This window comes from Magnolia sinica, chromosome 2, assembly GCF_029962835.1.
Source record: "Magnolia sinica isolate HGM2019 chromosome 2, MsV1, whole genome shotgun sequence".
In the NCBI taxonomy this organism is placed as follows: domain Eukaryota; kingdom Viridiplantae; phylum Streptophyta; class Magnoliopsida; order Magnoliales; family Magnoliaceae; genus Magnolia; species Magnolia sinica.
Genome location: NC_080574.1, coordinates 69832951 through 69905039, shown reverse-complemented (window position 1 = coordinate 69905039; position 72089 = coordinate 69832951).

The window sequence follows — 72089 nt, the reverse complement described above, 5'->3', positions numbered from 1 at the left end:
GATTTGATTGGGATTCCCATTTCCACGGAGATGTGCTGAAAAATGTATCGGAAGATGTGCTGGAATATGTATGGGAAGACTATTCCCATTTGTGGGAGGATGTTGATGATCTTGTGCTGATTTAGTAGGGAAAGATAAAATTGGATTTACTATTGGAGGAAGAGAGAAAGCAAGAGAAATTTATGTGATTGAACTGTTCTGAGCACTAGGCTGTGGTGCCTAATGCTTGGTATGATTCCCGGTACCAGGTGAAGTAGTAGTTCCTGTATTACCTTGAGATTTTGATCCATCTCGTTCTTAGTTGCAGTAGCTAACGAGTCTATGGGATTTGCTAGAGTTACTTGTACTGGTGTTGGTGCCAGTGCCTCGAGAGCTGGCAAGGTTGCTGGTTCTTCTTCTTGGCTAGTCATTATTGCACGAGATCGGGAAGTCATAACAAGAGTTAATGCTTAAGCAAATGCAAGCCAAAGATTGATTTTATTTTTATTTTTTTTATGGATGCGAATGTTTGAAGAGTATCCCTTAAGATTGGATTACCAAACATTTTTGAGTTGGGTCTCAGCTAGTGCAATCTAGCAGATCCCCAGTGGAGTCGTCATTCTTTGAACGCTGGGAATCGGCACCCACGTAGATTTTGTTGTTGATGTCCTTAAATGGGGGGATTAGGCTGATTTGGATTGATGATGCAATAGACTTGGAGTCGCCACTAGCCACTTAAATTGAAATCCCGCAGTTGGCTAAAACCTGCAGAATACGCAAAGCTTATAAAATCCGAAGACTTTTTTGCTTTAAATTGACTCCTGATCTATGGTTTGAAATTCTGAGTAAGGGACCTCGGTTACAGAGAGGAAAGGTGCCAAGCACCCTCTCTGCCCATATGAATGTACTGTCTCTACTTCATATGGGAAAATATTTTTAAGGGATGGAATGATAAGATTAGATGGGACTAGGCAGACTCAGATTTCTAATGTGGTAAGGTCCAAAACTTCGGCAAGCCACAGAGCATACAACCAGAGAGTGTCTAGAGGAGTTTTTAAACAAATGATGATGGTGATGATGGAATATGGACTAGGCTACCATGAGTTTCTGATGTGACAGATCCAGAATTCTGGCAAGTCATAGAGCATACATTCAATGGCAGTCTAGAGCAGCATGGGGTTTGAGAAATGAAGTAATGATGTGATAAGGAGTATGGATGCTAATGATAATTGTGTGATTTTTGGCTTGCACAAGCTTGGATGTACTATGGTTGGGAGGTTTAACTCAGATGGAGGTGAGTAAGCTAAGGGATGTCTAAGGAGGCTAAAAGGATAGAGGCTTGAAAACTCAAACCCTCCTCACTCTCACTTGCTCACTCTTTTTCTTTCTTCCTCTCCTTCTCTGGGTAGTGCTTTCTTGGTAGTTAATTGGTGTGAAATGAGAAAAAGTGAGGGGTATTTATAGCCTCTTGGGGTGGCCTTTTGGTAATTCTTAAGACTTTGGAGCGTAAATGATGATGTGGCGACTTGGGATTAGTTTAGAGGTGGGTAATGCCACATGGAGCTCCCTCATAAGTCCTTAGGCTTGGTAGAATGGTAAATAGGGTAAATTTTGGGGGTAATTTTATGAGAGAGTTGAATTTGGGAGGAAGGAACAGTTATGTGCTCAGAGGGCACATTTGTCGAGAGAGAGCGGTAATCGGATTGCTGCCGACGATAGTCTGATTACCGCCCAGCCACCATTGACTCCGGCTTTCTTCTCATGGGCTTTCGTTTGGACTTTGGATATGGACTTTTGGACCTTTTGGGTTTTTTGGGCTTTTTTTAGAATTTTTGGGCTTTTTGGGTTTTGGGTAACGTAGGATTGGTTTGGCTGAGGTTTGGGGTAGGATGTGGGGTTCAGGGTGAGTTCCTAAGGATCATCCATGCATTATCAAGCTGCTAGCCTGGGTGGGGTGCCTAAACAATACAACGTCATTGTATCTTCTGCAATTCCATAATCCGCTAGCATTCTTTTCATCCAAACAATCGGAGTACAAGCATTTTCAGCTGCAATGTATTCAGCCTCAGCTGTAGAGAGAGAAATTGAATTTTGTTTCTTGCTGAGCCAAGATACTAAGTAGTTCCCTACGTAGAAACATCCACCACTAGTCGATTTTCTATCATCAATATGTTATGCCCAGTCTGCATCAGTATATCTAGCAATTTGTATAGACGTATTGTTCACAACCCCAAGTGTAGGGTCTTGATGTAGTAATAATCTCGGTGAGACCGAGGTTAAATTCACTGGGACTAATCTCGTGTGTATTCTGAAAGCAACTGGAAGTAGAACTAGAAGAAGATGTAAACGTAAATCTGAAAGTGTAGAGAGAGTAATTGTGAATAAAGTAATTAAAACTCATGAATTTAAAGGTGGGAACTAGGGTTTCCAATGATCCACTTATAGCAATCAGGGAGATTTATTACTTGATTCAAGGACACAACTAGAATCGAAGTCTTATATTATCTAGTTAGAAGATATCTCAATAAAACCAAATTTAAACTTCCTTTGATCTAATTCTCAACGGATGAAAGTTCTGAGAACTGGAAGTGATCCCATCACTTAATCATGCCCTAGTGACAATAGCAAACAACATGATATACCAATTCCACAAACATAGGAGAATTATGAAGATTAGAAGGGATTTCATCATCCAACCATGCCTAAGAGACGATGGTGGACAACAGGATTTCCTAATTTCATAATCTTAAAGCATGAAAAGAAAATACTCAAAGCTATTGTAGATCTACAGTAATTTGAGTCACAATAAACCATTAAAAACTGAAAGTATTCCTTAAATATCAAACTAGAATCAAAGTAAGTTCAATATAAACACGAATTAAAGTAATAGAAACATCTCATCACGCTACAAGCTTCAGCTCTTAGCCCTAGTTAAGAGGTTTAGCCAACCATAAACATGATTGCATCTAAAACCTTAGAAGAAAGCATGAAAAACTAAGGAGAAAGAGAAGAAAAACACTTGGCGACGGCTCTCCACCCTTGTGCTTTGCTCCTCCAAACCCTAGATAAATGCCCAGGGATGCCCTAGGGACTCCAATTTATAGTTGTGCAACACCTCCTTTCGCACCTCCTAGTAAAAATCCAGAAACTACCTCAAATTTACGCACTCCGCGTAATTCTGCACAACTCTGTGTAAGTGGTTCAATGACATCGAACTGCCTTCGATGTCATCGAAGGTGACTTTTATACGTGCTTTTTTCACGCGGCGTAACTTCTTCCATACTGCGTAATCTTCTATGCCATTTGTAATGACCCGAAAAATTTCGTGCTAAGACCCAAGTACTACCTCTATTTTCCTTAGAAGCTATTTGTGGGGTAATTAGCGTTAAACTCGATTGCTTGTGAAATTAGCATCAATCACTTTAAATTTGATCTGTAGGACTCAAAACCTGTAGAATCGTTAGCGCTATGTTACTCTAAAACCTGGGATTCAACGCTAAATCCAGTTGCTCTTGGGAATTTTTAGAAGCTTTGGATCGGACCTAGACCGTGCGTCGAAAGTCTGATAGCGATGATCTTAGACAATTATGGTCACCATGTTGAACTTGGCCATCACCTCAAAAATCAAGTCCAGATAATGTCCTGGGTCGATTTAATTGAGTCCGGAGTGAAGAGTGTGAGAACGGTGAAAATTAAATATAATTTTATGAAATCTGAGTCATGTCGCTTGCGCGACGATTTTAAGCAATCTGACCGTTGGATTCTGACCCAATTTCACCCTCGGATCAGGGAAGATGGCCCAAGCATGTCATTGTGCTTGTGGATCTGATCGAGTTTCGGTGACCGTTGAATTGAGTATGGTCCGCCACGGCTGATCTATAAAGCCGATCCGTATGAAAATTCAGCCTGACCTAGATCCATGGTCAGTGAGCTTAAGTCCGACCGTACGTGAAAAAAGGACCACTAGAAGTGCTCCGTTGGATCGAGAGAGGCCTGATTTGATTATAACCTAAGTATACCTTGGCCATAGGGCTATTTTCATCAATGTTAAGCCTATATATAGACCTTAAAACCCTCACTCTCTTTTCCATACGAATTTCCTAACCCTAGCTAAGAAAGAGAGGGGAAAAGAGAGAGAAAGTGAGAGAGAAGTTGGTGAATCATCTTCAGATTCTTTCCTATTACTCTACATCCTTAAACCATCACTTTTGAATCGTTATTCCGGCGATTCTAAGTTCCTTCTTGGGTAAGTTCACCTAACCTTAATCTGTTTTAGAGCTTATAATAGTTTATGTGTTGTTGTAGCTCATTTCTATTCTTGATTTAGGTTATCTAGTCACCGTTGACGAAGACATATCGTCTGAATCAGTTCTGTGTGCTTTTTCTGGTTTAAGGTACGGACTATATTCGTATAGGTTATGGTTTTCAAGACTTTCAATGTCAGTTAATGGTTTATTCTTGTTGTGGGTGCAATTTCACATGCCAAATGCTATGTTTATTTTGTTTTCCTGATATGTATGTGTTATATTGAGATTTGTGTATTCTATGTGTAAGTAGGAAGTACCGTATACGTATAAAACATGAACATGTGTTTGCCATGATTATTTGTCGTGTACTTGTGCTAGTTGTATGTGTGTCAACTCCTTGGCAAAAGGAATTGTCCAAATGTGTGTATTCTAACATACGTCATGTATGTTGCATTATGTAGTCTAAGTGTTTGTAGAAATGTCTGAATGGTTCAAAGTGCTACATATTATCCTATTTGCGGGCGTTGAGAAGCGATTCTCAACTCTCCTATTGGTGTGTATGATTTCCTACATGCAAGTCATATGCTTTGTTGTTTAACTTCAAATATTACTTATGTGTAAATTCTGGTTAAGTTGATATTCTTCAAATGCTCACATACTGTCTGATTTGAATTGTTGTTTCATTACTGTTTTAAGTATTGATACAAATATCTGTTGTAATGGAATATGTTTGGGACTAGGAAGTAGTCCAGAAAATCGGTAATCGGCCTTGAGTTCGTGGCTGAGGTTACTTTCGCCACAAAGGACATAATTTGACGTACCCGAGTCATATTAGAGTTGTCGACAGTGGTTTGGCCACACGGAGTGTTTGCGCACTCTATGTTGTTCAACCTAACGTGCGCTCATGCTAGTCGAGTTCGTCAAGTAACCCGATTGTCTGATGTATGTCCACCATGTATGGACGCTATTGTTTGAATCTAGGGTACCAAACTTACCGATGAAATCCCGTTAACCGTGGTACCTTGATCCGCTAAGACTCATGAGCCGAACATGGTGGTATGGGATACCGTGGTTGAGCTGTCGGCCTACGCTGGGGTGACGACCCTCCCCATAGTGACCAGTGAGCACACTAGATTCGTGAGCCGATTATGGTATTATGGGACACTATATTCGTGCTGTCGGCCTACATTGATTGGTGACGAGCCCTTTGTAGTGACCTCGAGCATACCTGGATACTGCATTAGGACAACGAGCCTTAGAGTAGTAATGAAGGTATGATAGGCGTGCATTGATTGGTGACGAGCCCTTTGCAACGACCTAAAACCATATGATCGTATGAGATGGCCTAGGACTGACGACCCTAGAATGGATCACTGTGTAGAAATTGATATGACGAAGGTACCTTAGCTTCCCAATCCTGCTGTATGAAAAGGTCTAATAACAACTTGGTAATCATTTTCATGCACCACATTTCTATGTGCGTGGAAGTCGTTGGCACTACGGGACGATGTCATGCGTAACGTGAGATGAAGACGCCAAGGGAGTAAGGCGAGGGTATGCATCATTTATACATACATCCTTGCACTAATAAGAGTACTTAGGACATGTTTGATTGTTCTGTTTTATCATTACTGCTTGATTGAATTGATAATATGTTAACCTTTTTTTATTGTTTCACTGAGTTGATCACTCACTCCCACGTTCTGGGACGGTGTTTAAACACTAACCAGACTCTGTCTTAGATGCAGATGTTGATGCGACCCCTGAGGCAGAGCAAGAGTTCGAGGATGATGAGGCCACATTTTCTTTTATGCAGTTCTCAGGCGGGTTCTTGTGAGCCATTTCCTGATGCGCGGGAATTCTGGGTTTTCTTTTTTGAGTAGATGATGTCTTCTGATGCTTGTATTTTTTATAGCAACACTTGCAATATGACCTGGCATGTATATGTACTTCAGGGACTTGCACATGTGCACTTATGTTTCTTTAAGTCTTCTGCTTGCGTCTTTCACTTATCCGTGAATTATTTTTGCAGTTTGGCTTAATCTATTCCATGTTTTATGTACTCTTACAGTCAACATACATCCATCATTAAATATGTTGCATAAGTAATGTTTTGAACCTCGGGAGCTGAGTTATGCTCGACCCCCGAATTTGAGGGTGTTACACCATTGAACTTACCTTCGATATCATCAAAGGTGTCTTCAATATCATCGAACATTATTCAAAGAATTGATAATGTGTCTAAAACAGTCTAGTGAGTTTTGCCGAAAATCCATAAAAAATTCGATGTCATCGAACTGGCTTCGATGTCATCAAGCAAGGCTTCGAGTCATAGAACAAGTCCTCGAGTCATTGCAAAATGTCTTCAATTTATCCAGCAACCAACTCAATTTTCTCTCATAAATTTGATGTCATCTACCCGTGTTCGATGTCATCGAATGTGTCCTCGATGTCATCGAACAGTGATCAGTGACATAGTCAATATGAGTTATGCACTTATTCTTTCACTACAATGGATGATATTTTTGATGAATTGGAAACCAATGATGAGGCGGATCCTGATTTTTAACCATCTCACTTTGATGAGCGTCTTCGCTCTTTAGAGGAGAAGGTGGGTGAGTTAAAAATGTCTCAAGACAATCTGACTGAAAGTCATAAATATTCAATGAAGTATATGCACAAATATTTCCATTGCATTACCAAGGGACTTCATCAGATTAACCCGTCCATTCCCCCTCCTTCTTCCTCAGGTTCTGATTAGTATTTCAGTTTATCTATGTTGGAACTGTATAACTTAACTTCACTTTCACTTAGTTTGTATGAATTTATCATGGATGACACTCTCTTTTTGTTTACTATTTTTCTAACACTCTCTTAATGCTACTCTTATTATTTTCTCGTAACCATATTTGTGCTTTATTTAGATTTATGTCTTCCTTTTGACAAGTTGTGACAAAAAGGGGGAGAGACTTGTTATTATGGTTAGGAGTTTTTAGAGTTGGAGTTTGTTTGACTCATTTGCTTGTTATGATTATGGTAACATATGCTCAAGTGAATTAGATTGTGTGGAGAGTATATATTGGATATATGTATATTTCTTAATACAGGTACACTACACACAAGTCAAAGGCTCAAACTGAGGGGGAATATATATTGTGAATGAAAGAGTGTTGTGAATGATTGTGAAATTGTGAAGTTTGTGTATTGTAATCTTCTAAGTTTGTTTTGTCACGAATTTGACAAAGGGGGAGATTGTAAGTGCGATGATGTATAAAGCCTACTTTATTGTCAAATTTTGATGAGACAAAACAAGTTAGAGTATGACTTGTTCATATGATGGATAGTTCACCTTCAAGTGAAGTATGATGGAAAGTTCACCTTCAAGTGAAGCATGATGGAAAGTCTACTTCAAGAACAAGAAGTCTATTTCAATATCAATCTACTAATGCAAGTCTACTTCAAGATCAAGCTACTAATTCAAATCTACTTCACGTATAAGATCTGAAGCTACTGAAGATTTGAGTTCAATGTCCAATGTTTCAGGTATAAGTGACCTTAGAAAGACCCTAGGTTTAGGTCCTTTCCTATGCATATTATCTTCGGGTATTTAAACTTTGTATAGGCTAAAATTTGACTAGTCCTAGCCTAAGTTTGACTAGTCCAGGCTCGACCAGTCCAAGTTTCCCACTCAAATTCAAAAAATTTCTGGTAAATCCTCGACCAGTCGTGGAGATCTGCTCAACCAGTCATGGAGAGCTTGACTCAAACTCCAGCAACATATTTTTAGCTCCCACGACTAATCAAGGGCTATGCTCGACTAGTTAAGCAAGCCACTCGACTAGTCAAAGATTAGTTTTATCCGATCGCGCCAAAAATTTTAAAAATTAGTTAAATCTTAGACCAGTTGAAGGGGACCTTAGACCATTCAAAGGAACCATTTTTCAGCCTATAAATAGATGTCTTTTCTCATTCCAAATCATTCAGAAAAGCCACAGAAAGCCTCCACTTTAAGAGAAAAGTCCCTGTCATTATCAAGCTATAGTCCAGTAAATTTAGATTATTTAATAGCTTTTTTTTGTAATTCCTTGATCTCTGTATTGTGAAGTTCTTTTAAATGGAGTTTTTACTCTACCCTTTGAGATCCAAGGAATTCAAACAAGTAGCCTAAGTTTTGAGATAATTTAAAAACTGTTTAGAACCTAGAACCCTTGATTATATTTGTTGGACATTCAACATCTACACATCAAGAAAAGCGGTTCTACGGGCTACATCAAGTAGCGTCTTCAAGAAGAAGATAAGTACATTTGTTTATTTACTTTTTGATTTTTGAGATTAGCCAGAAAATCTCTGTATTGGTTTTGACTGAGATCAGCCAAAAAATCTCAGCGCGGGGTTTTGATTGTGATTGCCCAATTGAAAATAGAACTGTATAGGTTTTAAGGTGAACTTGAGAAAACCTTGCTTCATAGTGAACGCCAATATCATGTGGATTTTGATCATTGGGAGTGGAGTAGGTGATGTTGTTTGAGAATAGTTGGTGTATACACCGAACCACTATAACTCTTGGTGTTTGTGGTGGATGATGATGTATGTGATAGATGTGTGTTGAATATTTGTAATCTTTTCATTCATGTACATGTGGTGAATGCTTGTAATAGATAGCTTCCTTTATTTGCCTCTTGTTTAGTTTGCAATCTTGATCCTTACTGCGTTCAAGAAATCTGCTTGTCCTTTAAACAAGGTTTGAATCAATTTCTCAATACTATTACAATTGAGATCTTTGATTGATTCAGTTATATTTAATATTTCTGTTCAATATTTTTTATTTTAGCATAGTCGGACTGAGAGCTCACCCTTTTCAAGTGGTATCAGAGATAAGTTGCTCATTTTCTTGGATTAACTTTCTTGAGCTTATTGATCTATTGCTTTCATTATGTTAAATTTTGATAGCTTGTCTATTACTAGGCCTCCACCCTTTGATAGCTCAAACTATGCTTACTAGAAAGCCAGAATGAGGATTTTCTTGAAATTCATTGATGAAAGCATTTGGCAAGCCACGGTAACCAAATGGAAACCACTAATGTCTGAGGTTGTAGGCAGTGATGGAACCAAGTCCATTAAAGAAACTCCTTTTTATTTATGGACTATACCTCAGAAAAATGAAAGTAATGCAAATGCTAAGGCTTTAAATGCAATTACATGTGATCTATCACCTGATGAATTCAAAAGAATCATTTAATGTGATACAACTAAATAAGCCCGGGACATTCTTGAAATGACACATGAAGGAATGACTATTGTCAAAAAGTCTGAAGTTCAGATCCTCACTACTAAGTTTAAGGAAATTCGTATGGAAGAAAATGAATCTTTCATGGACTTCTATATGAAATTAAATGACATAGTCAATTCTATGTGGGGTCTAGGAGATAATATCCCAGAAAGTAAAGTCTGTGCTAAAATACTGCGATCTCTTCCTAAAAGGTTTAATTCCAAAGTTACTGCCATTCAGGAACTAAGAGACACAGATCAAATGAAGAATGAGGTGTTGGTTCACTTTAAACCTATGAGTTAAATTTTAAAGCTCCCAAAGGTAAGTCCATACCTCTTAAGTCATCCAAATCTATTTTGAAAGATAGTGATGTTAATTCATATTTTGAAAACTCAGAGGATGATATGGCTTTACTTGCTAAAAAGTTTTATAGGATTTTCTAAAGTAAGAAAAGAGTAGATTTTCAAAGACCCTCTGAGAAGAGAAAGGGAAATTTAAAAATTAAAAATCTCTAAAAGACAGTCAATGTTTCAACTGACATGAATATGGGCATTTGGAAAATAAGTGTCCAAAAAGGGACAAGCCAAAAAGAAAAAGCATGCTAGCCACTTGGGATGAATCATCTAGCTCTGACGTTTCTTCTGAGTCGAATGAATCAGAACAAGAAACTTCAGATGAAGTAAAGGCTCTAATGACTATAGCTAGAGTTACCTCCTCAGATAGTTACAATTCATCTTATTATGAGAATCTCAGGAGTGATCTTGAAAATGAAAATGAAGAAGAACTTTAGGATGCCTATAATGCCCTATACAGGGAAAGTTATAAGATTGCTGTTAAATTAAAGCTTCAACAAGAAAAATTTCTTAAATTAAAAGAAGAACTTGAAAATTCTGTTTTGGAAAAATCTCATCTTTCTGATTGTTATGACAAAGGTAAATGTGATTTAAGTTTCAAAACTTCTGAACTTGTTAAACTCAAAACAGAAAATGAGAAACTAAAACTTGAAGTTTCTTCTCTAATAAGTTCTAAGGATACTTGGAGGTATGCCCATGGAGACCCTAAGCTTGAACAATTATTAACCGCATCTAGAAAATGTGACAATAAAATGGGTCTGGGCTATATCAAAGATACACCTTAGAAAAATAAGAATGTATCTCCTACATTTGTTAAAGGAGAATCCTCAAACTCAAAAGGAGAGAGCTTGAAAATTAATAACCAAAACAACTTCAAAAATGTAAAACCTTTTCAAGCTTCTAAAGTCAATTCAAATAACATCAGCTTTAAAAAAATAAAGTTATAACCCCTAGCTGAAAAGATAGTGTGCTTACTTAAAGAGCTTATCAAATCTAACTCTAATATCAGAGTTGATAAATAGAGAAATTTTAATTCTACTAAGGCAAGGAAAACCAATAGTACACCAAAACCCAAAGCAAAAATGAAATGGTTTCCTAAAGTTGCTTTTTTTGTTGCCCACACTGCCTTCAAGGCTTCTACCCATTCAAAGTGGTACCTAGACAGTGGTTGTTCAAGACACATGACAGGTAACAAAGATATGTTCACCAACTATTAAAAAATGATTAATGGCTTAGTTACTTTTGGTAATGGAAGCAACTGCAAGATTATTGGCCAAGGTATTGTACAAATTTCTAACCTTCCTCCTTTTGAAAACGTCTTATATGTTGAAGGTCTTAAGCACAATCTTCTAAGTATATTTCAAATCTGCGATAACAAACGTAATGTTAAATTTACTAATCAAGGATGTGAGATTTCAAATGAGAAAGGTTGTGTGATATTAAATGGTCATAGAATGTCTGAAAATTGTTATATCATTAATGAGTCTTACTCGTCTATATTCTCATATTACATGATCCAAACTGATGAAACTGAATTATGGCACAAACGCCTTAGACATGTTAACTACCAAAATCTTTATAGACTGAGCAAAATCAATTTTATTGGAGGTCTACCCAAATTAAAGAAAGTGGATAAAATACGTGACGCATGCCAAATTGGCAAACAAATAAGGAGTTGTCACAAGAAAGTGAACTCCTCTGCTACATCCAAATCCCTTGAACTTCTCCATATGGATTTTATTGGACCAACCAGAACGGAGAGTAGAGGTGGTAAGAAGTATTTTCTGATGATTATTGATGACTTTTCCAAATTTACTTGGGTAGTCATGAGAGAAAAATCTAAGACTCTCGATGAAGTTAAAAAGATTCTAAAACGAATTCAGACAGAAAAAGAAATGAATGTCATTAAGATTAGAAGTGATCATGGGACGAAATTTGAAAATAGCAATTTTGAGAAGTTTTGTAACTATCATGGCATATCGCATGAGTTTTCATCTCTTAAAACACCTTAACAAAATGGGGTTGTTGAAAGAAAAATAGAGTGCTACAAGAGATGGCCAATATTATGCTAAATAGTATGAAGTTACCCAAAAATTTGTGAGTTGAACCTGTAAATACTGCGTGCTATATTATAAACCGTGTGTACATTAGAAAATCTAAAGATAAAGCATCTTATGACTTGTGGTTTAATAAGAAACCTACTATTAAGTACTTTTGAATTTTTGGAAGTCAGTGCTTCATCTTATGTGACTGTGAATAGGGAAGTTTGAAGCCAAAAGTGATGAAGGGATATTCTTAAGTTATGCTCTGAATAGTAGAGCATATCGTGTTCTTAATAAGAGAATAGGTGTAATTCAGGAATCTATAAATGTTGTAATTGATGATCACCTGAACACACCCTCATCTAGTTCAGAAGATGATAAAGTCAATATAAATGAGAAACCTGAGTCCTCATCTAGTCCAGTCAACACCAAACTAAGATCAGTCAAAGATCATCCTACTGATCTAATACTAGGCAATCCTCTCACTGATGTGCGTACTAGAAAACAATTAGAGAATATTTGCAACTACGTTTTCTTTACTTCTCAAGTTGAAGCAGCCAACGTAAAAGAAGCACTTATTGATGAAAATTAGATTGTTGTCATGCAAGATGAATTAAATCAGTTTGTAAGGAATGATGTTTGGTATTTGGTTCTAAGACCATCTAATAAACACATAATTGGAACCAAATGGATTTTCAAAAACAAGTCTGATGAATTGGGAAATATAATCAGAAACAAGGCTAGATTGGTTGTACAATGGTACACTCAAATAGGAGTTGATTATGATGACACCTTTGTTCCTGTAGCTTGCCTTGAATCTATTAGATTATTTATATCCGTTGCCTGCTTTAAAAAGTTTAAGATATATCAAATGGATGTTAAAAGTTCTTTCTTAAATGGTGATCTACATGAAGAGGCCTATGTTAAACAACCTAAGGGCTTTGAGGACCCTAAACACTCTAATCATTTATATCGCCTTAAAAAGGTACTTTATGGTTTGAATCAAGCTCCCAGGGCATGGTATGAGAAGTTGACTAAGTTCTTACTCAGTTACAATTTTGTTATGGGAAGCATTGATAAAACCCTATTTATTAAAAAATATAATGAACACATACTAATTGTACAATATATATTGATGATATTAGCTACGGTTCTACATGCACTAACCTATCCATTGAGTTTGCAGAGCTTATGAAATCTAAGTTCGAGATGAGTATGGTAGGAGAATTGAATTACTTTCAAGGTTTACAAGTTAAACAGATAGAAGATGTTATCTTCATTTTGTCAAACCAAGTACACTTTAAGTCTGGTTAAGAAATTTATATTCAAAAATGGTACGAAATTCGATACTCCTATGAGTACGACTCTCAAGCTATCAAAGGATGAAACAAGTAAAAGTATATACTCTCGGTTATATCGCAGCATGATTGGTAGTCTCTTATACTTAACTGCAAGTAGATCAGATATTGCATTTAGTGTAGGTATCTATGCTAGATATCAATTAGATCCAAAACAATCACATCTTATTGTTGTCAAACACATTATTAGATATGTCACAAGTATTGCTAATTTAGGCCTCTAGTATTCACATGATACAAATGTTCAATTAGCTGGATATGTAGATGCTAACTGGGCCGGAAACATTGATGATTGAAAGTCTACCAGTGGGGAATGTTTCTATGTTGGGAATTATTTAGTTTCCAGGCACAGTAAGAAATAGAGATCGGTATCATTATCCATAGCTGAGGCTGAATACATTACAGTCGGTAATGCTTGTACCCAGCTTGTTTGGATGAAAAGAATGCTAAATGATTACGAAATTGTGCAAGATATAATGATCTTGTATTGCGATAACTGTAGCGTAATTAATATCTTAAAAAATCCCATCCAGCATTCTCATACGAAGCATATTGACATTCGTTATCACTACATTTGGGAATTAGTTGAAGATAAAAGCATTTCTTTAGAATATATCCGGATGGAAAATCAGCTTGCTGACATTTTAACTAAACCACTTGACAAGAATAGATTATCTAAATTGAAACTTGATATTGGTATGTGTAATTCAAATTAATTGGATTATATTATGTTTGCATGCTTTAATTTTTATATTTTTTTATGCAAAGATTTTTAAAAATTTTAAAATAAAATTTAATTTTTCAGTGTATCACGTCCGGTCGAGTACTTACTTAACAAGTCGAGCTTTGATGGGTCGAGCACGTACTCAACCAGTCGTGGACCGCGGGTGGGTGTCTTAAAAAGGAAAAAACACTTTATTTCCTTCATTTCTTCATCTTTCACATCCGGCCCTCTTCTTGACTCGTCGAACCCATCATCATAGGATCATTATAAGTGGTCCATTTTCATTTTCCTTCTAGATTTAGGTTATCGTATGCTTATTTTGCAACATTTTGTAGTCGATTTGGGTTTTTCATTCCATTTTTTAGGGTTTTGGCTGAAAAATCTAATCTCCTTGAAACCCATCATTCATTTGTTGATTTTCTTTATTGTTATCATTCAATGGACATTCGATCTAAGAAGAAAGCAACTTATGCTTCTTCTTCAAGCACAACTCCTCTTAGGGTGCAAACCCTACGGCCACCCGAGGAAGCCCCAGAATATGTGGGGAATCTCCACAATAAGGAAATCATTGTCATACATACCATAAATGTTGATCATTTGGCTCCTTTTCATCTTCTTCTCATCCTTAACACTGTAGATTGGGAAAACATCCTCAATTGGGGCGGACCGGCATACCGCTCTATTGCGGAAGAGATGTATGCATCTATTAGTGAAGCATCCCTTGATAATCTAACTTTCTCTATTAGTTTTAGAGAAGGGACATTTCAAGTTGATAAACATCTCATTTCAGGTTTATTGGACATCACAGTTAATGATGACGGTATTCCTATACCAACACTTGCTGAGAGAATGTCTGAATCTGAATGGCGCAAACTTACCCACAAATTATGTCAGTTTAATACTGAATGGAGCTCTAGTAATGCCCTCTGTGCTAATCAGATGTTGCCCAAATACAGGGTTCTTCACCACATCTTTATTGCCAATGTGTATCCAAGATTTGGGAATAAGGCCGAGCTGACCTCTTTCATATGTCGCATTCTCCATTCTTTCATGTCTAGCATACCCATTTGTCTTCCGTCCTTGATCTATTATTGTAACGCCCCGTCCAAAAAGGGAACAGTGTCCTAAGGCGCACGTGCGAGCCGATGTAGGATCGGATAATTCAGTTGCACGTGTGGGCCTACTATGGACTAATTAATGACAACTTGACTACTAATAAGATTAAATTAAATCGTGCTCAGATCGAGCACGGGCCGTAGAGCTAGACGACCGAGCCATAATTGGCAACTATCCTTACGGGTCGTGCATCGACCGAGGAAGGACCAAAAATCCTGAAATTTTACCAGGCCTTGTGTCTCACTGGGCTTGTGGTCACGCGTGGACGCTAGGATTAGAGGAAGCCTAGAAATGGTTAATCAATGTTGCCCTGCCGGCACTTGAAAACCACAAGTCGCCTGGCCTAAAGAAATAAAATCCTGAAATTAAATCAAATAGCCTTGCTACATGAGTCTGTAAATCTAGGCATTCTAGCCATTAGATCTCTTTTAAATTCATACCGAAGGTTGAAAATAATTCCTGGCCCTTGCCCACAAAATTTAACTGTTGATAACGAAACGGTGACCGTTGATCGCGAATTGGGCCGTTGCAGCAAAACCCCACATCCGTTTGCGATCAAACTTCGCCCAACCCTTCATCGGGCCATGAGGCACCTATCCCATGTGTTAAATGGGACAGGAGTCCATCAGAGCAGCTCCAATAACATAAGATGGGCCCCACTTGGTTGTTTGGAGAATTACCCAAAAGTCATGGTCAACTAAAGTAATCTTTAGCATATAAAAGCTCAATCCTCTCTCAAACCCCATTCTCAGCAACAGAGAGAGTGAGAGAAAGAGAGAGAAGAGGAGAGAGAAGGGGGCCATTATGCTTGCATGTGGTCCCGATGCTCAAATTTGGGAAATCTCAACGTCCTCTCCCCTCCTCCGCCGGTAACCTTGATCATTCTCCAGCGTTGGAAGAGAAATTCCAACCCATCTAAGGTGAATTATGAGCATACACCCTATTTCTTTAATGTTTCGTAACATGCATGTAATCGTTGACTGTTCTATGCAATGCAGGGACCCAACACCTCGAGCATGCCGACCCGGCGTCACTAGAACCATCTTAGCAACCTCCAACTAAGAATAGGTGTGGACCATTACCTTTAGGTGACTGATTATTGAGCCTAGAGCAGTTTTAATGAATGTGATTGATGAATTGTTAGTACATGTGGCTGAATTTATGTTTGGATTTCATAACTAGGATAAGGGACTAAAAATTACGAAAAGGGATGAGACCCTAATGTCCCAATCATATGACTTAACGATTTGCATGTCATGTAGGATGCAAATATTTGATTTTCCCCAAATTATTGCTGATTTACTGTTGATTCCTTAATTTGGAGTTAATTTTCTTGGAAAGAAGACATGAATTGTTGTTTGATGTTTGATTCCTTGATTCCCTGAATTTGTGATTGAATATGCTCGAGTATAGGCATGTAATGATGAGGATTGGACAATTAGGTCAAGTCACTTGTCTGGATTTTCAATGCATGGCTAAATTATATGATGTATGTTGACCTATGAAAGATTTATTTTAGTGCATTGCTATGTAGTTGTCCACATAATTGTATAGGCTAGAATATGTTATGTAAAACCTGTAAATTTGAGTAGAACTTTGTGTGTGGTTGTCCATGTACTGATTATATTGAAATTGTGTCTGAATATGCTCGAGTCACTAGAACCATCTCAGCAACCTCCAACTAAGAATAGGTGTGAACCATTACCTTTAGGTGACAGATTATTGAGCCTAGAGCAGGTTTAATGAATGTGATTGATGAATTGTTAGTGCATGTGGCTGAATTTATGTTTGGATTTCATAACTAGGATAAGGGACTAAAAATTACTAAAATTATGAAAAGGGATGAGACCCTAATGTCCCAATCATATGACTAAACGATTTGCATGTCATGTAGGATGCAAATATTTGATTTTCCCCAAATTGTTGCTGATTTACTGTTGATTCCCTGATTTGGAGTTAATTTTCTTGGAAAGAAGACATGAATTGTTGTTAGTTGTTTGATTCCCTGATTCCCTGAATTTGTGATTAAATATGCTCGAGTATAGGCATGTAATGATGAGGATTGGCTGATTAGGTCAAGTCACTTGTCTGGATTTTCAATGCATGGCTGAATTATATGATGTATGTTGACCTATGAAAGACTTATTTTAGTGCATTGCTATATAGTTGTCCACATAATTGTATAGGCTAGAATATGTTATGTAGAACCTGTAAATTCGAGTAGAACTTTATGTGTGGCTGTCCATGTACTGATTATACTGAAATTGTGTCTGTCATATATGAATAATATCTAAGGAATCCATGTTTTGTTGTGAATTATTGCATATTCCCCTATGGATCGGCCAATTACCTGGAATTTCTTGGGCGGTCCTTGTTAAACCTGTCCGTGAGTGAATCTGGCCTGAATAGTTGAACTATAGGTTGTTGGCCATAGTTGGACTACACGAGACAGTGTTCTCAGGCCAATTAGCTACAGTTAAGCCCATCGGAGTATATTAACTATAAGTCAACCATCCTTGTACGTTAACCATGTTTGATCACGCTTGTATGAACCCGAAGTACCCTGAGACTATTGCGCCCACTTCTAATTGTTATGTATGGCCCACAAAGTCTCATGAGCCAGGATGGTGGTATGGGACACTAAGCCCATGCTGTCGGCCTACGCTGGGGTGACGAGCCTCCCCATAGTGTCCATTGAGCACTTAGACTCATGAGCCAGGAACGGTGGTATGGGACACTATACCCATGCTGTCAGCCTGTGCTGGAGTGACGACCTCCCTACAATGACCTCGAGTAGGACTTTTAAGTCCCAATCTATTTCATTTATGTTTATTCTACTTTTTGGGATTGATAACCCCTATATAGGGCTAAGGGTCGCGAGAGTCACATGACCACGGCCCTTAAGCCGCACGATCGGGTTAGGGCAATAACTCTATTAGGGTATTCCGGTTTCCCCAACCTGCTGAATGAATAAACGTAACTAATCAACCTGGTTAACATGTTCCATAGCATTGCATTTATTATTATTGGTGATTATGCAGTCGAGGTCGCTTTTAAGGGAGTGTTATTTCATTGCGAACGTGAGATGTCGTCGCTTGAGGGAGTGTTAGTTTGTAAGGAGAATGCATCAGATCATAACCATGCATTTGCATTAACAATAGTGTTTAGGATTTTATGTTGTTTGCTGTTCATTAAATGTATCATATGCATGATAAATTGTGTGCCTATTGCTAATGGTACCACTGAGTTAATCACTCACTCCCACTCTAGGACAGTATTCTAAGACACCAACCAGAACCCGATATAGATGCAGGTACCCTAGTGCAGCACGCATTGGACAATATCGGTGCCGACGACGTTGAGGAGCGGGCATACTACCAGGAGTTTGGCGGGGCATATTAGTAAGGTGGATGTCGGCGGGACTAGGCCAGAGCCCAGATCATTTTAGGGTGTAATGAGCTTATGGGATTGGATCCCTGGATGAGTGTTATTCAAATTTATTAAGTTGTTATGTTGGATATGAATTTACGATGGAACTTTATTTGGTTAGTAGCACTTGGAACTTAATTATCTGATTAGCGATTAAACATGCTTAGTCTAATTCATCATCGCTTACTTATACCTAATTAACTGTATACATTTCTAACTTATCATTGCACACATGGCACTCGGGAATTCGAGAGCTGAGTAGCTACGCGGTCCTTGAATTTTGGGACACTACAGAGTTGGTATCAAAGCATGATTTGGATTAAGTTGGGCCTAGGGTAACAGGTTCAACATGACGCACTCTGACTTAGGAGGGAGAGATGAGAATTTAGGAACAAATATTAAGATCTCAGGATTTCACCTAGATGGCAAAATTGACCCTTGTAACCTAGTTAGGGCACTAGTAGAAGAAATTAAGATAGATAACGTGATCTAAATCACTTCTAATTAGAAAATTGGCAACCTTAACTAACCAGAACGAACGACACAAGTTTGAGCAGCCCGAGTAGCTCAAGGGACTTCCTTAGCCTGGTTTATGAGTCTAATAGGTTCCAATGAGCTCGGGATCAATTTAACCTTAACTAGAATAAACCTAGGACTTGTCCGCAATAAATCAAAATCATCTGAGTCAGTGCACGCAGTCTAGGAACCCGTTCAGGCAGAAAATAGCTCCTGGACCGTATTACATGGACCACATTCAACACGAAGGTCAAACTAATGATTTAGTGGGGCCCTGGGGGTCCCACAGAGTGTGAATAGCAACCCCGGGGGGGTGACCACCACCGAACAGTGGCAGCGCCGCCGGAACCTCCACAAGACTGGGCCGGCGCACCGCCGCCGGCTCTAGAGGACCACGGAGGCACTACCACTGGCCGACCATGTGGGTCCCTCCCACATGTGGGGTTCCCTTTATACGGCCCTACACTCCCTTTAAAACCCTTTTCCCCCCTTTCCCATCATTTTCACTCATCCAAACCCTCCCTAAACCCTCCTTCACTCTCAAATCTCGTTCTTCATGCTTATAAGACCTCTTTCTTCCTTGCATGATTCCCTTTTAACCTCCCCTTACTCTCAACCTTCCTAAATCCTCCCTACACATCCCAAACTTCTCTCATTGGGATACAAAATCCCCTTTCTAAGGTCATATAACCTCCATCTCCTTGAAATGTCTCCATTCCATACACCTTTCCACCTCCATGGCTTTCTTCAAGGTGGTGACTTCCCTCTTCTCCATTTTTTTGCTCCTTCCCCTCATAGGAAAGAAGCGAGTGGCCCCGGATGAAGCTGGGCCAAGCCGCTCGAGCGATTCCAAGAAGAAGACAAATGCCGATGCGAGTTCGAGCACCGAGCGAAGGTCAAATTGGGACCTCGATCCCTAAGTCCCAATAGAAAGGTCTTTACCGGCAGGCATTGAGCTCGGTAAGTTCCACCAATGTAAGGTTATTTTCGAAGCTCATGTAAATGAGAGGTTATTTGGAGAATATCCGGTGATCGACCACCTTCTGGCGAACGGTTGGGGCCCTATGTTTGAAGGGAAATCTCACGCTAGTGTGGGCCTTATCCGAACCTTTTATGCACACATGAAAGACCCAACCCTTGAACCTCTCTAGTTTATCATTCCCCTGGGCAGACAGGAAGCCAGGGTTGATGTTGATGTTAGTGCCCGCATTATGGGAGTAGAACAGGATGTTGTTCATGCTAGTGAGACTAACCTCACTGAGAGGTGGGAGAGAGATTGGCACACGCGTTTCTTATGCGGTTTATTAGTCGAATGGAGGTGAGAAAATAGCCTCAAGATGACGAGGATGACCCCTGACTACCGCCTGTTCCACCATATATGCATGTATAACATGTATCATTGGTCGAGCAACCGTACGGAGTGCACAAGATTCATGGTAGACTTCTTGTACTAGGTAGGACAAGGAGATAAGGTGTGCTTGCCCACTCTTGTCCTGACCCAGATTATGAAGGCGGCGCAATCTGTTCAGGAGAATCAGTCCCTCCCATTAGACCGACTGATTTGCAAGATTGCCTGTAGTTTTGGGTTTCGGTTGCAGAGGGACCATCTAGCCCCTATCCGCTTCATCAACGAAAACACCCTCAACAATATGAAGATGGGCCCCAGGCACACATGGCCCAATTGGAGGAGCTGGGGGACGAGATAGAAGAAGAGACTGAAGAGGAAGAAGAAAGTGAGGATGAAGAGCAGGAAGAAGAAGTGGAGGCTCAGGACTACGACTGGGAGCCTCCCACAACTCACGCTAAACGCTAGGATCGGGTCACTCACGATGACCGTTTGGCCAAGCTAGAAGAGGATCAGGCATACATAAAGAAGAAGCTGAAGAAGGTATCCTGTACCTTGAAGGAGATCCCGTGCTGCATGTAGGACAAGTGAGCGCCTCCTCCATCTCTAGAATCAGAGAAATAGGAGTGTCGGGATGTATTTGTTTCTTTCTTTTTGTAATAGCCTTGGATAGGCTTGATATAGTTGTTTTGGGTTGTAAATGTTGAAGTTCTTCTATTTGGTTAGTAATCATGCATTCTCAGTCATTGTACATGTAATGCCATAGCAAATGTAACAGTGACAAATTTTGTTTAATGAAATGCATGAAACTACTTTTGTTAAGCAATGTGTGGAATGTTTGGAGAACTAATGATGCCCGAATGATATCGCTCTAACTCCATAAATATTGTATAATATGTCCGTGGATGTTTGGTGCCTAAACGTTAAGAAACTATCTTTCAGGATGATAAGGCCCCAAGACGACAACCATCTTGTCCGCCTAGCCTTGGGCGGGAGAGACGACCGTGAGCGGCTCGCCCCAAATGAACTGCCTCCTAGCAGGGCGGAGCCAATCAACTTGACATGGACAATGACATGTCGAACCAACTTCCTGGGGTGCCACTAAGCCAAGGCGAGACCTCTACTCACCAGACCACCCCAGTTGGGGGCACTATAGAGAAAAGTTGCATGTGATGCAACAACAACAATAGTCGTTACATACCTTGGTGGGAGCAATGGCCCTTCATATGAATGCACCATCGTCAGGCCAAGTTGGAATGCCAGTCGCGCCATATAATCTTTTTGAGCGCTTTCAAAAGTTAAGACCACCTACTTTTACCGGTACTCAAAAGCCCAAGGAGGCCGAGAGTTGGCTAAATCGAGTTACAAAAGTGATCCGGCCTCTTCATTGCTCGGAAGCCAAGCAGGTAGAGTTAATATCCTACCTGTTCAAGAAGGAAGCTGACGTTTGGTGGGACAACATATTGAGAACGGTCCCTGAGAATTTTGTGTGGACATGGGAGGATTTCGAGTCGCGGTTCTTCCAAAAATACTTCCCACGCCTACCAAATAAAGAAAGAGAACAAAATTTTGTGCCTCCAACAGGGAGGTATGTCAGTGTCCGAATATGAAAATCAATTTACCGAATTATCTCATTATGCTCTGAAGATTGTGGCTGACGAAGAGACCGCATGAGGTGTTTTGCTGAGGGTTTGAGAGCCGAGATTCGCATGAAAATGTGTTGTGCGAATATTCAGACTTATGTAGAACTGGTGGAGATGTCCCTACAGTCAGAGCAAGATGGCAAAAAGGTTTCTCAGACACATATACAAGCTGAGTCCCGAGGAAGAACTAGAGGACAATCCTCGTCCTCATTAGGAAGGAGAGTGCCACCCAATCCACCTCCCCAACACATGCCTCTTCCATACTCTTGTGATCATCCCGACCGTGTATGCGGGTATTGCCAGAAGGTGGGCCATTCAGAGGCCTACTGTTTTTCAAGAATGAGAGATCATGGTTATGCACCCCCACAACGCATGAGTCATCTGCCACAGCTAGCGTCACCTGCACCCCTTTAACGTGCCGCAGGCCCATCTCAATAGACACGTAGGTCGCCGACCCCTCAAATTAGGTCGCCATCTCGACCTACATATCGGCCCAACCGACCTCACCATGCACGAGTTCATGCTTTGACAGCTGAGGACGTTGATGCAGACGTGACTACTCCTGCAGCACTTGAGGTTACAGCCCATGTTCAAGGTACTCCCGTATTTCTTCTTGTGGACACGGGGTCCACAACCTCACTTATATCATCCACAAGCGTCAAGAATCTAAGACATTTAAGTCCAAATTTATTTCATCTATGTTGATACTAATTTTTGGGATTGACGACCCCAATACAGGGCTAAGGGTCGCGAGAGTCACATGACCACGGGCCTTGAGCCGCGCGATCGGGTTAGGGCAATTACTCCATTAGGGTATTTCAGTTTTCCCAACTTGCTGAATGAATGAACTTAACTAATCAACCTGGCTAACATGTTCCATGGCATTGCATTTATTATTATTGGCGATTATGCAGTCGAGGTCGCTTTTGAGGGAGTGTTGTTTCATTACGAACGTGAGATGTCGTTGCTTGATTGAGTGTTGGTTTGTGAGGAGCATGCATCATATCATAACCATGCATTTGCATTAACAATAATGTTTAGGATTTTATGCTATTTACTGTTCATTAAATGTATCCTATGCATGATAAATTGTGTGCCTATTGCTAGTGGTACCACTGAGTTGATCACTCACTCCCACTCTGGGATGGTGTTCTAAAACACCAACTAGAACCCGATTTAGATGTAGGTACCCTAGAGCAGCATGCATTGGACAATGTCGGTACCAACGCCGACGAGGAGCCGGCGTACTACCAGGAGTTTGGCTGGGTATATTAGCGAGGTGGATGTCGGTGGGACTGGTCTAGAGCCCAGATCATTTTGGGGTGTGATGAGCGTATGTGATTGGATCTCAAGATAACTGTTATTTAAATTTATTAAGTTGTTATGTTGAATATGAATTTATGATGGAACTTTATTTGGTTAGTAGCACTTGGAACTTAATTATCTGATTAGCAATTAAAGATGCTTAGTCTATCATCGCTTGCTTATACTTAATCAACTATATGCATTTATGACTTATCATTACACATGTGGCACTCGAGAATTCGAGAGCCGAGTAGCTACTCGATCCTTGAATTTTGGGGCGCTACAGTTATATTATCATTCAATTCAATTCCATCTCCATCTTAGCCATGGTTATATACATTTTGTCTATCTGATGACTACATTAGCACTTAATTGTAATGTGGTCATGCTGCCTGCAGAGGCACCGATAGCGGTTCTACCATTCGATAACACCAACATCAATAAGATTAACCTGGAGTATTTACCTAGCAACATGATAAGGAGGACGTAGAAGTTGAAGAAGAAGACACTCTGCCTGCTGACACTACAATGGACGATATTTTTGATGAATTGGAAACCGATGATGAGGTGGATCCTGATTTTCAACCATCTCACTTTAATGAGCGTCTTCGCTCTCTAGAGGAGAAGGTGGGTGAGTTAAAAATGTCTCATGATAATCTGACTGAAAATCATAAATCTTCAATGAAGTATATGCGCAAATATTTCCATTGCATTACTAAGAGACTTTATCAGATTGACCAGTCCATTCCAGCTCCGTCTTCCTCAGGTTCTAATTAGTATTTGAGTTTATCTATGTTGGAACTGTATAATTTAACTTTCACTTTCACTTGGTTTGTATGGATTTATCATGGATGACGCTCTCATTTTATTTACTATTTTTTTGACACTCTCTTAATGCTACTCTCATTATTCTCTCATAATCATATTTGTCTTTATTTAGATTTCTGTCTTCCTTTGTCAAGTTGTGATAAAAAGGGGGAGAGACTTGTTATTATGGTTAGGAGTTTTTGGAGTTGGAGTTTGTTTGGCTCATTTGCCTGTTATGGTTATGGTAACATATGCACAAGTGAATTAGATTGTTTGGATTGTATATTTTGGATATATGTATATTTCTTAATACAGGTACACCACACACAAGTCAAAGGCTCAGACGGAGGAGGAGTAGATTGAGGGGGAGTATATATTGTGAATGAAAGAGTGTTGTGAATGATTGTGAAGTTGTGAAGTTTGTGTAGTGTAATCTTCTAAGTTTGTTTTGTCACAAATTTGACAAAGGGGGAGATTGTAAGTGTTATGATGTATAAAGCCTCTTTGTTGTCAAATTTTGATGGGACAAAACAATTTAAAGTGTGACTTGTTCATATGATGGATAGTTCACCTTTAAGTGAAGTATGATGGAAAGTTCACCTTCAAGTGAAGCATGATGGAAAGTCTACTTCAAGAACAAGAAGTCTACTTCAAGATCAAGCTACTAATGCAAGTCTACTTCAAGATCAAGCTATTAATGCAAATCTACTTCACGTAGAAGATCTGAAGCTACTGAAGATTTGAGTTCAATGTCTAATGTTTCAAGTATAAGTGACCCTAGAAAGACCCTAGGTTTAGGTCCTTTCTTATGCATATTATTTTCGGGTATTTATACTTTATATAGGCTAAAATTCGACTAGTCCAAGATCTGGTTCGACCAGTCCAAGAATTTTTTTCGACTAGTCCAAGTTTCTCACTCAAATTTGAAATTTTTCTAGTAGATCCTCGACTAGTTGAGCACCCTGCTCGACCAGTCGTGGAGATCTACTCGACCAGTAGTGGGGTGACTCGAACTCCAGCAACATATTTTTGGCTCCCATGACCAGTCGAAGGTTAGTTTTATCTGATCGTACAAAAAAATTTAAAATTTGGTTGAATCTTAGACCAGTCGAAGGGGACCTTAGACCAATCGAAAGAACCATTTTTCAGCCTATAAATAGAGGTCTTTTCTCATTCCAATCATTCAAAAAAGCCACAAAAGCCTCCACTTTGAGAGAAAAGCCCCCGTTATTATTAAGCTATAGTCTGGTAAATTAAGATCTTTTAATAGCTTATTTGTTTTTATAATTCCTTGATCTCTGTATTGTGAGTTTGATTTTCTTTTAAAGAGAGTTTTTACTTTACCCTTTGAGATCAACGGAATTCAAACAAGTAGCCCAAGGTTTGAGATAATTTAAAATCTGTTTAGAACCTAAAACCCTTGATTATATTTATTGGACATTGAACATCTACACATCAAGCGAAGCAGTTCTACGGGCTACATCAAGCAGCATCTTCAAGAAGAAGATAAATACTTTTATTTATTTTCTTTTTGGTTTTTGAGATTAGCCAGAAAATCTCTGTATTGGTTTTAACTGAAATCAGCCAGAAAATCTCAGCACGGGGTTTTGATTGTGATAGCCTAATTGAAAACACAACTATATAGGTTTTAAGGTGAACCTGAGAAAACCTTGTTTTATAATGAACGCCAATATCTTGTGGGTTGTGATTATTGGGAGTGGAGTAAGTGTGGTTGTTTGAGAACGGTTGGTGTCCACACCGAACCACTATAACTCCTGGTGTTTGTGGTTAATGATGATGTATGTGATAGATGTGTGTTGAATGTTTGTAATCTTTTCATTCATGTACATGTGGTGAATGCTTGTAATAGATAGCTTCTTTTATTTGCCTCTTGTTTTAGTTTGTGATCTTGATCCTTACTGCATTCAAGAAATCAGGTTGTCCTACCATAAATATTTGTTTTTGGTGTAAGGTTGTCTTTTGAACAAGGTGTAAATCAATTTCTCAATACTATTACAATTGAGATCTTTGATTGATTCAATTATATTTAATATTTCTACTATTTAAGACCCCCCCCCCCCCCCCCCTCAAGACTGAGAGCTCACCCTTTTCAACTTGATTTTTGGATCTATTTTATTTTTAGGCTTAAGCCTTATGACAAGCTTATCAAGTGGACTGACGGTTTGGATATAACTTATGCCTCATGATGAGACCCACAGAACTTGGTGACGTCAACACATCAGCCACATATGTGGTGTGGTACACCAGCCAATCTGCTTCCCGTGTCTGGGGATGGGGAATGCCTATGACGTATGTGTTTTGTGGGCATACTTATGATGTATGTGTTTTATCTACTACGCTGTCCATCTATTTTGCTATATCATTTTACAATATTACCCGAAAAATAAGGCGGACCCAAATCTCAAGTGGACCACGTGGTAAGAAACATTGATTATTGAATCCCCATCATTACAAACTTCTTAATGGCCACGAGTTTTGGATCAAGCTAATATTTGTGTTTTACCTCCAGGTCCGTGTGACCTAAACCAGAGGTTAGCTGGCAAATAAACATGACTGTGCACCTTAAGGAGTTTTTAATGGTTGGCTTTCAATCACTATTATTTTCCTGTGGTGTGGTCCATCTGAGATCTAGATTTGGCTCTTATATGTGACCATTCCCTAAAATGATCTGAAAAAATGCATAGACGGTGTGGATAAAACAAATACATGATGGTGGGGCCTATAGAGTACCTACCAGTAGCCACCCCACCATTGGCAACATCAGAGGGTAATCCGCATTTGTAGTGCGGCCCACTTGACTTTCCAATCTTCTTAATCTATGGTGTGTTTTATTTAAACTTGTGACTTAATTTTTAAATAAAACATCATAATATAAGCAGTCACAATTGATTTACAGTGGGAACATGACTCACATCACCATAGAGGTAAAGTAGACTTTGAGGTACCCAAGCAAAAGAAATTTCAGCCCTTCAACTCCATGCCACAAATTTTTCACGTAAGTCCTTTCACAACGGGGAATTCGTGAAACCTTATGAAAGTCATAATGACTAATGAACTCTGTGAAAGTCAAGTCATGAGAAGTAGAGCTACGTACATCCAAAACCAAGGGATTAAAAAATCAAAAGATTACTTTCGGTTTGCTTCTTGATGTGTTCGGGCCCACAAATGAGTAGCCTAACGATTTGAACCGTCCATATTTTGGAATCTATGCTATTTTAGTCACCATAAGAAACTTTCACCGAATGGATGCTCTCAACCGCTACACGAAAATCGTCAAATTGGTACGGTCGAGAATTTGGTTCAGAAACGGCTCCAAGCTGTTCCTGATTTGAAACGGTTATCTGCCACACTGGAGTTAGTGTTATACGTTGTTCTTTCCACTGTTTTGTTGGTGTGTCCTAATTGAGCGTTGGATCTTCTTATTTCTTATTATTTCATTATATTGTTTTATTTTGAAACAGATGGACGGAATGGATTCAATTAAAAACCTCTGAGTGGACCCCACAAGGCCCAAGAGGCACATTGCTCTATATCTGCCACGGGTTTTAACCCTTTCCTTCTGCCAAAATCCCTAAGATCCCTCGTTTCGCATCTCCATCGCTGTCTCCGTTTCTGTCTCCCTCTCTCAATCTCCCTCTCTTTCGATCTTCCGATCTCAACCATCTCACTCTCCCTCCCACTCACTCCCCCTCCCTCTCTCCCGATCTCCTTCTCCCAATCTCAACCGTCCCTCTCACTCTCCCTCTCACTCTCCCTCCCTCTCTCGATCTCCCTCTCGTTCTGTGAAACAGGTGTGGATCAGGGCTAGTTGTTTGCATCAGTTGATAGAGTGAAAACCCCTCTCTCCGTTCTGCAATTCCCCTACCCGTAGATCTCGATTCAGAAACTGTAGATCTCTGATTTGATAGGATCATACTTCTCAGGGCATTCATGGTGAATTCCTACAGAGGCACCTTATATAGCGTTGGACCTTTAAGATCCAGGTATGTTCAATCCCGCCCTCAGAGAAGAAATTCAATAACCGGTTCCTCTAATTTTCTGGAAATCCTTACTTTTGTAATTACTTTGAGGAGAGAAGGCATCAGCGCAAGAGCGGCCGCTGGTTCCAATGAAATATAGTTGCAGATCGATCCGGTGCATGCCGATTTGGACGAAGAGATTGACGGTCTTCATAGAAAGCTCACCCAATTGAAAACCGTGAGTTTTCCTTTTCTTTTTTACCTCCTTTTCTTTCTTGTTGCTTTTGTTGATTGCGGCATATGTTGGAAATCCTTCTCTTATTCGATTTGATTTATCATGCTTCCGTCTCTTAAAAATAAATAAAAATAATAATTAAAAAAAAAATTTATGTGGAATCTTGGTTATTTTGAATTGGGTATTTAGAAAGTAATTACTGTTTGTTATGATTTTACGTTTTTATTTGATAATGATTTTTGTGTTTGGATTTTATTATTCTTCTTCTTCTTTTTAAAAATTAGGTTAATTTGAATGAATTAGGCTCTGAATTAGTACTAAATTAGTAGTGTTCTTTGTATGAAATGTATTGAAAACTGGAACTTTGGCCTTTCGAAAAGGGTACAGATGTGAACTGAGCAGCATTTAAACAGGTGCCCAGTTCATGAAAATGGCGCTTTGTTTGAAAGTTGTAGAGACCCTGTTCTGTGTCGAGCTTTGTGGAGAAAGTCTGTCTATGACATGTTCCGGTATGCAACAATGGTGTGGATTTGGAGATTAGAGTCGAGAAAATAGAGGGAAAAAAAGGTTCACTTAAAAGGAGAACGGACCTCCTTAGACCATGGGTTTTTGTTATTGGCTTCATCAAAAGTGTTTACGTGTCACTTTAACAAGACTCGCACCACTTCTCTCTAAGAGAGAGACCCTTTACTAACAATAACCAGTCAAAAAAATCCAACTGTTCTTATTAACTATGATCAATCAATGTAGAATTCTAGTTTAAAAAAGACTTGCTAAATTGGGATAGTTACTAACTTAGATTCCTACTACCCTAAACAACCCCCCACTTAAGAAATGGCAAATATAAGAAAAAAGCATTTTTGGTTCTTCTGCCTCAACACAGTATTTTCTCCCACTTATTACAACTACTCTGCTCTCTCCGACGAGTTACAATCAATATCATCTCCCATGTTTTACAACTGCTCTACTCTTCCTCAACTTACAAATCACTTCCTCTTTCTTCACATCCTGCAATTGCAAATTGCTTCCTCTATCCGCATGCATTGCGTGCATGTGCCATTCACATTAGTATAATAAAACAAGAGAAGTGCCCCGAGCTTTTTGGAAACTACAGTTTGGCGGTGAAAGGAATCTTCACTTGCAGCCATCACTCTCAGACTACAACCAAACATTTATTTTTATTTTTTTCTTTTCCTTTCCCTATATATTGTTATTCAAGAATGATGAGCTTAGGCACAACGTTGAGTGTGTCAAATGGATTATGGGATTGGACATATGGCCATTAGCAATGCACTAGCAATGCACTGATTTTTAATTGGATCGTATATGGCCATTAGCAATGCACAAAGTTGAGTGTGTCAATTGTGGATGAATGGTGAATTAATTTCAGAAACAGTGTTGGTAGCACAGTGATAAACATCATTCTTGGCCATTTCTCAGGAGAAATTTCTTGGACAATTTCAAATTTTGTGGGAGGATATTTTTGGGAAAATTTTGAGATACAAATATAGTGCCTTTTGACCTTTGAGATGCTTTATTGTTGACTGCCTTTCTATTCTGATCAATATTCTTGAGCTACACCGACCCTGAGGCTATTTAAAGGTCTAAAATTAGCAGGCATGCATCGCATCTATACTATGGATGGCATGTAGCACTGAGTATCTCTAGTCTATGGTAAGTAACAGGGAGATATGTAAATCCGGTGTGATGATAATTTCTGCTTTGATATTGATTCTATTGACTCCCAATACAGCCATGTTGAAGTCTTTTAACTTCCAAGGAACACATTGATTTGGCATTTTAATGATTGAAAAAACAATCTGATTGATAAGTAAAACTTACATGTTTTCTGGCTTAGAGATATAGACCGTGTAGCCCACCTGATTGACTGCTATGATCTTTCCCATATGTCCAACATTGGCATGTGCAATTGGGTATAGATGGACAGGACTGTACATGCATGTGGGCTTAGCAAAAATACTGTCATTATATTATCTTTCACAATATATATATATATATATATATATATATATATATATATATATATCTGTAGAGAATTTTGTAGGAAACTAATGTGTCCATGTTTTGGTTCCGTAAATTATGACTTCAGCAATAAAAAGGTGACAAAATCTTGATTATCAACCACATTCCGGTGGTTTTCTAATAGTGACTTCTGTACATGTTTGATAAATATACAGTCCATCTGTTGCATTTGATAAAATGTGCTTTAACCACATTTTTGCTTTGATTGAATTGTGAATCAAAATTTGAAGATCTAGGTCTTAGTTTTCCCTGGAAAACATTCCCTGTATCATTCCCTTTGGAATCATTCAACAGATCAACAACATTGGCTTAGATGGAAAGAGAAATAAAATCATGTAGAACTCTTCTATAACTTCTTATTTTTAAGCTCATGTATTGTACTCTCTATGGTCTACTGGGGCAATCATTGGAGACTGTTGCTATAAAAACTGTTTTCCTTTGGAAAATAGTGCTTACAACATGTGATCTTTAGAAGGTCATAGTGTTTCGACAAGAAAACAAATGTGTTTGATTTGGGAGATTATCTTATTTAAACATAACAGAGAAAGAATATTTAAAACGATCATCACACTTTATTGATGCTGAGTTCATGTACATCCTTCTAATATCCCTTGATTCTAAGATAGATTACTCGGAGCAAAGGAATTAGTATAAGTTCAACTGTCATAGTAAAATATTAAATTCGGCAGCATTTCGTCAGTGATTTCAGTCATCTCCTGGGACTTAGGAGGAATATGCTCTTCCGCTGATTATTCTCCTTTAGACTTGAACAGAAGGAACTTGAAGACTTCGACCATTTTGGCAACATAACAACCCTTTATGTTCATAGACTGTAGGGCAGTCTGGTTGCGCGGACCCACGCAACGGATGTCGGTTGCGCGGACCCGCGCAAACCACCGTAGCCTTCTCTCTCTCACCTTCGGTCTTCCTCCTTGCTCTGCTTCCTCTCGAAAATCTTCAATCCCCCCAAATGAAGGAGGGGAGGGGGTATTTATAGGCCCTCGCACGTGTAGTGTCACGTCCCAAACTCGGAAAACGGGCTCACAAAATTCCCGATCGCCGAATCTAGTGCCGACAGCCTCCGTAGTGTCCCATTCTCGGATTCCGGCACTCTCATGCCAGATTCCGATCCTGGGATCCTACAAGGAGGATTTTCAGTAGAAATTTTTTTTTTTTTTTTGTAATAGAGCATAACCATAAGCATGACCAAGTCACAAAACAACATCACCACATATCCACTATATCGAAAACTTTAAGTACAATGCAGAAGGGGAAATACAGGGTGATCAAAAGCTTCAAAATAATGCGCTCCTGCCTCAGTGCTACTGCGATCCAAAGCCACCCGCACGCAACGGTCGTGCATAAGCTTACAAAAGCTTAGAGGGTGGTGTAAGTGTGTGTGCAAGGCCAGCGCCAAGTGTACAATATCAGAGTAATGCGGAAATATGCGATAAGTCCATGAATGCTATCAGCTGTACCAACGTTATATGATGCAAGATATGAATGCTATCGGCCATACCAAGGCCGTGCGATGCGAGGCCTATGTAGCCAAATGTCATATGCGAGATGCGAAGCAAGCATGTCAGTCCTCATCAAGTACACATATCGGTACAGTTATATTATCAGGGTCTAATACACCTCACAATGACTGCCTCCTCCCTAGCCGCACAGCTCAGCAAGTGGAAGAGACCACACTATCCGACTGTAGTCCGCCAATATCTACCCGGCTCGTCGATAGCGGACTCATTTGCGATGGTCAAACTCGGCCTAGCTTATAGCCCCTCACTCGGCGGATAAGGCCACACCCCCTTCCAACCGACCACGAAACAGTGGGAGACGCGGCCTCGGTATTCGGCACTCGGGCGCTCGTGTATCCACTCGGTCTAGGACGTTGGAGCATCTCCTGGTACCAAAAAGGTTTCGGACTTTCACCCAAGGACATCCTAAGTGCCCATAGTGTTAGAACCAAGCATTTCCTATCCGATACGGCCATCCACGATGTGTCCGTGGAGCCACGGCCCGATGTCGCTAGGGCGTGCGGTGATCAAGTCACACATATGCAAGATGCATGAGTCACACCGCACAATCATGCAGAATCTCACGCGTACCACGCAATCATGTGGGGCACTCGTCTCATAAAGAGTCTCGTAATGTCTCAGCCTGACGGCTTATGCTATGATCAAGCATTCCTCATATCAAGCACACATATGATGCATATGGGCATGTATCATGGAGCTATACTAAGCATGTTATAAAGTAAGGAACTATCAACAAGTATGGGCCTATCAATGGGCCTTAAGGAGAGTTACAATGCGGACATTTAACCAACATTGTATTTACAATGTGGACGTCAAACCAACATCGCTCCCAAGGCATGGCTCGCCATAAAATACCATTACACAAACCATATGGAATCACACATTGCAATGGACCCTAAGGACATCCCATTGGGCCTCGACCCATGGGCCTTAGACACATCAAATGGGCCGTATCACATGGGCCTTACATTCATCAAATGGGCTGCATTAATGGGCCTTACCAACGGGCCTTATGTACATTGCAAGGGGCTATAACCCATGTGCCTTAGAATATATCAGAATGGGCCTAATCACATGGGTTTTACATTCATCAAATGAGCCACATTAATGGGCCTTACCAACGGGCCTTATGTACATTGCAATAGGCCATATCCCACGGGCCTTTGAAAACATCACAATGGGCCTTGTAACATGGTCCTTATGCATGCCAAATGGGCCTAATCATATGGGCCTTACGTATCTCAAATGGACCACACCAATTGGGCCCCATATGTAGATCAAGTGGGCCTTATAACACGGGACTTATAAATGTCAAGGTGGGCCTTAAAAATGGCCACAATTACATATATACATATATATATATATATATATACATATATATATATATATAATTCATGCCAAAGGATCAACTGATCCTCACTTCAAATAATAGTGGTAGGACCCACTTGAACCACATATCTGACTCATTCTTTTGCTCATGCCTGAGCTTGCAAAAAGGCTCGACGGTTGGGGATGCAACACAAGCATCATGGTGGGGTCCACTGTCCAGACAGTGGACAGTGTGGATAACCACATAAATCATGGTGGAGCCCACCGTCCACTGCCGTGGACGGCCTGGAGAGAACACATGCGCAGTGGGTTCCACCGTCCCGTGCTAGGGACGGCGTGAATAAAAATACATACATCACTGTGGGTCCCACGTGGGGCCCACCATAACGTTTGCTTTCCATCCAACCGGTTGAGGAGGTCACGCAGACCTGGGTTGAAGTGGAAAAACAAATTTCATATTGATCCTAAACTTCTGTGGGCCCAAAAATGGTTTCAATGGTAGAGAGTCAATCCCACTGTTTCCTTTGGTGTGGGCCAACTGAGTCTTGGATCTGGCTGATTTTTGGAGGGGGGCTACTTCGAGCAGGGTCCCACCTAATGGACGGATTGGATGGAAAGTATACATCACTGTGGGGCCCACAGCCACAGCCGTGGGTGGCTGTTGGACGACCGTCCGCCCGGACGCTGGCGTGCGCAGGCAGCGCTGCTGCGTCTGACACAGCAGCAGCAGTGCTGCTGCAGCTTAATTTTTTTTTTGATTTTTGGGTGTTTTTCCATGGTTTTCGCAGGTGGGGTCCATATCCAGATAATCCGCTCCGTCCAATGGCCCTCCATGGCCCCTGACAAACAAAACAAGCCCAATATTGGGCCTGTTTCGGCGTGTAGAAAAATCCAGAGAACTTTAAACGGTGGAGATCACCGTTTTGAAAGGTATGGCCCGCCAGAAGCTTGGATCAGTTTCATCTTCTGGCTCAACGCTTAAAATGGTTTGGAAAATGGAATGGATGGTGTGGATTAGCCCCATACATCAAGGTGGGGCCTACATGGGCAAACCCCTTCCAAAACTCACCAAGCTCATATTTGTATTTTCATTTCAGTCCAGGGACGTCCCTGGACAGGGACGGCCTATGCACGGGGCATGCACAAGGTGGGCCTTGCCCTGTGGGCCACCAAATGGATGAATGGTAAGGATAAAACATACATTAAGGTGGGGCCCATCCAAGTGGGTCACATGGCCACCCCATCACACACAAAGATAAATAAATGAATAAATAAAAGAGAGGGAGAAAGAGAGATAGAGAGAAATGGGACACGCATGATGGAGGGCTCCGCCACTATGAGCCCTCCCTTACAAGCAATCATACATTGAGTGGGTCCCATTGCATGTGGGCCCACCAAATCAAGGATCAACGGTGGAGATCCCTTCTCCACCAAAATGAAAGGTCTAGATGACCCTTTTCAAGCTAGAAAATAAACATCGTGATGGGGTTCATAGAGAATGGCCCCATCACGGAATGATCATGAAGATCAAGGTGGGCCATCAACCACATCTTAAGGTCCCAAGTGAGATCCATACCATTGATCGGTAGGCCTCACTTGGTCCATCATCAAAACATGAAAAACCTATCCTATAAGGCACCCACCGTCCGATCTTCTTGGTTTGTTGGAAAGCCGACCTCCTTGAGCTTCACTTTGATGGTGGGAGATGAAGATTCAAGGGCTAAGATGGAAGATTTGGGATGGGAAAGTGGGCCACACACATGCACTCTCTCACATGGAGAAGCTTGGACGTGAGCTCTCTCCTTGGTTGCTTGGAGTTGAGTTGAGAAATGAGAAAGAGAGAGGGAGAGATGGGATGTAAAGAGAGAGAGTGATGGAGGTGAGGTGATGTGTACTTGACTAGCATGGGTGTGTAAGAGAGAGGGTGAGAAAAGGTTGACTTTGGAGAGAGAAAGCATGGGTTGCTTGTACTTGACATGAGGTGATGGATGGGATTGATTGATGGGATTGATTTGACATATTGTAGAGATTCTCTTGGGATTGCAAACGCACGGCGTTTTCTTCGAAATAAACGCCGGCTCATATCTTCCTGCCAGGGTGTCGGATCGGTACAAGAGACGCGGCGTTAGAACCGCGACGACGATGCGGTCGCAAAGGTAAAAGTCTCGAATTAAACCGACTCAAATCTACAACATACGACTTAGGGTCGATCGCAACGCCGATTATACGTCACAGGTCGTCGAAATTCGACAGGAAGGATCGCGGGACTCGATGGAACAGAACGGACTAGGATATGGGTCTTACATGTAGTATCTCGATTTTGGCGCCATAGGATCCACCTTTCAGTGTTTAAGATCTTTTTGTGAAGAATCACCCCTGGAACTCATTGAGCGGACCCGCGTAACGCCTATTTTAGTTGCGCGGTCCTACGCAACGGATATCTGTTGCGCGGACCCGCGCAAATGTTCACTCCCCAAGTATAGGGTTGTGATGTAGTAATAAACTCGGTGAGACCGAGGTCGAATCCACAAGGACTAAAACCTGTACATAATTTGAAACTAACTACATAATTTGAAACTAACTAGAACTAGAACTAGAATGAGGTGAAATCTAAATCGAGTGTAATTTGAGGAATAAAGATGAAATAATTATCTAAAACTTAAACAATTCAGGGAAAGGAACTAGGGATTCAGAGGATTCACTTATAGAGATCAGGGAGATCTTATGCCTGTTTCAAAAACTCAACAGGACTTAGAGTCCCATCTTCATGAAAATCAAGACTGAACTTCCTTTGATATAGTTTTTAAGAAATGAAAGGTATATGAATTAGAATGGATTCCATCACCAAACCATGCCCATGAGACAAAGTAAACAGCAGAATTAAACTAATTATTAACCAATCAACAAGGTATGAAGGTTAGGAATGGTACCGTCATCCGACCATGCCCAGGAGACGATGGTGAACAATAGGGCTTCCTAACATTATAAACATAAAAAGGGAAGGAACATGCTCAAAACTATCGCAGACCCATTGTAATTTTGTCACAACAGACTATTAAAAACTAAAAATATTCCCATGATCAAACTAATATCAAGATCAATTCAGTGTAATAAAAAGCACAAGCAAAGCATTCTCCCATCATGCTACAAGCTTCACCTCTTAGCCCTAGCTAAGAGGTTTAGCCGACCATGATTAGGCTATCCTCAAAATTAAACATAAAGAAAAATAGTAAATAATACTCAGAAAAATCTTCTCCAACTCTGTCTCTTCTCTTGTATCCACATTCAAGCCCCCAAGCCGAGATCTCCTCTCAGATTGGATAGAAATTCCCCTCCCCTTCTCTATCTTTTTCTTTTCCTGTTATAGAGTAAGGAGTCGGCGGTAGCTTCCGTGCGTAATAGAGCTTACGCTAGTTATTTGGTGGGGCCCACTTTAGCTGTCATTTGATAGATCCATGCCGTTCATCATCTTCTCCTCAGAATTTCGTCTGGAGATGGTCTATTTTGATTGTCCGTTGATGCGGCCCAGGAAAGAATTACTGCTGCAACGACATTTGAATGGTCCTCTTAAGATCACTGTAGCAGACATGTATGCATGTAAAGCTAAACACGGTCAGAATGGTTCTGACCAGAAAGAGCGCCTCTATATGATGGACTGTTTAGATCGGACATCCGATCATCATAGTGGGCCAGGACGATTTGGAACCTCCGGTTCTTCCGCACTACGAAACAGAGCATCGTAATTGATGTTGTGACGATGGTGGGCCCTTTTATCGGATTCGATAGAGAAATCCACTCCGTTAATTGTAATATTCTCGAAAATTCAGTAAGAAATAGCTGGTTTCAGATTGGATTTGGTGTGGTTCACCTGAAATTTTACTCCACCGTCTGTCTTGCATTTTAATGGACGAAAATAGATCTCCATTGTTTTCCGGGATTCCGTCACCAGGAGATGGTTACACCCCCCCTATGGACACAATGGGCGGTCCAGATCCTTCAAACGGCTGATGGGTGGGGCCCACAAGCACGAACCAGCAGCCATGCGTAGAAGACGCTATTGCGTCTTCTTGATTTCTGAAATTTCGTCGGTCAGCATAGCGCTGACCGACTTGATGGTTTCGGTGGGCGGCGGCCATGCATGTGTTGTGCACACGCACCAGGTAAGGTGCGTCCCATCTTGATATATATGAAGAATCCGCTCCTCTCATTCCTTTCCTCATGTACATTAAGTGGGTGAGACCAAAATTAAATAATATCCCGATATCAGATGGGCCCTAAATCATGTACACCCAACACAACCATGTTGAAGTCTTTCAACTTCCAAGGAACACATTGATTTGGCATTTTAATGATTGAAAAAACAACCTGATTGATAAGTAAAACTTGCATGTTTTCTGGCTTAGAGATATAGAGCATGTAGCCCACCTGATTGACTGCTATGATCTTTCCCATATGTCCAACATTGGCATGTGCGATTGGGTATAGATGGACAGGACTGTACATGCATGTGGGCTTAGCAAAAATACTGTCATTATATTATCTTTCACAATATATATATATATAAAGGTGACAAAATCTTGATTATCAATCACATTCCGGTGGTTTTCTAATAGTGACTTCTATACATGTTTGATAAACATTCAGTGTGTGTGTGTGTGTGTGTGTGTGTATATGGGAAAAGGTACTATGCGCTCGACCTCACGAGTCCGTCCCATGAGGTCGAGCTGTGTGGGCCCCACCGTGATGCGTTTCGAACATCTAACCCATCAGTCAGATGCACCATTCCATCGTGGGCCTAGGTCTCAAAAATCAAGTCAATCCGTGACTTCTGTGGGCCACACCACATACAGAAGTGGGGAGGGGCCGTGCACCATTAAAACGTTCATAATCAGTTTTTTGGGCCCATCGAGATGTGGTTTGCAAATCCAGCCCATCCATTATGTGTGTCACACTTGCATGAGGGTTCAGACCAAGTTTCAGTAGCATTTAAAACTCAGGTGGGCCCCACCAAGTGCTTTTATATGTTTTAACGTTGTTTCACATGATTTTAGATGGTATGGCCCACCTGAGTTCCGTATACGGCTGATTTTTGGGATATCCCATAATTTAGAGGGTACCCATCAAATGCACAGTGTTGATGGTCGACACGCATCATGGTAGGGCCCACACAGCTCGACCTCACGGGAGCTAACCGTGAGGTCGAGCGCATAGTACCTTTTCCTGATATATATATATCTATAGATATATATATATATATATATAAAGGTGGCTTAGATGGAAAGAGAAATAAAATCATGTAGAACTCTTCTATAACTTCTTATTTTTAAGCTCATGTATTGTACTCTCTATGGTCTATCGGGGCAATCATTGGAGACTGTTGCTGTAAAAACTATTTTCCTTTGGAAAATAGTGCCTACAACATTTGATCTTTAGAAGGTCATAGTTTAAAGGTTTTCACAAGTAATGATGTAGGACCCCGTCTATTCCGTATGACTTTCTATGCTTATGTACACAATGATCGACGCCCTTAGCTAGACCTGGATTGGCCGTTCATAGTACACACCCAACTGACCGGAACCTCAAGACCTCGAAACCTATTTCATATCGACCGCCTCGTCGCCGCGATCGTGGAGGTACAACCCGTGCGTCTATACGATACTCCGTTAGTGAGATACGCTGTGAAGAATCATTAATATGTCATGTGCGCAAGGCACCATGTACTCCACTCCACACATGTGCACAACACATGCCATGTACACATGTACATAGCATACATGGGTGAGAGAATCTCTACCCATGTGTGTGATGTCACACACCCATACCTCTCCCTCCCTCATGTACACTTCAAGTCAACTCTTTTCCATGCCACACCTTAAGCATGACATCATCACACCATGTCATCCCATGCTCCTTTAATCCACCATTAATTACAAATCATAAATTAATTATCATAATCTTAGTCTAAGCTAACTAAGATCACATTAATTGAATTTAACCACATTTTAACAATTTCTCTACATATATCCCTTCATTCCTTAACATTTCACCATTTTTCTACATAGAGAGAGAGAGAGAGCGAGAGAGAGAGAGAGAGGAGTGACCTTGGTGGGCCATCAACTCCATCAATCCCATCCTTTCCATCCATCCCAACTATCAATTTCATCCCTTCCATCCATCTAATTCATCAAGGTGAGTACACCCACTCCACTCTTGGCTTTTTTACTTTTTGATTATTTGTATGATTATTAATAGTAACGATGTGATCAATGGTGTAGATACATAGGAGAGTACATATAAAAAGATGATCAATAATGGTGATGATATGATGATAATGATATGTTTAATGGGGTGGATTCATGGGAGAACACATATAAAAAGAATAATAATAAAAATAATCTTTTTATAGACTTTATGTGGGACCCATTGATAGTGGACCCCACTAGAATTTTGCAGGCCATCCAAACTGCCCAAAGTGTGGCCCATTGGGCTGGCCACACACTCACATACGCACACGTGCACACACACCATATTATAAATTAAATTAAATTAATATTAATATTAAAAATAAATAAAGGAGAGTGGACGCTGATTGCTGCCAACGTCTAGTTGCTTTCAATAAGAGGGAAGGGGGCTATTTCTGAGTGTCAAAATATATTGAATATTGGGCTTGATAGGTCTGTCCCAGACCATAGAATGCAACAGATGGACTAGATCATCTTAATGTGGGCCCTACCTATGAAAAACCACAAGAAAATAAAAAAAATACAGCATCTGATGCTGTCACTGTCAGCGTCCAGATGACCCTGCAACAAGCAGCGTCTTGCTACTTGTATTGGTAGGGACCATGGGTCCCAACCATAGGCCCCACCATGATGTATGTCGGACATCAGCACCATGCATTTGATGGGTCGGCTTTAAATGATGGGATCCCCCAAAAATCAGCCGTACATGGAACTCAGGTGGCCCAAACCATCAAAAATTATGTGAAGACATACCTAAAACATATAAGGGTACTTGCTGGGGGCCCACCTGAAATTTGGATGCATTTGAAACTTGGACTGACCCCTCCACCAAGTGGGACACACATAATGGATGGACTAGATCTCTCAAGTGACTGACCTTGATGAGAAATATAAAAATAAAATAATAAAATAAAATAAAAAGAAAGGGCCTGGAGGAGGTGACGTCCTCCCTGGATGTCCAGAGAGGGTGGGCTCACCTCTGGGGTAAAGTTTTGTGGGGCTGATCATGGCCACACCATAATGTATGTGATAAATCCACACCATTCATCCATCTTACTAGCTCCATTTATTATATGGTCTTAAAAATCAGGTCGATTAGAAGTTCATGCAGGCCATGCCACTTGGACAGTGGAAATTGTACTCAAAATACTTAGATTTTTTTGGAGCCCACCTTGGTGATGAAAGGTATATCTGGGCCATTCATCCACTCCTTCAGACCATTTTAAGTCATAAGACAAAGAATGAGGCAGATCCACACCTTAGGTGGACCACACTATAAGAAACAGTGGGAATAAAAATCCCTACTATTAAATCTTTTGAGTTCTACCGTGATGTGTAACTACCACTAAAGTTGGGTCAGCCATTAGACCGTGGAGCCAACTCATTACATGTATTTTTTATCCAAGTCATCCATCATTTAGACCATCCATTTGTTATGAGCCCCACCTGACGTATGTACCTTATATCCATGTCATTCGTCTAATGAGTGGTATCAGCTATGATGTTGTTTGTTGTACAAATTGTTCTTGGGGTGAACCCCACCATGTCAATGGGACCCACAATTATACAAAATATAATAATAATAATAATAATAATAATAATAAGGAAAGGGAATTGCATGCTTACCAATGAAAACTTTCCTGAACATAATGTGATGCATGTGAAGCCCACCTAGGTGCATGTGTTGTATACCCACACTACCTATATTTTCCAGTCACTTGGGAAGTGGGCCCACCTCCTGCCCGTGGACACAAGATGAAGTAGAACTCAATTTTAGGTGGGCTACGCTACAAGTAGAAATAGTAGTAATAACCATTGGAAATTCTTAGGCTCTAGTGTGCCCCTATATCCTGGGATGCTTCCTTGACCATGGACTCCACCTTGTAATATGATGTAGATCCATGCCATTCATCGGTTTATCCTTATCATTTTAGGATATGGTCTCATAGACTAGTCAGATCCAAATCTCATGCCACGGGAGCAATATTGATCACTTCTCCACTGTTAAATATTTCCTAGAGCTGCAGTAATGTTTGTGAGAAATCTATCCATCTATTCTTTTTAACCGACCATGGACCACCTAATATACATGTTTTACCATCCATTCATTTATTTTGACTAGATCATTTTAGAGTGTGGGGCTGCCTATATAATTACTACAATCTAAGTCGTTTTCATGGTACCCATTGTAATAGTTATTCCTTATTTAGACCGTCAGTTGGTAGGAATCAAGTGGATCACTATACTATAGGAATTTGGGATCTTAGGTCGCCCAACTAGTCATGTGAATTGGTGGAAGTTGTGTGGGCCACCACACCATGTGAGTGCGTGATTTTTATAACCCACCTAATTGTATGAAATTGGGGCAATTGTATGACTACTTATCTATGTCACGCCCCAAACTCAGAAATGGGGTTCACAAAATTTTCGATCACCGAATCCGATGCTGACAGCCTCCGCAGTACCCCATTCTCGGCTCCTAGCATTCATATGCCAAATTCCGATCCTGGGATGCTACAAGGAGGATGTTTTTTTTTGTATATTTAACTCGTAATAAGCATAACCACAAGCATACCCAAATCACAAAGGCAACATCATCATCACATATCTACTAATGTAAACATTTGAATACAATGCTGAAAGGGAAATACATAAATCGAAAATAAAGCTCCAAAAGACCGTTGCACGCTCCAAGCTCAACACTGCTACAACCTAACATCACCTGCACGCATCTATCGTGCATAAGCTTATAGAAAGCTTAGAGGGTGGTGTAAGTATGTGCACAAGGTAAGTGTCAAGTATTCAATGCAATGTCATAGTCATACAATACCGAAAATACTGGTAATCCATAAATCGTACCATATCGGAATAAGAAGAAATATTGACAAGATCATTAATTATCAAGGTAAACAGAAATACTGACAAGATCATGACAAGATCATAAATCATACGATAACAAAGTAAGCGAAATTACGGTCAATTCCATGAGTCAATCAATATCAGAATACGCAATATAGAACAGCTATGCAAATGAGGAGTTATAAAGAGCCAGGTATTAGATGCCGAGGATGCGATGCAATATGCAATTCCTGATGAGTCCATGAATAGCATCAGTCGTATCTAGACCGTATAATGCAGAAACACAGTAACCCAAAATGTCATATTCCATGAATGTAATGCAATATGCGGTGCAAATGGAACGACCATGTTGGAGTGTGAAGTTGGGATGATAGTACATAGTATCTCAGGCTATGGGGTCCATCACAAGGGACTTCTATCCAAACCAGTCCCATACCTAAATTTGGATAGTCAGACCCAATGTGGTAAACTCTTAATCTTAGGTTAGTCGCGCGCCCAACTGAAATCCTAGCCATGCGAAGGTACACAGCAATTAGTTGTGCACCACCAGCCCGAGTGGATGGTGAATGAAATGAATGCGTGAGTAGCAACTTATACTCAATAAGTCCATGTATCAGTACGGTTCCTCTCTGGGATCATCACCGGGGTTTAGTACACTCCAAATGGCACTGTCGCTCTCCTAGCCGCACAGTCCAAGTGAGCGTAAGAAACCTCACTATCCGCCTGGCCAATAGTCTGCCAATACCTATCCGGCACGTCGATAGCGGACCCATTCACGAGCTGGTGAAACTCAGCCTAGTATTGTCCCCTACCCTCGGGTGGGTAAGGCCATACCCCCTCCCAACCGACCACGATACAGTGGGAGACTCGACCTCCTAGTATTCGGCACTCGGGCGCTATGTATCCACTCGGTCTCGACGTTGGGGTGTCTCCTGGCCACGGAGGTTTAGGGATTTTCACCCAGGGACATTTATGGCGCCCGTATGCTAGAACCAAACATTTTCGGTGTCCCATTTGGCCATCCACGATATGTTTGTGGAGGCTACGGCCTTGATGTCGCTAGGGCGTACAGTAATCATAATGCGAGATGCATGAGTCATACAACCCAGTCATGCATCAATCCTGCGTATACCGCGTTCTTATGTGAGATAACCTCCACCTATCAGGGAGTCTCATAATAACATGCTCAATGACATGTAATGATCAACCACATTTCATAACAAACATGCAGATGATGCGTATGGGCATATATCATGATGCTATGCTGTCACATACTCATAACCAGTATCAACAATCGGCATCGACAATCGATCTCGACAATGTGGACATTTAACCAACATTTTCCCCAAGGAATGGCCCACATAGAGCCAAACATATAATGGACCCACGGCCTCACACAAAGGCCTGATATACAACATAGTGGGCCTTACTCAAGGGACACATATACACAACAGGCAGGCCCTGCTCATGGGCCTCAAATACATGACATGTGGGCCCTACACATGGGTCTCAAATACATCGAACGGGCCATGCATCATGGGCCATGAATACATCAAATGGGCCTAACATACATCATAATGGGCTCCATAGCCTGGTCCTCAAATGCGTCCCAATGGGCCTCATCGCATAGGCCTCGTAATATCATATTAGGCCTTAAACATGGCCTGAATGCACATCACAACGGTCCTCAAATACGAGCCGCATATACATCTCATTGGGTCTCAACAATCAGCCTCGATATTCGGCCTCAATACTCGAAATCGACACTCGGGATCAGCCTCGATAATCGGTACCGATAATCAACATGTATAAATAAGGCGGGGTCCATAAATGGACAACTAATCAACAATAATGTAAAGATCAGCTCTCGGCCGTAATTATATCAATCCGATAGCACGGAGCCATCTATCTATGGCAAATGGGGCCCACTTATTTGGGTTAATCCACTAAGAGAATGGGCCTAACAAGGCCTAAGAGAAGGTTATAATGAGGACATCTAACCGTCATTGCCCATCAATGTGGATATTCAACAAATATTACTCCCAAGTAGTGGCCCATGTAGAGTCAAACATAAGGTGGGCCCAAATATCCAACAGGTGGCCTCAAATAGTCATCACAGGTGGGCCTTACACATGCAACAGATAGGCCTACACATCATGGTGGATCGATACGTTGGGCCGCACCATTAGCCTAATATGCACCTCACGGTGGGTCACATCATTGGGCCGCATCAATGGGCCGCACTAATGGGCCTTATACACATCAAGTCGGGCCTCGATAATTGGGCTGGAAACATGTCATAATGGGACACGACATACAGGCCAAAAATACGTCGCAATGGGCCTCGACCCATGGGCCAAAAATACATCTCTGTGGGCCTTACCAAATGGGCCATAAACACATCCTAATGGGCCTCAACCATGGGCCTCTAACATATCATAACGGGCCTTGCATCAATGAGTCGCACTAATGGGGCTCATGCACGTCAAGTGGGTTGCATCAATGGGCCGCACAAATGTACAATAGGTAAGCCCTACACATACAGCAGATGGGCCCCACCAGATGGTTAGTGTGGATATAGAATGCATACATCTAGTGGGTCACACATCCCACGGACGGTGTGAGTAAAACATACATCGAGGCTGGCCCTATATGACCTAGACGGTTAGGGTGGAACATATGAGGTGGGCTCTGCTCACGGGTTCCAAATACATTACAATGGGCTTACCAAATGGGCTTTGAATACATCTCATGGGCCTCAACCCATGAGCCCTAATATATATCATAACGGGGTGCCCGCCCTGGATGGCATGGACAAAAATACATCATGGTGCATCCCATCCAAATAGTTAGACAGTATGGATATAAAAACATATATATCATGTGGGATCCATGTGTACAACAGATGCATCAAGGTGGGCCTCACACAGATGGGCTGCATGGGATGAAATACATATGTCACATGGGTTTCACATCCTGCGGCCAGAGATTGGGCGGTGAGGATAAATAAATACATCATGCTGGCCCACACTGCATATGGACGGTATGCTTATTCAATACATATAATATCATATAGTAAGGAGGGCCCCACCGTCCAGTAGCTGATGGACGATGTGAATAAGGAGTGCATGCATCAAGATGGGCACCTCGAATGGACCACAAAATACATCAAAGTGGGCCTCATAACATGAGCCTCCTATACATTAAGGTGGGCCCCACTGGACGAGCCACAATACATCAAGATGGGCCTCCTCACATGGTCATACGTACATCAAATGGGCCACACCACTGGGCCCCATGTATATCAAATAGGCCACACCCAAATAATAGTGGTGATAATGATTTTCACCATTTAAGTTCCTAATGTCCACCATAACATATGTTTCCCATCCAACATGTTCATAAATTAACGTAATGATAGATGAAGTGGAACAAAATAACAGCTTAATAGGGAAATTCCCATGGCCCTTAGAAATTTTGAACGGTGGACATCATTGTCCACTACCTTGAATGGTGGGGTCCACTTGAACTTTAGATCTGACTTATTTTTAGTCTCAAGCCTGTTAAGACAAGCTTGCCAAATGGTTGGACGGTTTGGATGCAACACATGCACCAAGGGCGGGGTCCACATGAGCTATGGATCTAACTCATTCTTTAGCTCACGCCGTGAAATGAGCTTTCAAAATGGATGGACAGCTTAGATGCAACACATGCATTATGGTGGGTCCCATGAAGGCCCACAATCATGTACATATAATATAATATAATATAATATCTATATATAATATATACAATAATATATATATATATATACACACATACGCACGCACACACATCATCCCCACACGTGGGGTGGTCCCACCGTCCAGGTGTGGACGGTGTAAGTAAAACACACATATCACTGGTGGGTTCCACGTGGGGCCCACCATAATGTTTGAATGCCGTCTAACTTGTTGGTAAGGTCACGCTGACCTAGACGGAAGGAAAAGCAAATTTCCTATTGACCCAAAACGTCTGTGGTGACCCAAAAAGGGGGTTTTAATGGCAGCCGTTAGACCCCACTGTTTCCTGTGATGTGGGCCACCTGAGTCCTAGATCAGATTGATTTTTGGAGTTGGTCCACTTCGGGAAGTGGCCCACCCGATGAACGGTGTGGATATCGAATATACATCATGGTGGGGCCCACAGCAAGGGTCGTGGGTCCCTGCCTTCCGCCCACCCGCAATGACGCTGCAACGTCCTGCTGCTGAGGCGCTGCCTAATGTTTGTATTTTTTATTTTTTAAAAAAAACTAGAATTTTTGGGGTTTTTTGTACATGGGGCCCACATCAGGTGAATCTAACCCATCCATTACATTCCATCTCTTAAGACAGACCAAACAAGCCCAATTTTCAATATGTTTTGGAGGTGTATAAAGATCAAAGTGCATTTTAATGATGAAAACTACTGTTTTCTAAGCTATGGCCCGCCAGATAGTCGGATTGACTTCATTTTTCGGCTCAACGCCTAAAATGACATGGGGAATAGAATGGACGGCGTGGATTGGATTGATACATCAAGTTGGGGCCTGTAGGAGTGGTCCATCCAAAGTTGAAAAAAAATCAAACTGACACTTTATTTACTTGTCCGTACACAACACTGTTAGTTCACTTTTCACCTTGAGGCATCATCCAGCGTCCCTAGACGCTGGACGGTTGGATCACACATATATTTAAGGTGGGCCCCACCACAGATATGCTATCAGGGTGGGCCACCAATGGTTGGATGGTGTGGATAATACACACATGACTGGTGGGTCCCACGTCCAGCACCATCTTTCAAGGTGGGTCCACGTTCCAACACCAAAAGAGAAGGAGAGGGAGAAATAGAGAAAAAAAGGAAAGATTGGTGGAAATAGGAGGGACCCCACTACTATGGGCCCCTCTATACAGCACATATATCAAGATGGGTCCCACATATGTGGCTCTTAAATCATAAATCAAGTAATAAAATCACCCACCTCGAGATCTCTCCTTCCTTCTACCGCCAATGCATGATTGAGTCCCAAATGGACAATTTCAATGGTTGAGATGGGCTTAGGATGGTGGGATCGGGTGGTAGAAAGGTGGGCCACACTACTCTCTCCCATGGAAGCCATGGACGTGAGTTGCTCCCATGGAGCTTGGGAGAAATGAGAGAGAGAGAGTGATGGGAGAGAAGTGATGGTGAGTGATGTAAGTAAGTACTTTCTTGTAAGAAAATGTTGACTTTTGGAGAGGGTAGTTATACTTGGGGATGGGTATAAGTGATGGTGAGTGATGGGAGTGTACTTGACATTTGATGTGATGGATTATCTTAGAATTTGCAACACGCGGTGTTTTCTTCGAACTGAACGCGGGTCCACATCCCCCTGCCAGGGTACCGGATCAGTATGCAAGATGCGGCGTTGGAACCGCGGCAACGGTGCGGTCATAATGGTACAAGTTTCGGTTCGAACTGACTCCAGTATGCGAGACCCAGTTTAGGATCACGCGCAAACGTCGGATACTGGTCAAGGGTGCCAAAATTCAGCCGAAAGGACTGCAGAAGCCAACGGAACGGTACGAACTAGGACACGGGTCTTACAATCTAAGTGGATTTATGATTGTTGTGGCCCTTAACCATATGATCACTGACAGGATAAATGGCAGGTAGATTTTGTGAAATGGTGTTGAATATATAGCTTATAAATCTTGTGATCATGCGTGACGTGGATAGTCGTAAATCATGTGGGTATGTGGAGAATGTGTGGCCCAACCATATGATTGTGTGGTGCTTAGGTGACTGTTAAGCTATGTGAAATTGTGGTACTGGCCGCCTGACTATGTGAAAGTTTAGTAAAGTGGTTGCCCCATTATGTGAGCTATGGTATAATAATAATAATAATAATAATAATAATAATAATAATAATAATAAGTAACCATCTCACCTTAACTTTCTTATTAGGACAAGTAGAGTGACATTTTTGTGGCCACTCAACCATACAGACTTCTGATAATGAAGTGGCCATAAGACCATGTGGGCATATGAGAATTGTGTGATTGCTCAGGCTCGTGGACTATGCTGATGGTGTAACCTATTCTGTATGTGAACTTAAGGCATATGTCAAGTTGATTATAGACCCTACCTTGATGTGAGTATTGCATATTTCATCATTTATTCATTAGGCTAGCTAAATATAGAATATGATTCCAAAATGACCTAGATCCAATACCTAAATAAGGCAGACGACATGAAATAGTGTTAATTGAACGTATAACTTTCAAACACTTGTGAACCCACTCAATATATGTATTTTATCCACACTGTTCAATTGTTTTGCCAACCAAACCGTTTGATAATGGAGCCCGTTGACGTGCGCCTTGTGCATCTAAACTATTCTTCCTTATACTACTTTAATTTATGTGAGATACCTATATTATCTACTCGTTGGGACCCACCGTAATTTTATGTGTGGACCCATCTGCTTGTAGTACCATTTGGAAGTAGGACCTATTACATTGTATAAGACAAACCTGCATTATCCAACTGTAACTAACTCTTATGTGTATATTATTTACCAAGTCATTCAACTTAGGGCTCACTATATCTTATGAAGTTTACATGTGCCTTCCAAACTATTGTAGAACTACTACAATAATTATTTGTAAATCCAATCTACTAACAACCCACGTGAAGATGAAGTTCACTACATTATATTAGTTTCGCCAGCACCATTCATCCTGTGGCTCATTTACTATATACTATGTTTAAGCCTTTCATCTCATAACCACTTGGTGCATGTACTTTGCATCACCACCACTTATTAACTATAAGGCCTAGTTAGGGTATAACCATGTGGTCCCAATAGAAGAAAATCATATCGGGCCAAAGCCACTAATGGAATATCTATCTTGTGAAGGATATGGTGTAACTCTTATTACAATTAATGCTCATGATTATGATAGTTATGAATGATATTAGTGATGTTAGTAATTGTGGTTAATAGAAGCATGTGATTTAATACTTGATTAATGTTGTTCCACTCCCTAGCATACTAAATTCATCTACTCAACCATGTTAATATTGATCATACTCATATACTATAGAATGATGGTATGTGCAAGTGTACTTCAATACATTTGTTCATGTGTAAGACATGTCCTCTTCAGTTTAGTTATATGATCATGGATTGATATAGTTGATAGTGGCATATGATGATTATACATCATTTTTGCCTTAAACGTTGAGCATACCCTAAACTCATGACATTATATACATACCACATACACTTGAACGTATGCCTTATCATGGTTGCTTGAATTTATGTATAATCATGACATACATTATGATCGAAATACCACAGTCGTGCTGTATAACATGAGTTGGATCTTAACGATGAAAAGTACATCTATGATGATGACTTGAGTTATCCCTGAAAATGAACAGGACACCGGAAGTGTGGAAATAGTAAGGGATGATGTGCCCCTTGGGTTGAAAGTCCCTAAACCCTGATGCTAGCTAAGGTTGCCTCACTGTCGGGCCGAGTGGATACATGGGTTATGGATTTGACTCCCACTGACGAGGTCGGGTTGAGAAGAGGTGGATCCAACCTGCTTAAAGGCTGAGGTGCAAACAGGGACCGGTCTGACTCATCGACGAGGAGAAGTGTGAATGAAGTCAGCTACTAGCATGCCGGGTGGAAGTCCACTGCAGGGCGGGTATGTGAGGTCGATTACTGGTGTCTGGTGTATAAGTGTCGACCACAGTGTTTCCCATGATATACAGTTGGTGTAAGTCCACCATAGGGCGGGTATGCGAGGTCAATTACTAATGTTTGGTGCATGGGTGTCGATAATAGTGCTTCCCAAGATATACAATTATGATATGGTATGACAATATGATGATGATGATGTGATTACGAATGCGTGTAATATGGTTATGGCTGTGGTAAAGAAAAAATGAAAACATGACTTGGTGATGCTGGTAGCATTGACTCGGAATGTTAAAAAGGCGTAGCTATATGTCCTAGAGGGGGGGTGAATAGGACAATGCCAAATTTAAAATAATAATAGTGGAATAAAACAATAAGATAGCCAAGAAAAGAAAAGATAATAATTCACAATACAAAATGTAAAGCAATCACAAAATCTAGTTGTTCTAAGGACAACATTTCACCATAAAAACCAAGGGTTTATGGCAGGACAACCTTACTAGAACAATTAGAGAATTAAAAGCTAAAACTGTGAAGGAACAGAAAGGAAATAGCAAGAATTAAAATCTAAACTATTCCAACATTCCCCACAGTGCTTGAAATGTAAATATTACAACATTCACATCCACACATACATCCCACAATTTTGAATGATAAATGATATAGAAATTAAGCAAACATTCAAACCACAATACACAAAGAATTATAGTGGTTCGCCTGTGTGTTCACCAACTGTTAAACAACAGCCACACAGATTGCTACTCCACTCCTAATATCCTCACACAAGGGATATCAGCGTTCACTATGAAAATAGGTTTCACAGGTTCACCTAAAACCTTCACAATTGTGTCCTTCAATGGGCTTACACAATTCAAAAACCCCACTTCTGAATTTTCCTGGCTCTCCTCAGATAACCAATAGATTGAGATTTTTCTGGCTTAATCTCAAACAAAAACCAAAATGAAAAAAATTTACAATACAGTAAAATACCTGGATTTCTCCTTTTGTAGTAGCCCAGAAGAACCAATCAGAGTAGAAGTTCGAATGTGGAAGTTCAATGTCCAATACTCACTTTGAAATGGTTCCAGGTTCTAATTAATTTTAAATTAAACCAGTTACTCTAGCTATATTTCATTTTGATTCCAAGAAGAAGGAATATAATAATTCCTCTTTTCAATTTAGATTGGAATATAGAAACAAAATCAAATTAATAAAGCTAACAAAAGAGAATATTAAATATGCACAATGTAGCTTAAAAATGAACACAAACTTATCTCAGAGTGATGCCTTGATTTTACTTGAAATTCGATATAAAACTCTGAAATTCGTGTTCTATTAATAGTTGCAGAAATCGCATCTACGACTGGTCCTGAAGACACTACGGCTGGTCGTAAACCGAACAAATTTTTGAAATTTTAAGCGCGATCGGATAAAACTGTTTCACGACTGGTCATAGGGTGTCCACGACCGGTCGTGAGCCCTCCACGACTGGTCGTGAGCATCATACAACTGGTCATGAGGCACCAGATTTAGTTGCTGGAGTTTGAGTCAAAGGTGCACTACTGGTCCTGGAACGAGTCGTCACTATTCCTACGACCAGTCGAGCAGTCTCCAGGACTGGTCGTAGCTCAACTAAAAAATTCTAAAAAATTGCAACAACTTAGGACTGGTCTAGGAATTTCTTGGACTGATCGAGCCAGTGCTAAGACTAGTCGAACAGAATTCAGGACTAGTCTTAGAACAGTCCAAATACATGTAACATAATTCAATTTCAATTATGTATACAAAATGACTTACCCTAAGGTCAATCTAAGGTCAATCATACCTTGAAAGTGAGGTATGAACATTGAGACTTCATTTCTTCAGATGACAGTTGACGTTTGAAGATTGTGAAGCTTGAGATCTCTCTACTTGATGTAACATTGAGCTTGAGATCTTCTAGAGCTTGAATTACACTTCATCTTACATTGTATACTAACTTGAGTCTTTGAACAAGATCACTTCTTTCGTTGTAGCTTATACTCGCATTTCTTGAAATGGTTTGAAGTAGTTCTTCATTCTTGACTTGAAGCAAAGTGTTTAGAGAGATGATGCAATGTCTTGATCATATATACCAATGAGCTACATAAGAGATAGATTGATGTTTTGGCACCACAAAATTTGACAACCAAATGAGCATAAAACCATAGCACTTACAAGTATTACTATGATGCATATGCATTGCATTAACATTGATATCATACCTTACGTGCTACACGCCTTTCACATATATGATTTCCTTGTAGCATATTTATCTTGCTTGCATGTAAGACACATTGCACATACGTATGTACTCACTAGACTTTTTGCCTAAGCTTCCTATTTTCCATTTTTTCAGGGCTAGAGTAGCTTGGAAGACTTAGCTTTCTCAATACATTGCATCTATTTTTCGATTTGGCAATATTGACGTTATGTACCTTTTGTAAAGCATTGTAATTGTAACCATCAAGATTTATAATGGAGAGTGTTGCTTGGTATTTTCACCATGGATCTTCATGCTCAGGTATTATTATAATACAAAAAAATTTAGTCAAAAATCTTCCTTGTGGAGTGCCGAACTCGGGACTTGGTGTATGGAAGTCGAGTACCGGATTCGGGGCATCATGGAAGCTGTCCGTCCTCGGATTTGGGGCGTGATAAATGATTAACGGCACAATTGAGTAAAACATGCAGTGTCCTCTCTTCTCTCATATACATTGATTGTGTATTCTATAGGGTGAAGTGGATTGTCCATTCTACCTCAAGACTGGCAGGTGAGATTCAAGTCTGCAGGAATTATTTTGGTCACCTGCCTAGTCAGATTTTCAAGCATTTATACAACTTAACTCTCAGCACTCAAGTTTGTCTTTTGTCACTCATAAATTGTTTTACAATGTTTGAGGAAGATTGAGTTTTTTCTATCCTTATTTTTGGTAGATACCCTACAGTAGCCGTTAAAGAGAAGGGAGTTAAAGGTTTCTTCAAGGGCTGTATTGGCCAAGCTAGGTGTGGACCAGAAAACTAGGAAATTTGATGAGGATCAGGTGAATGTTGCCATGTCAAGGTAGCTGGTGGTATTTGTGGTAGTTTGCAGCAGTGTCAAGCATTACTCTTGATTTAATATGTCAGTGGATGACTTTATTTTGAACTTTTTGTGCATTTGGGTTGGCATGAAATATAAAACTGAAATGGACGGGTTAATGTTTTACCATTTTTGTGCCCTAAAAACTGTATTTTGTTCATTTCACACACCACTTGAAGTTAATAAAATATTATGCGGTGGAAAGCATTTTTCTTGTTCTATTCTGTTCTTTTCTTCTTCTTTTTTCCTTCAAAACAATACATTTCTCTTAGTCTAAACCATTTTCTAACTTCTTCATTTCTTTTGAATTCTAGATAGGCTCCATTATATTTGTGAGACCCATATCCTATCCCGTACCGTTCCGAATGCCTCCACGGTCCTCCTGATCGAATTCCGGTGACCCATGATTTGTTGTCGGCGTTTGCCCGCGATCTTGAGTCATGTCCCGTATTCTAGAGTCAGCTCAACTCGAGACTTGTACCCTTGCGACCGCGCTATCGCTGCGGTTCCAACGCCGCGTCTTGTGCGTCAAGACGATACCCAGATTAGGAAATATGGGCCCATGTTCATTTCGAGGAAAATGCCGCACGTTGCAAACTTCGAGGGAATCTCTACAACATGTCCGATCAATCAATCAATCAATCAATGTCAAGTACACTCCATACCCCAAGTACAACAACCCATCCTTTCCCATTCCCAAAGTCAATTCTCTCTCTCTCTCTCCACCCATCACTTTCTTACAACCCCATCACTCCATCACTCACACCCATCCCTCTCTCTCTTACAATCTCTCTCTCTTTCTCATTCTCCAAGTAAATCCAACATCTCAACCCCTCCATGAGAGAAAGCTTTGTGTGACCCACCTTCCTACCTCCCATCTCTACCATCTAAAAGTCCATCTCAACTATTAAATCCACCCCTTGGACCTCCAGATCGTGTTGGCGGAAGAAGGAAGAGGAGATCTAATGGTGGGTGTTTATCCGTCGATTTTTAAGTTTGATGGCCCACTTGTAGTGGGACCCAATTGATGTATGCATTGTATCTTACATGGAGGAGCTCATAGTGGCGGAGTTCCTCCCATCTCCACCATTCATTCATCATCTCATGATGCATGTGGCGCATTAGATCCACACCGATCATGGACCCACTATGATGTATTTATTTATTTTATCCACACCGTCCAGGCCATCTGGACGGTGCTGGACCGGCTGGGACGGTGGGGATTCATCCCACATGTGGGCCCCATTTTTTTAAATGGATGTGGATTAGTTGGCATACCTCACCAGCAGCCCTTGCTGCTGCTGCGTTTGATGTCAGCAAGCTCTAGTGGGACCCACATGAGGCGTGTGCTTCATCCAACCGTGCATTGGACGAGCAGCAGCAGCCGCTGCTGTGCAACGTCTTCAAGTTCCGTGGGTCTGACTGAGGTATGTGTTATCCAACACCGTCCATCTGCTGGACGTGTGGGGTCCATGTTGAGGTATGTATGTCCACCGTCCATCTGAGGACGTGATGGACTGAGTCCAGCAGCTGGGGGGACCACCGTACCTAGCTGCTGTCATGCGTCAGCAAGCTCTGAAGGGCCTATCATGAGATGTGTTCTATGTCCAAACCGTTCATCCGTGTGGAAATCCCACACGTGATGCATATATAGTGCATCCACACCGTCCAGTGGGTCTGGACGGTGGAGACCACCACTGTGATGTATGGTCCATCTAGACTGTCCATTCATTTAGCTGGGACGTGCATGAGCTTTAAGCAGCCACTTGATGTATGTAATATATCCCTGCCGTCCATCCACTTTTTTTTTAAGACAGTGGGTCCCTCTGCTGACTAGCGTCAGCAAACCCTGTGGGCCACGTGTGCTGGACGCCACCTGACGAGTGTGCTGATCTCACCGTCCAGTTGAGGACGGTGGAAAACCACCTTGATTTTATATCCACACCGTCCATGTCTAGACGGTGCGGAGAGGAACCACCGTAATGTATGTATATGTTCTCCATGCTGTCCATTTGTTTGGCAGCTGTGGGCCCACCCCACACGTGCCTCACGTGTGAGGGGTGGGGCCTACCTTGTTTGTATACGTGCTACATCCTGGATGTCCAAATCATGGGCCAGCCATGATATATGTATTTTAATTCCACACCCTTCATCCAACTGACATGGGACCCACTTGTTTTAGAACGTATGATGATCCACACCATCCAAAATCAAAGCAGATCCGATTTCTGGTGGGCCAGCTGCCTGCAGTCAGCAGCTACCACTGCTGCTTGGACGCAGCAAGCTCTGTAGGTCCCTACACGAGTTGTGTCATATCCATCCATCCACACGTGTGAGGACCATACATGTGGGGCCTACCATGTGATGTATGGGTTTCATCCACACCGTCCACTGTGTGGGACAGTGTGAGCTACTGTGATATTTGTGTCTTATCTCCACCATCCAGTGATATGAACAGTGGACACCACCAGTGATGTAATTGTTTCATCCACACCGTCCAGAACATCTAGATGGTGTTGGACAATGTTTGGATGGTGCTGTGGACCCCATCTCGATGTATGTTCTATATCCACACCATCCACAATGTTTAGACGGTGCTAGACAACGTTTGGACGGTACCGATTTACATGGATAATGTTTGGATGGTGCTGATTTATATAGACAACGTTTGGATAGTGTTGATTATCATTAGTGGGCCATGTGCCCCATGGAATGATAGGGTATAGTGATACACATGTTACCCCTACAACTATTGGAATGATTTTAGATGTAATCCAAGCTTCCATTCGTCTAACCCACCTTAATATATTTTGTGGCCCATTCGTGAGGCCCACTTTGATATACTTGTGGCCCATTTGTGAGGCCCACCTTGATATATTTGTAACCCATCTATGAGGCCCATTGATACGGCCCACTTGATGTATATTGGCTCGTTGGTGCGGCCCATTCATACGGCCCACTTGATATATATTGGCCCATTGGTGCGGCCCATATGATGCGGCCTACTTGATATATATTGGCCCATTGGTGCAGCCCATTGATACGGCCCACTTGATGTATATTGGCCCATTGGTGCGGCCCATTGATACGGCTCACTTGATGTATATTGGCCCATTGGTGCGACCCACTTGTTGTATATGAGGCTCGTTGGTGCGGCCCATTAATACAGCCCACTTAATGTATATTGGCTCATTGGTGCGGCCCATATGATGCAGCCCACTTGATGTATATTGGCTCATTGATGCGGCCCATTGATACGACCCACTTAATATATATTGGCTCATTGGTGCGGCCCATTAATACAGCCCACTTAATGTATATTGGCCCATTGGTGCGGACTATGTGATGCGACCCATTTGATGTATATGAGACCCATATAGTGCAGCCCATTTGATGTATATGAGATCCATGTGTTGCGGTCCATTATGATGTATGTAATGATGTTTATGTGGGCCACTCCTTAGGAGCAATGTTGGTTAAATGTCCGCATTGATGGACAATGATGGTTAGATGTCCACATTATGACCTTCTCTTAGGCCTTGTTAGGCCCATTCTTACCGATTCCGATTATCGAGGCCAAGTATCGAGGCCGATTCAAATTGTCGAGACCGATTATTGAGGCCAATTCCGATTCTGATTATTTAGGCCGATTTTGATTCCGATTATCGAGGCCAATTCCGATTCTGATTATTGTGGACAAGTATCGAGGCCGATTCCGGTTGTCGATTTTGACTTCAATTGTTGAGGCCGATTATTGAGGTCGATTCCGATTTTGATTGTCGAGGCCGAGTATCGAAGTCGATTCCAATTGTCGATTCCAACTCCGATTGTCGAGGCCGATTGTTAAGGCCGATTTCAATTCCGATGGTCGAGGTCGCATATCGAGGCCTATTTCGATTATCGATTTCGATTTTGATTGTCAAGGCCAATTGTTGAGGCCGATTCCGATTCTGATTGTCGAAACCGATTCCGATTGTCGAGGCCGATTATCGATCAAGGCTGATTGTCGTGGCCGACTGTCGATTAGCGATCGAGGCTGATTATCATGACTGATTGTCGATTCTGATTGTCGTGGCCGACTGCCGATTAGCGATCGAGGCTAATTATCATGACTGATTGCCAATTTTGATTGTCATTGCCAATTCCGTTTATTGAGGCCGATTATCAATCGATTCCGATTATCGTGGCCAACTGCCGATTAGCAATCGAGGAAGATTATCGTGACCAATTGCCGATTCCGATTGTCATGGCCGATTGCCGACTCTGATTATCGAGGCCGATTATCGATCGATTCCAATTGTTGTGGCCGATTGTCGATTCCGATCATCGAGAGCGATTACTGATTGATTCCGATTATTGTGGCTGATTGCCGATTTCAATTATTGAGGCCGATTATTGAGGCCCAATGTGATGTATATGCAGCCCATATTTGAGGCCCGTTGTGATGGGTATTCAGCCCGTGTTTAAAGCCTAATGTGATGTATATGAGGCCTATGTGATAAGGCTCATTGTGATGCATTGAGGGCCAGGCGATGGAGCTCATTGTAATGTATGTTAGGCCCATGTGAAAGGCCCATCGTGATGTGTATTAAGCTCTTGAGTGAGGCCCATGGTGTTGTATATTTAGCCCTTATGTGAGGTTATGGGCCCACTATATGTTAGGCTCTATGTGGGTCATTCCTTGGGGGCAATGTTGGTTAAATGTCCACATTATCGAGGTCGATTATCGATGTCGATTATTGATACCGATTATGAGTATGTGAAGCATAACATCATGATACATACCCATACGCATCATCTGCATGTTTGTTACGAAATGTGGTTAACCATTGCATATGTCATTGGACAGGTTGTTATAAGACTCCCTGACAGGCAGATAGTCTCACATGAGCGTACGGTATGCACAGGATTGATGCATGACTGAATTGTATGACTCATGCATCTTGCATTGTGTTCCCTAGCGGCATTAAGGCCGTAGCCTCCACAGGCATATCGTGGATAGCTAAATGGGACACCAGAAATCTATTCTAGCATACAGGCACCATAGATGTCCCTCGGTGAAAATCATTAAACCTCCGTGACCAAGAGACGCCCTAACGTCGAGACTGGGTGGATATATATGAGCGCATGAGGACCGAATACTAGGAGGCCGCGTCTACTGTGTCGTGGTCGGTTGGGAGGGGATGTGGCCTTACCCACCTGAGGGTAGGGGGCATAGTTTGGCTGAGTTTGACTAACTCGTGAATGGGTCCGCTATCGACGTGCCGGGTAGATATTGGTTGACTACTGTCCAGGCAGATGGTGAGGTCTCTTCCACTGCATGTCAGTGGACGGCGATTTGCATGTAAAGTGTACTAGACCCCGATGATGATTCCAAAGAGAAACCGTACCGATATGTGGACTTATCGAGTAGGAGTTGCATATTCATTCATTCATTTATTCACTATTCACTTAGGTTGGTGGTGCGCAACTAATTGTTGTGTATCTTCGTAATGACAAGAATTTCGGTTGGACGCGCGACTAACCTGAGATCAGGAGTCTACTACATTAAGTCTGGCTATCCAAATTTAGGTATGTAACTGGTTTAGATAGAAGTCCCTTGTGATGGACCCCATAGCCTGCGACACTACGTACTATCCCAACTTCACTCCAGCTTGGTCATTTCATTTACACCGCATATTACATTGCATCATCAGCATCTGATATTTGGCTTATTGTCCCCACATTGTATAGCTAATTTACAATGCTTCATCAGTATATGATATTGTTTTTATTATATTTTTTTCATCGCATAGCTTGGATAAGGCTAATAGTATTTATGAGTCTATCAACATGTTTTCGCATTACTCTGATATCGTATGCTTTATGATCTTGCCAGTATTTCTGATATTATATGATTATGGGTTTATCAGTATTTTCGCTTACTCTGATATTACTTACTTAGCACTTACCTTGTGCACGCACTTTCACCACCCACTAAGCTTTCTATAAGTTTATGCATGATAGATGCGTGCAAGTGGCGTTAGGTTGCAATAGCATTGAGCTTGGAGCATGCAGCATACCTCTAGAGCTTTGATTTTTTGATATATGTATTTCCATTTCAGCATTGTACTCAAATGATTATATTAGTGGATATGTGATGATGATGTTGCCTTTGTGATTTGGGTAAACTTGTGGTTATGCTTTTTACGAGATAAATGTACGATTAGAAATCCTCCTTATAGAATCCCAGGATCTGAATCTGGTGTATGGGTGCTAAGAGCCGAGAATGGGGCATTACAGAGGCTGTCGGCACCGGATTCAGCGATCGGGATTCCTATGAGTCCGATATTCGGGTTTGAGGCGTGACAATATTCGTGAATTTCCATCATGGGCGTCAACCCTCAAACTCGAAAGTTTTACAACCATGTGGTAAGTTGTTCTGTTTTTTTTTTTTCAGATGGCTTTTTCATTTGTGTAATGCTCGTGCCCTTGTTGGAAAACAATTCTCTGCACATTTCTCTACACAGAGGTCATGAAATTCCTCTTGGATGGGAAGCAGATTATACTTATTTGTGATTCTTTTCCATATGCTGGCTTCCTTACACTCCCAGCCAAAACTCGGTGAGTTTGGTATCCCCAATTCAGAGGTTTGTACAAGATTTCATATAGGTATTTAGCAAATTTGAGTTGACTCAGCATGTTTTCAATTGTGCTTAGGTCAGGAAGCTATTAGATTCTTTATGAATTTCTTGTGGTTTTCTAACTAGGGATTGGGTGTAGGATTGGCTATTGGCTTGCATTCCGGCATCACATATGGCCTACAATAAGCTCGGGGAGCTCATGATTGGGTAACTTTTGCATGCTTTTATTTGTTCGCTTTTTATCTTAAAGATTCAATTACTTACATGTGTGGACCCATGCATCCATGTGGGAGGCATGATCTTCATGTGGGGCCCATTTAGAAGCTAGGCACGACCATCCATCAGCTGGGTCAGAGTACAAAAACCAATGAACAGGCCCAAGTCTTGTTAGCAGACCACCCTTTGATTATTACACTGGTGTTGGCTTCTTACAGTGGCCCACAAATCACAACAATTTCAAGTTACATTCAATGACTAAAGGAGTGAATTTCCTGCAGAAAAACAGTGTGGTGGCAAAGGCATTGACAGGAGCGACATTGGTGCTCACTTGCGAGGACGCCTCTCATGAGCAGGTTATTCATTGCGGCATCACTAGAGCAGCGCTCTCCTTTGAAATCCCTCTCTCTCTCTCTCTCTCTCTCTCTCTCTATATATATATATATATATATGGGTTTTAGGTCCATGGAGAGAAAGGAAGTTCTTCCTTCATATGAGGCATGTGATGTTTGGAACTTTGAACAATCTATCTTTTAAGAACTTGCATTTCCTTCATTTGACTAGGTTTTGACTAAGTGGGCATCTGAGTTTCTTTAGGAGAGGAGATGATCTTCTAGCAAGATTAAGACAGCAGCATATTGTTTTAAACAAGTATCGTATAGTACATATGAGAAAATACTGTTTACTTAGATTGTAGATGGAATCTGATGCATGTTCTATCTTTTCTTTAAAATTCATAGCATACTTGCATTATCACTTTCCTTGCTTGTGAAACGTACCTTTTCTGTTCTTAATGAATAGCTACCAATTCGTAATTTGTGCAAGCTTGCTAATTTCCTTGTTTGGAAGTTCTTTGCTCAACTAGATATGAGTTCTGGGCCAGTTCTTCGCATTTTCACTGACGGCCACAACAAAACTAGTGAATTTTAGTTTTCCTAGTTGCATCATGTAATTTGTACAGTTCAATAGAATGTGTTTTATTTATATTGTCCGTAACGACTTCACGGTGCTTTATGGGCCCCACCATGATGAATGTGTTTTATTTATATTGTCCATCTATTTTTTCAGTTCATTTTAGGTCATGAGTCCAAAAATGTGGAAGATCCACTGCACTGTAGGTAGGGCTGTACACGAACCGGGCTAGCCCGGTTAACTCGCTCAACTCGGCCCGACCCGGAACTGAGTTCGGTCCAGGACGAGCCATTTTCTTCAACTCGAAACTAAGTTTGAGCCGAGTTCGAACAAGTCCCAGTTCGGCTTGACTCGGCCCGACTCGACCGTTTATATACCAATATTAATTTTTTTCCTAAATTCTTACCCTAACCATTTACAGCAATACAGGCCATCCAAATCGTGGGTCCCTTTGTAGATGGAGCAAAGTCCCAAAAATCTATGACAAAAGCCTTTCTCAAAAATCAAGGCGGTTCAAGTTACTTGCTAAAGTCCTTCCTATGGAGTAGATGGATCAGAGTCAAAAAATCAAGGCCGTCCAAATCGTGGGTCCGAAACTGGCCCGAACTTGCTCGATTGCTGATCGGGCCGAGTTCGGGCTGGACATGTTAGCCCGGTGATCGGGCTGGGCCGGGTTTGGGCTGAGTTTATTTGGTGACCAGGCTGGGCCGGTTTGAGCCCAGTTCGACTCGGTTCGGCCCGATGTACACCCCTAACGGTAGGAAACAATGTTGACTAAACGCTCACCATTAAAAACTTCTCAGGAGCCAGGGAAGTTTTGTATCAAGCTGACATTTGTGTTTTCCTTTGACATAGGTATGTGCGACCTAATCAACAAGTTGGATGGAAAATAAAAGTTACAGTGGTCCCTACAAAGTTTTTAACGGTGGGCATCCAATCAACACTATTTCATGTGGTGTGGTCTACTTTAAATGTGGACATACCTCATTATTGGGCTCATGTCCTAAAATAATGATCCAAAATACATGGAAAGCATGGATAGAATGCACACGTCATGGTAGGGCCCACAGAGCACGGTCCAATAGCCAGGTAGTGCACAATCCGCGTTCCAATCAAGCGCAGACACAAACTCAGAAGGTTGACCACAGTAGATGTCAACATGCGTTGGATCCTCATCTCGAGTATAAAGAAAAGAAATAAAATCAGTTCTCAATTACCATATTGCCAAAAATAAATAAAAAAATAAAAAGTCTGGTTAAAGCCTACCAAGAAATTGGACTGTGGGATGTGGATTATTTTTAACAGGTCTTCATCTTGATATCACTCTACATCAGCATCAAGGAAAATATAATTAAAAACAAACATACAAGTAAGTTTAGGTACATCTGCTGACTACTGAATTGGAATTCATGTTGTCCTCGCACTGTAAGCGTTCCCCAGGTGAAAAATCATTTGGTCCACTCTTTAAGTGGGCCAGATGCATTGAGATGACGGTCGTCCTTTTTGAATGTATGCTAATGGCCAATTGGACGAGTGGGTCGGTTTGGTTTTTGAAACCAGGGCATGTTCAAAGCCGTCCCGCATTATAAATGGTTCAGATTTTGCATCCATATGCACATTCACGTCACTCCGTGACACGTGTGATTTGGCACCCCAGCAACTGTGGGAAGCGGATTGTCCGCTGGAACAGAGATATACCTGTGCCAGGGCTGTGTGGGGCCCACCAAGATGTCCGTGGCAAATCCACTCCGTTCATCTGTTTTGAAAGACCACAAATCCACTCCGTTCATCTGTTTTGAAAGACCACAATAGGACTGGATTTTAAAACTCAGGTCGGCCACACCAATCAAATACTGGGAACAGAAACTTTCACCGTTGAAACCTTTCTAGAGTTGACCGTGATATTTATATGCCATCCAAACCGTTAATAGAGTTATTACTGTTTATACATGTTTTTTTGGCACACCTATACAAGTTAACGAGATGTTGTCACGTGTTAGCATCATGTGCTAAATGATGGACCAAATCTTCTTACTTACGCATATAGTTCAAAATATTGGTATCATGCTACCCACCGCATCCTTGAGATACAAGATACGTATTTTTATTGCACGGGAGAACAGCATATATTATTTGTATTGGGTAATTTACCAGACTTTTTAAGAAACAAAATAAAACATTAGAAAAATGATTAGATTTTCAATGAAACTTAAGGTGATGTTAAAAGAAAGACCTTAATATATATATTTTTAAATCATAATATCTCAAAAAGAAATATACATAATAGGTTTCATTTATATGAGGTCCTAAGTTATGCATTGTGTGATTGAACTAATGTGGCTATATTTAAATTGAATGCTTAATATTTAGAGTATATGTGAAGATCATTCCATCAAACACTCTTAAATACTTTAAAATTTGTCTCAATTGATAGCAGGTTGAAAAGAAAGTCCCAAAAAAATAATATTTTATTAATTATTTCACAAATTTTTAATTAAAATTAATAATTTTTATTTTCTAAAAATTGAGAAAGACTTAACACATCAATAAATCAGGTCTTATACATTTTTGATTTAATGTTTGGAGTGCAATATTGCAAGTAATTTGGGAGAAATTAGATAAATTTTGAATTTTTTCAAATCAGACCACGTACACTCGAATTTTGAAATTAGAGTGTAAGTAATGATCATTTCATCAAATACTCCTAAATACTTTGAAATTAGTCTCAATCAACAACAGGTTGAGGGAAATTTTCAAAAAGAAAAAAAAAAAAAAAAAAAAAAAAATGGAGAAACTAAAGGACCAATGAATATTGAAATCAAAGTTCTAACTCTATAATTTTTCATGCAAAACATGAATAACCAATGGATTTAGAACCATTTGACACTGATTTAATATAATTTCAATAAAAAAAAAGATCAAAATTGAAAATACTCACCAGATCGAACATGTGGTATATATTGGCACTACCTGTATATTTCGTATCACACATGTGGGATGCAGGATAAATCGTAGGATGTATTGGCCAATATCATTAATATTTAAAATATTGCTTACACCTTCCATTATTGTTTACACATGATCTAATGTAGCTAAATTAAATGGGTTTAGGAGATGCCATGTGATAGTCATGCATGTTTGGTAGAAATCAACTTTAAGATGAGTTAGAGAAGTGCAAATGAGAGAGAGTATTAAATGCTCGAATTTTATAAAAAAGTATTCTCTTCAAAAGCAAGAATCTCATTAAAGCAAAATCCTCTACCTCTCAGCATTAAATACCAGAATCTCATCAAATGAGATTTCTATCTAGCATTAAATGCTAGAGCCTTGTCAAAAACAACTATATGTGCATGCTAAGCCAAGTGACATAAGGACTCTAGTAACTTTTCAATGCGAGAGTTCAAAGACGCTAGGATTCCAACCAATGCACTTGGGAGTCTCTCTTGTACACGTGGCCGCACATGATAGGTTATGCTTACATGATAGAATCGATGAGATTGCATAGCTAAACATCAAAATCTTTTTAAAAACTAAAGACTATGCACGGCCACCACCTCCCAAAAGCATATATAAGCAGTACTCCAAGAAGAGTTCCTAACCTCATGTCATTACAATCAAGCACGTCTTTATTTTCTCGTCCACCATGGTCATTTATTGTTTTATTTTTTTTATTTTAATTTAACCCCGTTGTTATTCATGGCATGGGGTTCGTAGTTAGTTTTAGTTCTTAGTTTACCCATCCACCCTTCATCAGTGGCATCTCAATAGATTATAATAAAAATTGCTAAGTTTCAAACAGAAGGCGGTGGGGCTTTCTTACTACGTGGTAGGCGATTACATCGATCATCTTGCCATGAAGTTTGGTCCACACCATATGACGAATTAATGTTGAATTATGACCGACTTGCTATGTGCTTAGTTTCGATTAAGACCACGAACAGACTGTCACCTCCCCATTAATCTCACCATGAAGCCCGGTTCCAATTAAGCAACAAATAGATTGTTGAAAATCCGCCCTTCATCAGCCATCTCGCCATGATGCCCGGTTTTGATCAAGTGATGAACAAACATCTATATAACACTCCGGTTTTCGAAACCCAAGTATATAACTTGTTTTCTAAAAACCCAAGTGTTAGCCTTTAAAATTCAGCATAAATTTAAACGACTTTATCATTAATCATAGTTAGTAGCAACGTAGCTAGAGTAAACCATGCATTGTATGAAAATATTTCAAACGCCATAAAAATCCAAATGTAGTACCCATACAGGACTTATATAATCCTAAATAACAAAGTTCATTAAACGAAGATAGAAATCTATCATCTAATAATGGAGCTCGATATGGGCCGTAGAGACCCCAACTAGCTCCTCAACTACCCGATCTGATCTAGCAATCTAGTGAACGGCATCAGCTCGCTCTACACCTGCATCAACTGATACAGTTTGATAGCATCAATAGCTATCGCAGTGAGGAGTACCCTCTAAGATTATACACTCATCATTCATAACCCAACATAAATCACAAGATATGAGAATAGACAAATTAAATAGTACAATTTAAAATCATGATCATATATTCAGAAATAAGCTAGTCAACATAATTTCAACATTAAGGAAATATAATAACGATTACAATGCAAGTGGGAGTGTCCAAATAGTCTATTAATCAATCATACAACTTTCTATTGCACTCGAAAACCACATTGTATATGAACTTCGTAAGATGGCGAGAAAATAGATTAGTGAACTTCACCTCCACCCAGAAATCATTGTATAAGTGAACTCCGCAAGGAGAATAAAAAATCAACCTTTAAACCTCTACTTCAGCCAGAAATCATATAGTACGTGAACTCCGCAAGATGGCTAGAAAATCGATAACATAACTTCAACTCCACCCGAAAATAATGGTACGACTAAACTCCACAAGATGAAGAAAGAGTCATGTAACATCCCGAATTTTCGCTATTTTAGATTTTTAAAAAAAAAATCCTTAAATTTTTTTATATAACTAGCCATGTCGTCACTTACTAACCATTGATGCTTGAGGTGAGCTTATACGTGGCTGGTACTGATAAAGAACTGTACAAATAAGATTGATCAACTGTAGAAAACTAATGAATCCAACCGATCACTTAAACATCGATATTAGCCCCATAATTTGTTCACATAAGGCCCAAATCTAACCGACCTACAACCGACTAACCAAACAACCGTAACTAAATTAGAGATCTACCCATACCCGAGCCAGCTATGAATCGGACCTTAATTAATAAACCAAATTAACCCAGTTACTCTTTTAGCCTAAAACCGATGGTTTAGAGTGATCATGATCGAATCATCATTTTCGCTAATTTCGAATAGGTCATACTGTGAACTTAGTTAATCTATACCTCAACAACTGCGCCCAAGAAATTGCCCTACCCAATTTACTATAGAAATGCCTCGATTACCCGAACAAGCTCTAGACTGCTCGTTAGTGGGCCACTAGTTCCGAAATTATAGAGTAATATCCATCTCACTGAGCTTATGGTCCATCGCGGGCAATAGACTAAAAAGACGCCTTGAAATAGATGATTTGTGCCGTCTAGTCGGCACTTGTAAAATGCAACTCCCCCTAGTATTGGCTAAAAGTTAGAATTTTAAAACAAATGGCCCTGCCACTTAGAACATTTCAGCCGTTAGATTTCACCCAAATTTGCACCATATGTTGGAGATATTTCCCTGAACTCGTCCGCCAAATCTAACCCCTGATCAAGAAATTATGACCATTGATCGCAAATCGGACCCTTGCGATAAAACCCCACGTCCGTTTGCCATCAAACTTTGTACAGCCCTTCATCGGGCCATGGGGCACCTATCCCATAAATTGGATGGGCTAGGGGGCCATCAGGGCAGCCCTAATAGTCAGAAATGGGTCCCACAAGCCATTTAAAGGAATTCATAGAACTCAGGGCCAAGTGATTTAAAATCTAGGGTATAAAACCCTTTAACCCCCTCTCTCCCTCATTCCTACAGCAATTTCCAGCAAAGGGAGAGAGAGAGAGAGAGAGAGAGAGAGAGAGAGAGAGAGGGGAGGGGGGGGAGAGAGAAGAGAGAGTGAGAGAGAAAGGAGGTTGTGAGAGGGAAGGGAGCTAGAAAATTGAAATTTTCACACTCATACCTCCATCATTCATCGAGAACCACAGTCCTACCACTGTAGAGACAATGTGTGGCTAATCTAAGGGCCCCAGCACGTCAATTTTATAGACCCGACGCCGCTAGAGCGACCGCAAAAGCTTCCGGTTGACAATAGGTGCGGACCATTACCTCTAGGTAGCCGATTATCGTGCCTAACGTAAATCATAGCCATTTTGTGTGAAGAATATCTGTGCATGTTGTTGAATTTTATGTATTGTTTGATTTAGGACCCATGCGTAGAATTTTCCTAAATTTGGGAAATGGATTTAGGTCCCGAGGTTCCCTGATACGTAGATTGCTGAATTATTGGTCAATTTAGGGAATTGCATGTGCAATTCTCCAATGTTACTGATTTTGTATGATTGAATTTTGCCACATGCGATTGATTGATATAAATTGGTTACATTGTTGTCTACTTATTGAATTGCTGAATTTTGTTAAACCCAATTTCTCCCAATGTTACTAATTTTGTAAGTAGATGTTGACACATGCAATTAAAAGGTGCAGTTGGGTGTATGGCTGTCCACTTTATTGAATTGTTGAAATATGTTGAACATGATCTCCACTGTTGCTGATTTTGTAAGTTAGAACCTGTCACATGTTGTTGATGTATGGGAATTGAGTATATTGTTGTCTATATTGCTGGAATTCTGAAACATGCAAATCTCTAGCTGGAGTCGTCCCTGAAATTGTTGAACATATGTTGTACATTTGCACACATGCCCCTTTGCGGATCGGTCAGCCAACCGAAATCTTTTTGGGCAACCTTTCTGCTGGGTCAGCCCATGGTCAAGTTTGGCCCGACTAGTCAAACCGCTAGTTGTCGACCGTAATTGGACTACATGAGACATTGTTCTCAGGTCATACAATCTGTGGTTCGTCTCGTGAGGACAGTTTGGTCCACTGGTTGGTCATTCTTGTACGTTAACCATGTTTGTACATGCCTGCTAGGACCTAAAGCACCATATAACCTTTACGCCTACTGATAACATTAATTTGCGGCCCACAAGACTCATGAGCCGGGGATGGTGGTATGAGACACTATGCCCGAGCTGTCGGCCTACGCTGGGGTGACGAGCCTCCCCGTAGTGACCAGTGAGCAACAAAGACTCGTAAGCCGGGGATGGTGGTATGGGACACTATACCCGAGCTGTCGGCCTATGCCGGGGTGACGACCTCCCTATAGTGACCACGAGCAGGACTCTAATGTCCTAACCGTTTTCGTATTAGCTTAAGAGCTATGGGAATAACGAACCCACAAGGGCTAAGGATCGCGAGAGTCGCACGGCCACGGTGGTTAGAGCCGCGCGATCGGATTATGGCAACGATTCGTCGGGGTATCTCGGTTTCCCCAACCCACTAGATGAATAAACTTAACTAATCAACTCGATTTCCCCAACCCGCTGGATGAATAAACTTAACTAATCAACTAATAAATATGTTGAACATGATCTCCCCAAACCAGATGAATAGGTTAGATGAAATATATACACCATGGTGGATCCCACACAAACTTATGGCTAGCGTTCCTCCCCATTGTTCTCTATGTGTGGTCCACCTGACTTGTGGATCAGAATGATCTTTACCTCCAGAGAACTAATATTGAGGAGCGCAGTTGATGGACGGAGTGGATCTAACACAAAAACATTGTGTACCCACGATTTCGCTTGGGTGTTTTACCCGCAGCATACAACAGGCCTTCCGTTCCCATGAATTGTGGGCCCACAAAGCGAACTGCCTTGTCATTTCACGATGCTATTTGGAGTGTTTGGTCACGCATTATTGTCGTTCCCATTCAAAAATCATTAGTATTTTATATCGAATATAAATACAAAAGAACGGATGGAAGAGTTTGGATGGAAGCGGATTGCATCCTACCTCCAACTGGACGGTAATCGGTCCAGGCAGGGGCTCCGTGGGGCCAGCATGATTTATGGGTATTATCCAACCTGTTTATCCATTTTGGAAGATCGTTATAGGGTATCTTTCTGTAAGTGTGAGGTAGATCCAAGACACGTGGACCACACCACAGGAAGCAGAAGTGATAATGACGCCCACCGTTGAAACGTTGCTGGGGCCCACCGTGATGTTTATTTTCCATCCAACCTTTTCATAAGGTCACATAGACCTGGATGAAGGGAAAACACAAATATCAGCAGCTTGATCCAAAACTTCTGCGGCTGTGTGGTCATTTTCATCCTTAGATCTGACTCATTTTTGGTCTCCCACACTAAAATGATCTTCCAAAATGAATATAGGGCATGGATACAACCCATACATCACAGTGGGCCCCACAGAGCCTTGCCTGGACCGGTGGCAGTACGCAATCCGGTTCGTGTTTGGATACAAAACGAGATTTAGACCACTAATTAGAATTTGTAAATGTCATAATATCATTTGCATGTGTTGCAAATGGGCGGAACGGAATCATCTACAACACCTGTTCTAGGCAGTCTGTAAATCACCCAATTCTGAGGGGCCCACCACTTTTGCATGACTAAAAATCCCCTTAATCCAGCCTGTGCTATCCTTGATGCATAGAACCTGAGGCCTAAAAATCAGTCAGATCACAACTCAGGTGAGCCACACTAGGGGGAACAATGGGGATGGGATGCCAGCCATGGGTTTGAGTGCAGGGCCATAGTGGTGGGTATCTTTCATCAAACTGTTTAATCAGGTGTAACTCATTAGGATGAAGAGAAGGAATACAAATCAGCTTGATCCAAAACTCAAGTGGGCCACATCACGTGTACTTTGAGATTTTAGGAGCTTTTCACATATTATTTGTATTGATGTAGCGAAGCTGTGTTTTCATTGGGCTGATCTTTTTTAATGCACGGTGAACATAATGCTTCTCACCCAATGGACGGAGTGGATTTCACATATATAAGGTATGGCCACACAGAACTTTGGGTGTGTAAAACCGGTTTTGTAGACATTTCCAGTCCCAAATGAAGTAACATCGAAGCTTTAATCATGTTTTGAACCTCTACTTAAGGAAATAAATCAATCACCTTCATTCTATTTCAATTCAGCCGTAGCCGCATGAAGTTGTTGTGGTCGGAAGCTATGTGAGGCCCACAGAGATGTACGTGAAAAATCCACTCTGTCCATCAGTTTCTCAAGGCAACAATAGGATAGTAATCTAAAATTCAAGAAAATCCAAAACTCAAGTGGTCCACACCTTACAAAACAGTGAGAACGGAAATGTCCACTGTTAAAACATTCCTGGAGCCAACCACGATGTTTATATCCCATCCAAACCGTTCATATGGTTATTACCATTCATATAAACTGTAGGAAGAAATATCATCCTGATACAACTTCCGTGGCCCCCACAGATTTTCCTGTAGTGAGAGTTCAATCTCCGCTGTTCCGTTTGGTGCGGTCCACATGCATTTTAGATCTGTCTGATTTTTGGAATCTTCCGACATTGTTGACTTTAGAAATTGATGGACGGAGTGGATTTTTCACAGGCATATCTGTAGGTCCCATATAACTCAAACAATTTGCGTGGGGCCAGAAACACATAGGTATGTGCTAGAGTTGGAGATAGGCCACGTCACAATCGGCCCACCTGGGCTGCTAAACCCATTTGTCAATCAACCTGAAGTTTTAGCCTGGCCACATCCAGGCCTGGTCAAACCGTTTGATCTGGCCCATTCCTGAGGTCAGGAGTTATAATTTATAGCTCTTGATGTGTTAGGCCTAGAAGACTCGTGGGCCCATTGCTAACCTAACACGAACGTCCAAAATGCATTATTTTCATTTTTTTAGCAATACGTGTATGGTTTCATGTCCATTTAAAAATGAAATGGGTTACACTACATGGCTATTGATTTTAATAGATATTAACAATTTCCCAAGATAGAAAACATACCTCTTCTGGCAACTTATGCAAATTACATACATTGAAGATCCAAGTACTATATCCAACACGGTTAGATAAAAATCGTTGATTTATGGTCTGCCAAATGGGCGAATCTTACCTTTTCCCACATGGCCTGATTAGATGGTAAGTTACTGTATTTGGTAAACTGAATAATTAAAAATTAAAAATTATTATTATTTTTTTAAAGTCTGAAATTAATTAAGTAGAGTATCCATTGTGTATTGAATTGCCTGTTTGGTAAATTATCTGAAAAAATATTAAAATTTAATACTGAATTCAAAAACTGTTGCTTAGTAAAATATTTGAAATTTAACAATTTTATCAAATTACCCTTCATTTTGACCCATACCAAACATGATATGAAAAATAAAAAATAAAAAAATAAAAAAATAAAAAAAAACGTATGAATGGGGGTGGATTTCTTACCAATATCACTGTGAGTCCGACATGGTTGGCGTCCTAATAAAATTGGAGTGGATTAGGTGTCATTGGGGTATCATCGAATTGTGGGGTCCACCTTGATGTATATATTGTATATCCACATGGTCCATTCATTTTTACTAGATCATTTTAAGATATGGGGATAAATTTGAAGAAGATCCTGATCTCAAGTGGACCACACCACAGGGATTAAATTCCCATCATTAAAAACATTTTGGGGGCAACAAAAGTTTTGAATCAGGCTAATATTTGTTGGTTCCCTTCATCCAAGTCTACGTGACCTTATAAACAGGTTAGATGGCATATAAAGATTATGGTGGGCTATAGGATGTTTTTAATGGTGTGTGAAGCACTTAAGATTTAGATCTACTTCATTTTGGGCCTATGCCCTAAAATGGGTTAGAAAAACTGATGAACGATGTGGATATAAAATATAGTTCTCAAACTGGACACCACATTAGGACAAGACTCACTATCGATTGACTTGGGTATCACTTAATCCACTCCCCCTCATAGTTGAAGGACGTGGATTTCCTGGAAAAGCCTCTCCTAAAAGTTTCTATGACAAAAGGGTGAGGCCCACCGTTATGTTTGTGACAAATCCACCCATCTATATGCTTTTTCACATCATTTTAGGGCGTGGGACAAAAATCAAGTA